The 72089-nt window shown below is 40.2% G+C and overlaps 1 protein-coding gene across 1 annotated transcript; it reads left to right on the top strand.

Moving 5' to 3' along the window:
• The first annotated feature begins 19756 nt into the window (after positions 1–19756).
• Positions 19757–59758, top strand: Ptgfr (prostaglandin F receptor). The gene is made up of 2 exons (XM_059265050.1): positions 19757–20620; positions 57626–59758. Exons 1-2 carry the CDS (start codon positions 19823–19825, stop codon positions 57926–57928), a joined length of 1101 nt encoding a protein of 366 aa, XP_059121033.1. The 5' UTR covers positions 19757–19822; the 3' UTR covers positions 57929–59758.
• The last annotated feature ends 12331 nt before the right edge of the window (positions 59759–72089 follow it).

Below are 72089 nucleotides of genomic sequence, written 5' to 3'. Positions count from 1 at the left end.
ATAATGTAATACTTTCTTCTTCTCTGCAAGAATGTGAATGGCAGGACCAAGGCCATTCCAGGCCAGGCTGGCCCTGCACATTCTTCTGCCTGCAGCTGCTGGAGCAGCTTGACCGGGGTGATAGGATTGCTAGTCCTCGTGCCTCCTCTGAATTTCTTATTCTGCTTTTCTGGGTATTAGAATGATGCTGGTGCATGGGCAGTGTGACTTTTATATATTATCCGTTTTTAGGACAAGATCTAGCATCTCAATTTCAGCTTGTATTAAGTTATCTTTCACCTCATAAAAACGCCAAGATGCGTTTTTAGTGTAATGAATCATACAATATGTCTTGAAGTCTTAGAGAGAGAAAATGATGCTGGGCAGAGTCACAGCCCAGTCAGGGCTGACAGTAGGAAAGGGCTTCTCATTGATTATGACTTAGCTTTTATGAGAAAATAAATTTATTTAAGCCATTGGGTGTTACCTGTGGTTTATGGCTGATCAATATGTCTTGAGCCTGTTTTAGCCTACTATGTGTCTTTCCTAGGCACACAAACATGCTTACACATAAATGCAAAGTCTGTTTTTAGCTTAGATTTTTTGGGGGCCTCTAGGAGAAACCAAAGGCTTCAGTTTATAAGAGACTGTAAAATAAAATGTTTTCAAGGCTGAACTTCACACTTCAACTTTTTTATTCATACAAGCATTCAATCATATTAAAAATCTCCAAACTATTATTTTGAAACTTTTCTTTTGTCTCACTAATGCTATTAAACAGAACTTTCTATTTAACCACATTCCTGTTGGACTCTAGAGAAAATACATGAAATATGTATGTATATATTATTTTATTAATTAAATTTTTTCATTTATTTTACACCCTGACCACAGTGCTGTAGGATGTTCTATATGTTAAATGTATTGCTCTAATTGGTTAATAAATAAAACACTGATTGGCCAGTAGCCAGGCAGGGAGTATAGGCAGGACAAGGAGAGAGGAGAATTCTGGGAAGTGGAATGCTGAGGCAGAGAGACACTGCCAGCTGCTGCCATGAAAAGTGAGATGTAAAGTACCGGTAAGCCACAAGCCATGTGGCAACTTATAGACTAATAGAAATGGGTTAATTTAATATAGAAGAACTAGATAACAAGAAGCCTGCCATGGCCATACAGTTTATAAGTAATATAAGTCTCTGTGTTTACTTGGTTGGGTCTGAGCAGCTGCGGGACTGGCGGGTGAGATAGATTTGTCCTGATCTTGGGCCAGGCAGGACTGGAGAAAACTCCAGCTACACCACAGTTTCCCCTCCCTCCTATATTCCTGTTCCCTCTCACTGCCTCCCTCCTGTACTCCCGTCTACTCCTCCTCTGTTTCTGTTCAGAAAGGGGCAGACCTCCCATGGGTATCAATAAGGCATGGCATACCAAGTTGAGGTAGGACTAAGCTCCTCCCCTTGTGTTAAGGCTGGACAAGGCATCCCAGTATGAGGAGTAGGTTCCAGCCAAAGCATTAGGGACAGCACCAGCTCCCACTTTGAGTCCCACAAGTAGACTGAGCCACACAACTACCATTCACATGTAAAGGCCTGTGCTGGTTCTACACAGGCTCCGGGCTGTCGGTCCAAACGCTGTGAGCTCCTATGAGCCCAGGTTAGGTGTTTTTGTGGGTTCCCTTGTGGCGTCCTTGACCCCCTGGCTAATACAATCCTTCCTCCTTCTCTTCAGCAGGATTCCCAGAGCTTGGCCCAGTGCTTGGCTGTGGATCTCTTCATTTGTTACTGGATGAAGGCTCTCTGAGGACAATTAGGGTTGTCACTAATCTGATATGAAATATATATCTTAAAAGCTCACATTTTACAGACAGAAATGTTACAGCTGTATCCAAATATGGTCATATCACTTATTGGATAAGCTATTAACATTGTGGTTCTGATGAACACTAGTAAGGAAGCAGGTGTTTACAGCTGAACTTTTCTTCACTGGGATGGTTTTTTTGTTTGTTTGTTTTTAATCTGGGAAATAGACTATTCTGAGAAGCACTAGTATTGTCCTTCAGATCAAATGAAGACCTTATGCTACGATATAACAAAGGGAACATTGGGGACACATACTTAACTGGTGTATATAGAAATGGCAGCAGATCATCTGCTATTGTGATTGAAGTGATAATACACATTTATTAAAAATTACTGTAATATGTGCAAAACTTGCTTATTCCTCATAACAAGGAAGACAGAAATGAAATCCAAGACATTTCACAACCTGATAGGTGTGAGTAAAGGCCTGTGGACCTGGATTCTGGTTACTTGGCTAGAGCAGGGTATGAGAACCCTAAGAGTCAAGGCTTTGCCACCTTATTTCAGACTAGCAGTGGAAGAGTGGCCTATAATAGTGATGGAAAGTGTCTGGGTGGAGTGTGTGTGTGTGTGTGGGTGCCTGATCATACATGGGTAGCCTTTTAATCTTCTGTAATGAAAACATTTTTTTCTTTGAAGTACCAGATCTCAAATGGCAAAATATAAATGCTAAAGGAAGTATTTTATTATCCCCCCAAATCATAGGCAAAAGGATTGAGGCTCAAATATAGCTTGCCATTATGAAATACAGCCTTCCAGAGATGAACTCTGCTTGAACAGTGCAGGAATTGGAGTAGATGGTACATATCTTGAAAGGACCAAACCGATGCTATAACAGGCTGCTCAGTCTTCTCTCAGAGATCAGGCCTCAATTTCAGTTTCCTGAGACTAAGCAAGCAGTTTCTGGGAGGGCCATGAACAAAAGACAATTAATCACTGATGTCCCTGTCAGCAGGGACAGGGAGATAGGACGCACTGAGCCGGGGCCACTGAGTCAGCTCCCACAGTCAGTACTTGCTAGGCCAGCCAGCCTCCACAGCAGCTCAAGGATAAAGCCTGGGGCTTGTCCAGGCCTGCCCCAAAGTGGACTGTAACCCCCAACTAACCCCAGCCAATTAAAAGTTACTAACATGATTGCCACTTGCATAAACCAATCCTGAGTCTGTTCCTACATAGTCTGTAGACCTCAAGATCCCGCCTTGCTTTACTCCCTATAAAAACCCCGCCCCCTTGCTACTTGGGCAATCTCTCTTGCTTTGCTGCTGTGTCAGACAGATGGAGAGGCCTGAGTTAACTTGCAACAATAAAGACTCTGCTTTTGCATTGGATTTGGTCTCTTGATGATCTTTGGGTATCACAGTCTTCGTTACTGTTTCTATTGCTGTGAAGAGACACCATGACAACAGCAACTTTTATAAAGGAAAATATTTAACTGAGATGGCAGCTTACAGTCTCAGAGGTTCAGTCCATTGTCATCATGGTGGGGAGCATGGTGGCATGTAGGCAGACATAGAGCTGGGTACATCAGAAGGCAGCAGGAAGTAGACTGTCACACTGAGCAATGTTTGAGCAAAAGAGACCTCATAGCCTGCCCCCACAGTGACATACTTCCTCCAACAAGGCCACACCTACTTCAACAAGACCACACCTCTTAACAATGCTACTCCCTATGAGCTTATGGGGGCCAATTACATTCAAACTACCACAGGACATTAATAGATTTTTAAATGTCTGGGTGCTTGTTTGTTTGAACATCACCTGAAATGGTGATGCAACTAATTTAGTTATTGAACCAACTTCCCAAAACCATGAAATAGAATTACAACAAGATTTGGCTAGGAAAATTTACTATTATTATTATTGCTTACAAAAGTTTGAAACAATACGTAGTTAGAAATTTTCTGTGTAAATGAACTGATTTAAAAATGATAAAAGTTTACAGAAATGTTAATGAAATTAAAATGTGAACAAGTCATAACTACATATACAATATATACATGTATTTATTTATTAAAATTTTTTTTAATTCATTTTACCTATCAACTACAGATCCCCCCTCATCCCTCCTCCAGCTCCCCTCCAACCTCCCCCCACATCTCCTCCTCTAACAGGGTAAGTTCTTCCATTGGGGGACAGCTAAGACTAGTATATTCAGTTGAAGCAGGACCAAACCCCTTCCCACTTTATCAGGGGTGAGCAAGGTGTCCAATCATAGGTAATGGGATCCAGAAAGATAGCTCATGTACCAGGGATAGATCCTGATCACACTGCCGGGGGCCCCTCAAACACACCAAGCTACACAACTGTCTCTTGTATGCAGAGGGTCTAGTCCAGTCCCATGCAGGTTCCACAACTGTTGGTCTAAAGTTCGTGAGTTCCTTTGAGCTTGGTTCAGTTGTCTCTGGAGATTTCCCTGTCATGATCTTGACTCCCCCCCCCCACCCCCTTGCTCATTGAATCCCTTTTCTCTTTCTTTGACTGGACTCTCAGAGCTCAGCCTGGTGCTTGGTTGTGGATCTCTGCCTCTGCTTCCATCAGTTACTGGATGAAGGCTCTATGATGACAGGGTATTCATCAATCTGATTACCAGGGTAGGCCAGTTCAGCCACCCTCACCACTGTTTCTAGTAGTCTAATCTGGGGTCGTCCTTGTGGATTCCTGGGAATTTCCTTAGCTACCCCATAGTGTTTCCCCCTATCTCTTTCATTGCTCTCCCACTCCACCACTCCCCCAGCTCAACCATCTTGTTTCCTCAAGTTCTTTTCCCTCATCCCCTGCTATGAACATAGCTGAGCAAGTGTCCTTGTGGTATGCCTAGCATGCCTTGGGTATATGCCCAAGAGTGGTATCATTGGGTCTTGAGGTAGATGGATTCTAATTTTCTAAGAAACTGCTATACTGATTGGGGCGTGGTGGTGGATTGGGGCTTGTAGTTTTCAGGGTAAGGTGGAGGATGGTGGTAGCTGGGCCTGCCTGCAGGAGTCCTGCCTGCTGGTCTGCAGCTGGCTGTGCCCCTGGACCTGAAGCCTAGAGGCTAGGGTGATTGGCTAGGGGAACAAAGACTCACCTCTTGGTCCAATTGGAGCTGGAGGAGTCTGTGTCTCAGGGAGCAGCTTTGGTCTCAGAAGATGGGTGAGTTTGGAGCTTGTAGGCTACAGGGTCTGGTGGGTGGTGGTGGTGGTCAGGCCTGCCTGTGGGAATTCTGCCTGCAGGCCTGCAATTGGAGCTCCAGTGGGTGAGGTATGGGGGCACTGATTGTGTCCCTGCACCTAAAGTCTAGAGGCTGGGGTGATCGGCTAGGAGAACAAAGACTCACCTCTTGGTCCAATTGGAGCTGGAGGAGTCTGTGTCAGAATATATACGTGTATTAACTACTCATCCATCTATCCATTTAGCTGTATTTTTGTAGCACTGGGACTGAACCTTAAGCCTTGTTTGTATTAATCAAGGGACTCAACTACCAAGCCCTAGAAGTCAATGGTGAATTCTGGAAAAGTACTCTACCATTTACTCATATTGTATTTTTGAAACAAGACCCTGTTCAGTTGCTTAGGCTGGCTCTAAAGTTGTCGTTCTTCTGCCTCAGCCTCTTGAACAGCTAGATTACAGGTGAGTACCACTGTGTTCAACTATACATCTGGTTCATAAAAGTATATTTAAATGTAAAATATACAAAATTACAATGTGAGAAAGTGTTATCAATATATAAAAGCAGTTTCTATTTTAAAATAGGGATTAACATTCAATAATTTGACTTGTTATGCTAGATCCTTTAGTTTTGATAACTCTATGTATATAACTTGCATTTTTATCCTTACTCTGGTTTTACTGGGAATGAGAGTGTAGCTGCTACGTGTGATGTCAAGCTGGGGGCAAAGGTCATGTAGTGTCCTAACTTGTGCATTCCTCACTTAGGAGAGAAGACAGCATTTCATTCATAACACAGCAGCAGGCTGGTGAGCACCTTAGAAATGCTGGGCTCAGGTACCAATGATGTTGATTTAAGAGGAACACAGAGGAGAAAGAGGAGTTATTTTGAGGGTGGGAGTAAAAAGGCCAATTGATTCCTATAGTCGGGTCTTTCCTTTCTCTTTCAATAATTCCAGTTTTGTTAGAGTGAAATGCCAACAGCAAATTGTAGCATGAATCTTAACAGTTCTTATTAATAAAATCAAACCTGGGGCCAGTTATTGGGGTGAAATGCTGCATGGTCAGAGAGACAGAATAAGCCATAGCTAACCTCACCTCACCAGATCCTCAGCTTGTCTTGTTTCCTCAGACTGGAAGCCTCTGTGTCCTCATATCCGAATGGCTCTCAGCTGAACTGTGCTGCTAGAAGCCTGAAAGCTTAACCAGCCAAATGCTTAACCAGCCAAATGCTTCTAGTTTCTGGTCTCCACGCCTTATATATCTTTCTGTTTTTGCCACCACTTCCTGGGATTAAAGGCTGGCTTTCTGGGATTAAAGACGTGAGTCACCATGCTTCGCTGTATCCTTGAACAGATGGATTTCTGCCTCTGGAATGCTAGGATTAAAGGTGTGCACCATCACTGCTCAGCTTTCAATATGGCTCTAATAGCTCTGACCCCCGGGCAACTTTATTTATTAACATACAAATAAAATCACATTTCAGTACAAATAAAATATCACCATAGCAAATGTTACAGCTCCCTCTGATCTTTGCTGTGGACTCAGTCTGCAGAATCAAGCTGAGAATGTGGATTCTGGATCCTCATGATCTGACATTTTTAGCTATGACACCCTAGACATGTGTCTTGCCCTCTTGGCACCCCAGTTTCTTTACCTGCAACACGAGAAAATAAGAATATGTGCCTAATAGTGCCATCTTGAGAGTAAAATGCATTAAAACCCACAGAAAGTACTTGGATCAGTGTTTGGGCACCTAGTAGGTGCTCACACACTGCTGTGGTGATATTTTATTTGTGCTGAAATATGGTAACATTTTATTTGTGTGTTAATAAATAAAGCTTGCCTGGAGATCAGGGGGAAAAGGACAGCCATTTTAAGTAAACAAAGAAGTCAGGCAGCACACGCCCTTAATCCCTTAGCAGGCAGGATCTCTGTGTGTTCAAGGCCACACTAGGCAACAGAGCCAAGCATGGTGACACACGCCTTTAATCCCAGAACCAACCATAGGACCTGGGAGTCTGTATAGACAGACAGACAGTGACAGAGCTGTGTAGGAAGAGAAAGTGAAGTAGCTGGGCTAAGAGCCAATGAGAGGGCAGAAAAGCAAGGCATATAAGCCTGGGTAGACAGGAAGTTGTGCTCTTTTGGAAGCTGTGGAGTTGGTGAGGTGAGGTTAGCTCATAGCTTTCCATATTTCCCTGATCTCTCTAAGGCTTTAACCCAAATTTCTGGCTCCGTGTTTTTTATTTAATAAGACCATTTAGAAATTCATCTACACACTGCAGTTTACTTCATAAAGTCCAAGCATGCTGTTGACAAAGTTTGTGTAAGAAAACAGAATGGCAAGAGTTTTTAAAGAGTGCAGTAGTCCATGACAACTTCTAAAAATCTGATGAATGATCTGGAGAAGTTAAGAAGCCCTCCTCGAATGAGGTGTGGCCATGGTTGTTTTGTTGATGGCAGACATCCCTGCAAAGCTGGGGCCAACTTGCTGTGCTGCTGATGTTCAAGGCTCTACTTTGTTACTGAATTTACGGGGAAAATTAGACAATGGTTGTGCTTGGTAAGGTGAGCAAATGAGACACCACAAAAGAACCATCATGTTTGATTAACTTTAGGCTTTTCCATTAATAAATTATTTTACAGTAAATATTGCTAGAGACAGAACTATAGACTGTTTTGACCCTTGTCAATATTGTAACAGACTGGTGTTTGAACACTTCTCATGCTCGTCAGCCACAGTTCCCCAGGCATGGATGCTTACATCTTCCTGCCTCCACTGAAGCAGAACTTCATGCCACTGCACAGCTAGCTCTGCTCAATGATCCTTTCCAGCATTCACGCCATCCGTGGTCCGTGCATCACATACTTATTCTTCGCAAAGCACGGTGGGTCTCTTCTCTGGTGACACATTAAGAAGTGGATGGTTACAGAACTTAGACAGTGGAATGCATCTTCAAACCCACATTTTCATAATTTTCCATTCAGAGGCCTCTCGCCAAAACCATGACTTTACGGAATAAACCTGGGTTTTTTGATTTACAGAACTTTATGAACACATTTTTATTTTTGTTTTAAGTCACTGTGCTTGTGGTAATTTGTTATAGCAGTCACAACAATAAACATTCACAGGGGTTTCTTTGTAGAAGAGGAGGTGGAGAATACTAGTAATTGTTATCAACCAGTTGGTAAGCCATCAAGTGTACTAGTGAGAGGAAAGGGCAACAGCTGGCCGCTGCTTCCATACAGGAGTTTTAGAGCTGTGGGAAGGGGTTACTAATTTTAATTAGAGGGATCAGAACAGATCTCTTGGAGATGGTGAGATTTGAGAGAAGACGTGAAGTTGGTTCAAGAGTCAGCTATGTCTGTGAAAGGCCGTTCCAGGAGGAGCATGGAGTAGTTTAAACATGCTAAACTGGAGCCTATCTGGTGTATTTAAGAAAACACAAACCAATAAAAAAACAAAAACAAAAACAACGAGGAGGTGACCAAAGTGAAGGCAAGAGGAAAGATATTAGATTCATGACTGCTTTCACAGCCATCGGAAAGCCTACTCTTAGCAAGAGGAAATGTTTTTAAAGTCATCTAGAACTAATTTTCTGGTCATCTTGCCACTTCAGTCAAATAGCTTTCAAAGAACAAGATTATCAACAAAGTAAAGTAGACATATTCCTTGTTAACTTTAAAACGCCACAGGCACAGAAGAAAGAAACCTGTGGGCAGACTGCTCTAGTGCAAACAAAAGGCTTCCACAGTTTTCAAAGCTATTTCAAATTCTTTTTTAAATTAAAACATACCACATAATGGTTGTAGAAATTTATGAGTACAGTGAGGTACTTTAGCACATGAACATGATATGCACTGATTTTGTCAAGTGATTAACATTTCTGATATTTCAAGCATTCCTTCATTTTTGTATTGAAAACATTCTAGATATTTTATAGCTTGAGATAAACATTAAATCATTTTCTGACGGTCACCATACTGTTCTATGTGCTATAATAAATAGAACTTGTGTTTTGGAGGGCAGACAGGTAAAACAGTTTCTTATAGATTTGGGGTATAAATAGTTAAGAAACCAATTGGAAGCTGAATAAGTTTCAATAATTTCTCTTCTACTTTTAACAAAATTTTGATTGTTTTCAAAGTTTGAAAACCTGTTGAAGTAATTTCTTAATTTTTTTTAGCATACAGTTCTGGATGATAGGACTCTCATTTGGTGTCATTTATGTGTGTATTTGATAAATTTGAAATTGTGACTGATTCTTTGTGTGAGACAAGAATATTAAAAACAGTGCCCAAGTTTGGGTTGGCCTGGTGTGCTTTCCTGGAGCAGCTGTCCTGAAAAGTGGAAGTCACAGACACACAGTGGCTGGAGCCAGCACACTGCTGGCCCACTGTTTATTTTGTATTCCAAGTACCTTGGACCTTTCAACTACAACAGGGTTTACCCAATGTGTTTTCCATTCCACACCCTGGATGTGATTAAATTCTAAAATCACCTGCAGATGTGGTGTAATTGTGAGTTCAACTTCACTTTCTTCTAATGTTGTATTTGGATTATGTTTATCATGCCTGTTCTATCAATGATATCTTGCTCATTTAAAATCTGGCAAAAACAATCTATGCAAACTCCAGAAACTGTGCAGAATTGCTGTATCTAGAATTTTGTTCAAGCTAAATAAACAAATATTTGTTGACTGCATGAATAGACTAGTGTTAGAATTAGCTAGAGGCGAGGGAAGGGGCTGGGGTGGGGGATATGTTCCTGCCTTTCCTGGCTTCAGTTAACTTTTACTTTTTACAATTACTGAGTTTGGTCTGATATGAAGTGAAGGTGTTTCAGTCTCCTACAGTGTTAGCAGAAAGGAGTTGGACCCCCCCCCCCCCACACACACACATGGGGTGCCTGTGTGAGCCCTAGTTTCTTCAGGTCTACTCAACTGAGTCTTCTGTTACTCACCTTATCTGCTGTGGACAAGCAGGCTCCTCTTTGGGCTTCTTTTCTATGCCAAATTCCCTTGTGGATCTGGTGATATGTATGGAATGCTGTGCCATTTAGATCCCTGGCCACTCACAAGGTACAAAGGAGAAGTAATTTCCTACAGTAGGCTAAGGAATAGGATTGGAGGAATGTGTTAGGATTCGTCGGAGAAACATAGTGTTATATGCCTCTCTATATCTATATATCTCCAATTATATGCACATGCAGATGTATATGTTTCTATGTGTACAATGATTCATTAGCATTCTATTAGATATGATTGTTCAAAAACTTCACTACATATCCACTTACAGAGACATATGTCTTTACCCATTAAAACATTTAATTGGTGTCTGTGCTCTCAAGGAGTTAATAGTGACAAGGGATAATAAGATAAAAACATACATATCCATCTTGAAAAACACATAGTTTTAACTTTGGAAGAAACAAAGATATCTTTAATTATTTCATGGTCCAGATTTCAGCTTGGAAACAAGTAAGAGGGACATTTGGGTAAGGTTTGATGGAAAAGATGGTCACTGGATAGGGCTTAAAGTATAGACAAGATTTTCATGGAGAGAATTGAGACAAGGGTATTTCAGGAGGAGGAGCCGATGTATGTACAGGCACGGATATGAAAAAGTCTAGGGTGTATTTGGAAGGCAGTTGGGTTTGCATGTAGGTAAAGATAAGGAAAAAGAGAAGAACCCAAAAAATGGAGGAGGTCTTGTCAACTACAGAGAGACAATACTTACTGATGATTAACTAGAAATTAATCGAAGAAGTTAACCCCAAATTTGAATTTTAGGAAGACTTTGTGTTGCTTAATTTATGTGGATTAATAATTAACTCTGTGTGGTATAATTTGAAGTAGGATTAAAGAGGAACTGAGAAATTAGACTGAGGGTGATCAAGTTTGTTTAAGTAGAGTCCTGGTCTGGGCAATTGGAATTACTCCAAGGTTAGAAGACTGACCCAAGAAGTCTGAGAATCTAAGTGTAGAAGTCTTAGTCCATAGTCCATGGCCTTATTGGGAGGCAGTGTCACCCTTTGAGATGGGACACAGATGTAGCTCCTTTTAAGGAGCTATTGAAACTCATTTCTCCCTTCTCCTTCTAATTACTTCCTGGTCATCATAAGGTGGACACTGTCCTGCCATGCGCCTCCTACCATGAGGTTGTACCTCACCACAGCCTCAAACAACAGGGTCAATTTATTAGGAACTGGAGCCCAAACAAACTTTTCCCCAAGTTGACTGCTTCTGATATTTTGTTACAGCAGCAGAAAACCAACTTAGTTATCAACGAAGTAATAACAAAACAGCTAGAATCAGTCGGCCCTAGAAACTTAGCTTGAAAGCATTTGTACTGTAGAAGGAATCTATAAAAGTTAATTGTATGTATCAACTTAATGTTTTTGTATGAGGTTAATATTCTGTTAATGACATTTAGGTAAAGCAGATTGCTCTCTTAACCACTAAGTCATCTTTCTAGACCCCCATCCCTCTATATATTTAAAAATTCATCACAACATTGTGCTTTTGATTTCCAGCTTAAAATTTCACAACAGGAACTTGTGTCATTCTTATTAAAGTAAGGTGTCAAAAAGTATGACACTTTGCTACAGTTGGACATGAGGCATTTGGAAGATTTGAGAATCATCTGGAAAATTAAGGATGACAATGCCTTTCTATCAATATTTTTTCAACCTTATTCTTTGGATGAATCAATAATAAATTATTTGGTTTTCATTGATTCACTCTATACTATAGCTCCAATCTTAGAAACCCCTAAAAGACTCTTGTGTTGAGTTGGGGTATTCAGCCTGTGAAGCTACTGTAAGTGGTGGAACATTGAGAAGAGGCCTAATTGGAGGAAGCCAGGCCATTGGCAATATACTCAAAATAAATAAAATTACAATGTCATGTTACTATCATGAACTTACTGTCCATCTTTATTGTGCAACGTTAATTTAAATACAAATAGAACACTTCACTTGATTTGAAAATCTTCAGAATTTGGTAACTTTTATTCTGTGGCTCCCCTTTCCAATGTGACTCTAACTGGTTGGAGGAGAAAGACTTAAGACAGGGTCAAAGTGTTTGGGTAGAAGAATCAGGGGCCTCATAGGCACAAAGCTGACAGCCATCACTTAGAATGTAGGGATCCTTATGGGGCCAGCACTGATCCTCGCAGGCAGCAAAGGCTCCTGCTTAGTGGTTTGGGGTGCATATGTGCATTGTTGAGCCTGATAAATCATGAGTTTGTCTTCTAAGTACAGCACCCAAGGGAATGACTGTGTGTGTCCAGGCAGGGTTGGGATGGGCCTCCTGAGCCAGTTATGTCCTAATTTCTCTTTTCCACCACTCGAACTCATGTTGTAGTGGTGACATCTGAAAATCTTCAAGCCTCTGTGCCAGTATCTAGGTGAGAGTGGACTAGAGAATCTCTCTCCCCTCCCTTGGCATGGAGTTGCCACAAGGTATCTGTGGCCTTGATTAATGCTATCCAAACTGTTCCCCAGGGAATGGTTACTGGGCATGGGTGAGAAAGGAGAGAAAACAACATATAGGGCATTGGGAATAGGAAAGTTCTGGGTGAGAGGCTGTTTCTAGAGAGAACCTTCTTGGGGAAGCAGGACTGTAGTGAGATGGGGTTCTAGGTTCTTGGCCCAGGCTCTTTTGTTCTGGTAATATTCTGTACACTTACAAAATATAAACTTAAAGGCAAAATGATTAAGATGTCAGGATGGTGACTGGCCAGTGTTGACTTTAAACATAGCAACCATTTGACTCCATGATCAATGAAACTGCATGGGCTGGTTGTCAAGAATATAATAAAATTAACAAATAAATCGAATAGCCAATAAAAGATTAGGTTTGTTTTCTAGAGATGTGTAACCAAGTGCCACAAATTGGGTAGTATAAACAACATAAACTGGAGCTAGAGATGTAGCTCAGTTGGTATCCTCATCTAACATGTACAGAGTTCTGGATTTGATCTTGGCACTGAACAAGAGGGCACACCTGTGACCGCAGCACTTGAGACATGAAGCAAGAGGGTCAGAAGCTCAAGGCTTTCATCATCTCCTTCAGTGAGTTTAAGAAAAACTAAAAATTTAGTGTTTCATATGGTGGCAGGCTAGAATCCCAAAGTGAAGGTGACAGCGAGGTTAGGTCCTCTGAGAGATGTGCTGGGGAATCTGTTCCCTGCCATGTTCTTGCCTGATGCTTGGCTGGTGATTTTAGCTCTGCAGCCGCATCCCTCCAGTTTATACTTTGATTTTCACATGTGTGTGGACACCGTGTGTTACACTCTCACAGGGTTGTCTATGGATAAAGACCTCAGTCATGTTGGCCTAGAAGTCTTATTTATTCCAGCACGGCCTGACTGTGGTTGCATCTGCAATAACTCTTGCCAGAATCACAGTAACAATTTCTTTCTTCATTGTTTCTGGTCTCTTTGGACTTTGTCTGACCTGCCTTTCCATGCAGGTCGACTGGCCTATGGTATGCCAGCCATGAAGCACATTGACCAAGTTCATAGTTTGAGTTTTTCCACACATGATAATGGTATGTAACCTCAGGAAATTACCAGATTCCTTAATCCTTGTTTTCTTCCTTGTAATGATGAAAAGACATAATATGAACTATCTGCACCACAGCCTTATTACAAGGATTAAATTAAGTAGTTTAAAGGTATCTAGAGCTCTGTCTATGGTAGCTGTTGCTATATCTTTGTATAACACCATGTGATTTTAGTAGTCCCTCATTTACAATGGAAATACATCCCCACCCCCACCCTCCCACCAAACAACTTCTTGGAATCTCAGTCCACAAGAGGATAATATTTTTCACACATACCACTTTTGGGAAAGCTTTTAAACAAATGTTGAACAGAATCCTTTATTTAAAAAAAATTAATCAACATTGTCAACCTTCCAGAAAGTAGATAATGGTCTATAGGCCCCTCTGAACTCTAGTCCTGTCCGGAAGTACTATGTGGGAAGTGTTCTCATCAACTCTTCCCTACTTAACCTAGCTTCCAGGACCCTTCCCAGTCTACGCAGTTACTTCTCCCCCAAGACTTGCCTCTTATTCCTCACCCTTTGAAGTCTTTGCTTCAGCTCACGTCCTTAGCTTCTGAAATATGTAGGACTTCATACATGATTCTCTCCATCTTTTTCATTCTTGCCCTGATCACTCAGACAACAACTGACTCCCAGTCAGTCTTCAGGGATCTGTGCTGTACAAGAAAGACTGACGTATACATTGTAGGCTAACTGTCAATCTGCTGTCATTGTATTATTCTCAACTTTATATACTATGGTGGGCCTTTAGAAACACATGAATAAATGAATGAGTTAATTAAACGACTTAAACACAGATATGTGACCCTAAGCATAAAGAGGTCAAGTATCTTAGTTTCTTGAACAGCAAGCATATTGTGAGAAAACCAAATCTGTTTGACCACAGGCTGGTATTCTTCCCAAGTCTTCATTTAGCCCTGGGTTTAATAAAACATAGAGTGCTTTATATCCTTTATATCCAAGGTTGCTGCTGAGAAATAAACCAGAAGAAAGACAGACGTCTGCATTGTTTTGGTTTGGGTGCAGAAGATTTTGCAATATCCAATCCACATTCTTACACAACATCTCAGGCCAGCTATGACATTTCTTTGTTGTTGTTAACTATTTATGGTGACAGTGTAGAAAGGCTAGGGGATAAAAAGAAAAGAAAGTTGAGGAGAAAAAGTTGTATAGAAAGATATTTCAGAGGGCAGGGAGGTTGTTCAACAGTCAAGGCATCTGCCACCAAGTTCGATGATGTGAATTTGATCCCTGATACCCACATGATGGAAGGAGAGGAACTATGACCCCAAATTATCCTCTGAATTTCTCATGCATCCTATGATATGCTTGCACTGATGCACCACACCCCCCTACACGCACACAAAACAACTACATAAATGTAATTTTAAAATATTTTTTTTAAAAAAAGAAAGATATTTTGGATCTCCTGTCTTGTACCCAGCCTGTGACAAGTTCCTTCAGCTCACACATGAATGGCAGTCTGCACAGTTTTCCTCCTCATACAGAGGAAAGATGGGGCAGATAGCTGAGCGAATAGAATTGTTTGCTCTGAATTACAGCTCTTGGTGTGGAGAGAAAAGAAATTCTCACTCTTTCAATGTCAAATTGTAGCACCTGTTTAATAAAGTCAGAACAACAGTGATTTCTTTTTCAAGGGATTTCATAGACTGAATTATTCTTCCAACCTACTTTGCATCTATTACTTGAATTGCTTCAAGAATCCCATTTCTTGATCAAGACATATTCATCTGAGTGTTCTTAAAGTCCTAAACAGCTGCATGTGCCCAGATTGTACTTTCTCCTTCATTCAGAGCAGGGGTCCCTTGAAGGCTTTCTCTAACCTTGAACCTGTCTTTCTTTGCTGCTTCTGGAACCTGGATCCTAGATACTCATGCTCGAACCCTGAATTTCTGTTGTTTATACTACCCAGTATGTGGTACTTGGTTACACAGCTCTAGGTAGCTAACGCAATCCCTTATTAGGTTAAATCCATTGGTTAACATTATTATATTTTTAGAATTCACTACTCACAAATGTATTACATATATTAGTTTTTCTGTATCAAGTATTTACATAATAAAAATGAAAAGACTAAAGTTTTTATTTTCATAACAACCAAACTGGAGCATGTTTCCTACATTAATCTTGAAGGCAAATTCCAATAAACCTTTGTAGGCAGTTTAATTAAAATGACAAAAACTCAATTATCAACATTCCTTCTTGATTTTTATGGAGTTTTATTTATATTTCAATGTCATGGAGTGTGCACATCTTCTGTCTAAATTAATCCTGAGTGGTGATTGCTAAGCACACATATGCAGTGCATTACCTTCTTCTGAGTGGAGATAAAGCTAGCATCAGTTTTGTCTCCATTCAATATAAGGAGAATGCTGGTATTCTAAACCCCATCACATGCTTGCCTCAGGAGCAAGTTTACTTCGTACAGAACCATACAGTCCAGGGCTCTGTGCTTGCTCACACAGGAGTTACGTTTTTCTCCTAGAAACAGTACCGGCAGAGGGCTAATTCTCACCCAATCTGTTGAATGAATGTGTCCATAAATACCTTTACGAGAGTGTCAACTTCTCACATGCAACAATAAAATTAAACTACATTTTAGAAGCATTTGCCAGCCTCTTACTCTCTCCTCTTAGGTTTTGGTCTGAAAGCTTTCCTTTCCGTGGATCTACCAGTTTTCAAGAGCTACCTTTGGGGATTTGGGTTGCACATGGGCTTGGGGTGCATCATTGACAATTGTTAATTGTTTACTCTTCCATAGCAGCTTACCTGATCATATCAATGTGTCTAGTTTGTCTTGAGAAGACATGTTGGTATTTAGGACTTTTCGTGAGCACTCAGGTGAACTATGTCTTAGTGAAGGAATGGGGCTCTAAAGAAGGAATTCCAATAACAGAGAGTAGATTGAAAAAAAGATACAATTTATGTAGCACTTTGAAAGAAGGAATCACTATTGCTTTCATTTTATTAACAGCTACAGTTTGATATTGAATGAGCAAGCATGTTTTTCTATCCCATACCCAGTGCCACAGCAGCTAGTGTGCGATGCCCCTGTTTTCAAGCTACAGAGCTCCGAAATGGAAATGCTGATGAGAGAATTTATTAATTCAAAGGTTTGGTGAGAGTCCAGATGTTGTTCCGGTGAGGACAGAGGGAGGATGGATAAGAACTCTGTAGAGGTTCATGTCAGTGAGAGAAACACAAGAAAAACCATCAACATGCAGTATGGTGACTAAGTACTGTTAATCATTAAAGGAAAGAGTGGCACTCAGTGTCACATTTCAGAGTGGCTTATGACATGGTTGTTCTTGGGATACTGGCCATCCAGGCACACTATTTTTTTTTTAACTAATTAAAACATTCAATTCTCTGACCATACCCAAGTAACAGTTTAAAACATGCTATGATAATATCAATAAAAAATTCTCTGTCTCCACCACAGGGGGAAAGTGTGCAATTGATCTGTTCTACAGTTAATGGCTAATTTATTTTATCTCGCCTTTGCACTTTATGATCCCTTGCAATTTTCAGGAATTTAGAAGTGCCTTGTAGTTCTGGAATGGAGAAACGGGTTTATTTAAATGTGGCCCTGTTTCTTTTTTCTTCACACAGCCAGTGACAACATCTTACTAAGTTCAGAAGAAAAATTAAGAGCAGTAAATCACGTTAAGTGTTGAGATGGGAAATGAGATGTTAACAGGTGTGGGGGGTTGTGTTATCAGCTAAAAGCAATTAGAGTGTAAAAAAGACTCACACTGTACAAGTTCACACTATACACTTATAACATGGCTCAAATAACAATTCTTAATGAAAAATAAACGTATCTGTACTTGATCATAAACTAATTTTTACAAAATCTGTTAGGTGCACATCCTTTGTTGTGGATGTCACCAGAAATTCTTTTAAGGACTTTGATGCTATCCAACCCCAGGCCAACAGGTGCTCAGGGATGCTGCTCACACTGCTCCCTCATTCTCTTACCCAGATGGGCTTGAGCTCCTGGGACAGTGGAACCCAAGGCTGTTCCGCATACAGCAGCTGGCCAGAGTTCCTTTTATTCACTCCCTCGGGATATCTGCCTGGAAGTTCTCTTTCAAACAGGCAACCCTTTCTTCCTGTGACCCCTTCTGGTTGGATTTGGAATTCCGCGTTTATTCTGTAAGCTGCATCCCACAACCAAACACTCCAGGGTCTAGACATTTCTTGGCCCTCCTTATTCCTGTTTTCCAGCCTCAGAAATGGCCTTTTTCGTTTGGAAATGAGCTTAGAGCAAAAACTTTCCGTAGCTGTCTGGTGGCTGAAAGTGTTGTCTGCGGCTGCTGGGTGACCAAAGCATCGGAGTAGCTAGCCTCACCCTGTGCGGGTAGGAAAAGGGGGCGGAGAGGAGAAAGACAAGGAAGGGGCGGAGGTCATTGAGCCCTCCACCCCGCGGAGGCTGGGAGCATCGCTAGGTGCCTTGGAGTCCAGGGCACAGTTGGACCAGGAGGTCTTGCGGGTGATCTAGGGCCAGAGGCGACATAGGAAGTCCTGAGCCGTGGAACCTGAGGTTGCCGCTGCCGCTGCGTGGGGCTGAGTGCGCCACGGCAAGCAGGGCGCAGAGTTCTTCTGCTCCGGACACAGCCACTTGGTGGCCCAGGATGCCAAGGTAACCAGCAATCCGATGGCTGCATTCCCATGGCCAGATTCCCACGGCCCTCGATTCCCCAGCGGAATCCAGGGTTGATTAAGTCCCGTGGAGACAGCTGTAGGGACTCCGGTGGGGAGCACCTTAGGCTGCGCTTAGCAGTGACTTTGGACCCAATTCGTGGTGAGCTGTGGAGAAGGGAGGGTGTTTGGGCTGGGCTGTATGGATGGGGCTCAGTAGCAAGGATTCCCGCCACCCCCAACACACGCACACACACACACACACACACACACACACACACACACACACACACACACGAGAGAAGCAGGCAAACTGGGATACCTCCTTCTCTCCTTGAGATTCTCCGCTGGTGGCACTTCATGGACCATACCCAGTCTGCTGCAGACCTCTGGCGCCCTCCAGGGTGGGAGGGAAAAGAACTCTCTGGAGTTTGAGGAATTCAAAAAGTTTCAGCAAGTTGGTTAGGTTTAGAGGCGATGTTGCAAGTTGAGGCCCCCCGTGGGGTGCAGGGTTTGCAACTGGCGAAAGTCAAACTGTGAGTAAGACACGGAGCGGGCAGCCAGACTCTCCCTGGGGACACACTTAGAGCCACTGTGTTGTCGAGTCCAGTCCGCAGCCTCCCGGAAAGGAAAGCTTCTTTGGGAAACCAATCTTATTAGCTAGGGGTGGGGTGGCTGTGGTCCTGTAGCTTGCTGGTGACTTGGGGAAAAAAGAAATTTTTTCTCATTGGAGGTTTCAGTAACCTGACAGCGTCTTTCAGACCAAAGTGTTGAGGGGACGCTGCTTTCCATCTTGATCTTCTAGCACAGGGATTTCTGCCCTGGCAGAAAGAGGGTAGAGAAGGGCTCTGCGATCAGAACTCAGAGCTGTAACACTTTCTTCCAGGAGACAAAGTGTGAGTGTGTGTGAGTCTCTCTCTGTCCCCCCCCCCTCCCCCCCCCCCCGCCTCTCTCTCTCTCTCTCTCTCTCTCTCTCTCTCTCTCTCTCTCTCTCTCTCTCTCTCTCTCTCTCGTTTTTTTCTGTGTGTTGCCCTTTCATGACTCAGGTTTTAGAAGCTTCTCTTTAGCAGGAGTAAGCTTGCTGCAGTACTGGAAGTCCACGGAAGCTGTAGTCTGCATGACAAGCAGGTGGCTCACCTAGACTTGGGGTTGGTGCCTCACAGAGAAAAGACCAAGTTCTTAAAGGATTAGTTATTTAAATAGATTGTCATGCCTTGAAAACGCAATTGAATTGAAATTTAAGATGCCAATGACATGTCAGAAGGGTTCTCAGAGATTTCCATCCTTAGAGGGAAGTAAACTGACAGCTGTTAATTTGGGCAGTATCTTTACCTTGGAAGAGAGAGAGAGAGAGGGAAAAAAAAGAAGAAGAATCGGGGGAAGATGCGTGCTGGTTTCAGAATGCTGCCACCTGACTTATGATAGGCTGGGTAAATCCACCCAGGCTAGCGTGCTGGGGCACTTGGTTTTATCTGTCAGATATCTGGCAATTTGGTCTTTATAATTTCTGTCCTGTGTGCTACAGATGTCTGCACTTCGAGACTGCACAGTGGTGACAGAGAGATGACCTGAGGGGACAGCTTCTATCTCCACAACAATGTCCATGAACAGTTCCAAACAGCCGGTGTTTCCTGCAGCTGGACTCGTCGCAAACACAACCTGCCAAACGCAAAGCCGGCTTTCAGTATTTTTTTCAATAATCTTCATGACAGTGGGAATCTTGTCTAACAGCCTGGCCATCGCCATTCTCATGAAAGCGTATCAGAGATTCAGACAGAAGTCCAAGGCCTCCTTCCTGCTCCTGGCTAGTGGCCTGGTGATCACAGACTTTTTCGGCCATCTCATCAATGGAGGGATAGCTGTCTTTGTATACGCTTCTGATAAAGACTGGATCCGCTTCGATCAATCAAACATCCTGTGCAGTGTTTTTGGAATCTCTATGGTGTTTTCTGGTTTGTGCCCACTTTTTCTAGGCAGTGCGATGGCCATTGAGCGGTGTATCGGAGTCACCAACCCAATATTCCATTCTACAAAAATCACATCTACACACGTGAAGATGATATTGAGTGGGGTGTGCATGTTCGCTGTTTTCGTGGCTCTGCTGCCTATCCTCGGACACCGAGACTATCGAATCCAAGCGTCCAGAACCTGGTGCTTCTACAACACAGAGCACATTGAGGACTGGGAAGACCGGTTTTATCTCTTGTTCTTTTCTTTCCTGGGCCTCTTAGCTCTCGGTGTTTCGTTCTTGTGCAATGCCATCACAGGAGTCACACTCTTAAGGGTGAAGTTTAAAAGTCAGCAGCATAGACAAGGCAGATCTCACCACTTCGAGATGGTCATTCAGCTCCTGGCCATAATGTGTGTCTCCTGCATCTGCTGGAGTCCCTTTCTGGTAAGATCCTAAAGTACTGACAGTTTCTGCTTGCTTCAGTTTATCTATGTTCTCTGCAAGGTCTGTTGTCTTTATCAGAGTTGTTGGTCTAGAATGTCAGTCTTTTAAATGCTAAAATTGACTTCCATGCTCAGCTCTGGACCACATGTTTATTTTTCCCCAAGTTAAATGTGTTTCCAAACAAGTGTAAGCATAGCCTTTCTTGCTTCCCCAAGGGACACTGTAAAGTAGTAGTTTCAATATCCTGGGCATGATTATCTACTAAAATGGTGGTAGAATGAGTGGTTGTGTTGGACCATTGTGTCAGAATCAGGTGGGTTTTGATAGAAAGTGACACAGACTTTAATCTGCAGATGGAGTAGAGCAATTGTAAGGTTGCTTTGAAAATGTAAACATGAAGTCACAGCTTGCTAACTAGGGGGATGAGCTGAGATACCTGACAGGTCAGCCAACCCTGTAGATAATGAAGAGAAGACATCACCAGTTCACTAAGGCCAGAGCGATACTGACAGTGTGGGGAGAATGATTGACAGGAAGGTCAGACATTCATCCTTTTACTTTCATTTCTTTAAAAGCTCTGTAGTCAGCAGGGATATGTGACAGCTTGGTGTTTTAATCTGGAAATAGAGGAATGTGTAAAGCATTCATATTCTCTTCCAGATAGAAGACAGAAAAAGTATCAGTGAAGTTATGGCCCAAGCTCATTCACCAAATTCATTTATGATAAGAGAAATGATAATATGCAATTAAAGAGGAAAATCAAACTTCTGTAAGATGGAGGGAGAGCGACAGGTGATTTCATTCCTTTGCCTACAGTGGTGGGGAAGTGTGCTAGCATCCAGAGATGAGTATGCGGGTTGGACCAAAGTCAAAATGAGGCAGGAGGAGAAGCAAGGTGGAGGTAGAGGCAATGCTAGGTGTGGTAATCACTAAGGATGTTACCTGAAGGTCTGTTATTAATGCACTTTCCTGTATCCCAAGTACGCTAGCTGTCTGAGAATGCACAGCTCTGACGCACAGCACAGATGATTGAAAGGTTGTGAGTACAGCTCCGGTCAGATGGTTTTATTTTATAAAAAGACTTCTTTTATAAGTGCTCATTTGTTTTCATTTTATTGATTTACAACTTCAATTTAGTTCCTTAAACTGTTAAATCTTTTAAGAATCTATTCATGCTTTCCCTGGGGTAGCCAGGTAGAATGATCCACTGTACTGAGGCTTTTCCCGACAATTCAGCTTCCAGAAGACTGTCAGTTTATGGGAGCTGAGGTGAGCTAAGGCTGGAATCTGAATTGTCCTTAGTAGTATCATGTTCTAATTGAAGGACAAAAGCCAGATAAAACATGTTGAATTGCATCTGTGCTCATTTTGAGTGATCTAATTTAAGTTTATGATACTTGGCACAAGGAATTTCTTAAGTTTTTAAACTAATGTGTCTTTTCAAAATACAAAATGAGGCTGAGTGAATTGTACTTGATTTGGTAATTATGGAGGTAAAACGAAAAAGTGGGTAGAATGTTAAGGGATCTTTGAGCATGAAGGGTGAAGGTCAGAGCTTGGAAAGACCCTGTAATAAGATCACTAAAGGAGGGACCCGAGATCCAGACAGCCCAGGTGGTCTGGAGGTGTGTGCTGATTTGTTCCTATCATAATGAAGGTTCTGTTTAGCTCCGGCTTTTGACTTTGAGGAGCTGGAGTGAAAGTCTAACTCCTGTAAGACCATGGAAAAAGTGAAATCCCACTCTTGCCAAGGATATATTGAATTTACATTCTTTTTTTGCCAAAATTTTAGTTTCTTTTATTGATTGGATAGATGATATGATTTAATTTGTATTTTGAATAATTTAATGGGTTTCGTCTTTATGAGACTGTTTTCTTTTTCTCCTCCACCTCCTCTCCTTTGATTAGCATGCAAAGTAAAGTTTTCCTGAGGCATTTTCTTCACTTTCCCTGTAGGAATTATTGATATACTTATGTATTGCTGCTTCTAAAATTCTTTACAGTGTGTAAATTCCTCCTGTGTAAAGTGCACAGGAGATGCACCACAGGTACCTCTCTATTGGTCGATATTGTAAGTTGTTTCAACCATTCTAAGGATTTGGCTGGTGTATGATGTTGCCAAGTGTCTGCCAATCACCCCATTCTGGCTCGTTACCGTGGTATATTTCATTTCATGGAGGAGGAAAATGGAATTTGCTTTTTCCCAGGAATGAGATTTAGAAGTCAAGAATAAATATTGCATTTGCTTAAAATATAACTTCCTAGTAACCTTTACGTTTTGCCATATCTGTATTTCATAATTGTAATTAAGATTAACTCAGATAAATTCACTGAATTAAAATTCCAGCTGACAAATGTAAGAACCCTGACTAGGCATTTGGCTTTGAGTTACATATAGAAACACACTCACTCAAAAATCTGAGAGTCAAACAACAATTATAAAATGATCTTTTGAGCTTTCTAGGCAAATCACCTTTGCCTGGAACTTACCAGGTAGACGGGCTGTCCTTGAACTTGTGGTGAGCCTCTTGCGCTGTCCCCTGAGTGCTGGAATGACAAGCAAGCACCACCCGGCCCAGCGCCAAGTAACGGCTTCTCAGTCACCTTTGTTTGCCTTTATATATGTATGGGCAATGTTTCTTTTTAATGCTCTCTTCGTAGAATATACAACTTTAAAAGGAGTTTACTATAATTACTATGCATATTTCTCTAATTTGGCAGGGCAATAAATACTTGTTAACTGGTTGATTGGAACTTAAGTAGGATGAATGTCAAGAGATTGAAATGATTGACCAGAATGGATTCTGAGTTTTGTAGGTCTGAGTTAAGCAAGTACTGAAACTAAACGGTAAATTTTAATGTTTCCTCCATCAGCACCTGTATGTAGCTTTATGAAATGTTGAAATTCAGCTACCCCTCAGTAGAAGGCCAGATGCTTATTTTACTATCTCTTCAGAGGACAATTTTAAATGAAGGAAAACAAAGAATTTGAGGAACAAGATGATTTCCTATGTATGGAGTGTACCCAAGAAATGTGTTCTTTTGTATACGTAGAATTGAATTTTAATTTTTCTTGGGTTGTAACTCTTATGCAAATGTTTTTAGTCATCTTTGTAGTTAAATATTTAGGTGATTATCAGATACAGATAAATTGGGTGGTTAGTTTAGCTTTGACTGAAATTGCTGAAGGTCCCAGAATTATACTGACCAGATCTTATGGAGTGAGTAGTCAATGATGGGGATAGAGAATCTTCATCCTGTGGCTGTTTGGAAGGCTGACACCCATCATTTTTTAAAAACACTGAATAGAAATCTCTACATATCTCTGTCCTTATTTTATCACTGAAGAATTGAAGAGGGATACACATCTGATTATGTTAAGTGAAAAGAAAATGTAGAAAATCCATAAACATGCATTCTGGTCTGGATCCTTGGCCAAATACTTTTAATCTCTTAACATTCTGTGAACATTAACAGTCAACCAATATCTATGTGTCTAAATATGTTCATGTAACATGTGTTTATGTAGATAAGTAGCGTGTATATAATATTTGTTCTTTAATTTTTTTACTTATTATTTTATTACTATATTTATTTATTTACTTCTGTGTATGTGTATGTGTGTGATGTATACCATGTATATCCAAGTACTCTTGGAGGCCAGAAGAGTGTATCAGATTCTTTGGAGCTGGAGTCACTCAGGTCCTTTGACAGATAAGCAAGTGCTTGTAAATACTGAGTCATCTCTCCAGTGCCATATGTATTTTCATACATATACAATACACATTTGCATATATGCGTGTGTGTGTGTGTATGTAGTATCTATATATGTAGTATATATATATATATATTTATTTATATATACAGAGAGAGATTATACACAATTGTTAAATTATTTACAAAGTTAAAAATATTAACTAATACACCTTTACGTCTGACCATGTCAGATAAGAAGGATTCCATTGAAGTAGAGAACAAAGTGAACACCAAGTAACCAACCATAAGGTACACAGAGGACCTAGCTCAGACCTATACAGGTCTGTGCTTCTCAATTCCCTACCCAACCATAAGGTGTATGCAGAGGACCTAGCTCAGACCCATACAGGTCTGTGCTTCTCGATTCACGGGGAGTGGGGGCTATCTCTGATTCCTTTGCCTGCACTTCGGACTCTTTTCCTCCTACTGAGTTGCCTTGTCCAGCTGTGATACGAGAGTTTATGCCTAGTCTTATTGTATCTTGTTAGGCCACGTTTGGTGGATATCCCTGGGAGGCCTGCTCTCTCTCCTCTCTCTCTCTCTCTCTCTCTCTCTCTCTCTCTCTTAAGGGAAACTGAGGAGTTGATCTGGAAGAGAGGGAAGGTGTGGGGAAGGATGGAAAGAGGGGAGGTGTGGGTAGGGACTGGATGGAGTGGAGGGGCGGGGGGGGGGACTTTGGTCGAGATGTAATGAGAGAATAAAAGTTAAAAAAAAAAAAAAAACCAAACGAACAAGCAAACAAACAAAAAGAGCAAAGTGGACTCTCCCCGTGCTATTTCCTATCTTGGCAAAAGGTGTTTTGTTTCTTGTTTTGGTTATCATTTGATTGCTGCTGACTTACGGGTCATCTCAGCTGCTTTCCATCTTAAACGGCAGTGTGTCTTTGGAATATGAGAGTCACAGTGCAGGTCCCTGGAAGGATCTATGACTCCAGGGTTCTACTGCTGTAAAGGTACCCAACAACTCAGACACATACAATTGGTGGTTCCTTGGTGGTTCCTTTCAGAAGAAAGGATACAGTAAGTGGTCCTATGCTAACAAGGTTTAAATTCTGCAGATGAGGGCAGCCTTCTCACACTGGATAGGCATGAAGCAGGTGACAGCAAGGGTCACTGAGCAGCTGGCACCGAAGTGGACTTGAAAACTCGGGGAGCACATTCCCACCCTGAGTCTTGACATCTTTTGCCTAGAGCACTCCTGACTTTCCTGTGGCTTTTACACTGTTTTCCTGTTGTTCAAATATTGCTTCTTCTAGGCTGTCTTAAAAATGATCATTTCAGCTGTCAGTGGTGGCATACACCTTTCATCCCAGCACTTGGGAGACAGAAGCAGGCAGATCCCTGTGAGTTTGGGGCCGGCCTGGTCTATAGAGCGAGTTCCAGGACAGCCAGAGCTGTTACACAGAGAAACCCTGTCTCAAAAAAAAGAAAAAAAAGAAAAAAGAAAAAGAAAAAAAAACCATAAATAAATAAATATAAAATAAACAAAATAAAATCATTTATCCACTTTTCTCTTCCCTTTCTCTGCTTTATTTCCCTCAAAACACTCAGAAGTATGTAGTATTTCTTAGTTTGTCTGGTAGTTGTTCGGCCTTTGCCTCTTTTATGTAAGCTCCGAGAGGTAGGGACCTTGTTTATTGCTATATCCTCAGTTCCCCGCTCAGTATTGGGCCCATGGTTGGTTTTTATAGTAGCTGTAGCAGAATATTATGCAATGGAATGTTTAATGTGTGACTACATTGTCTCAGCTTTGCATTCTATATGTGGCCTGGTTGGATTTGGACCCCTCAATTCATGATTGGAATTGGAATGTTCAGAGAGGAGGAAAACTTTCACCTGGATGTTCCCAAGTAATAGAATCTTTGAGAACCCTGGGCATTCTGAAGCCTGAATCTGGATTAGAATTTAGGGTCTGGTCAGCGTCTAGAATCTTATAGATAAACAAGGCTTGGGATTTTACTTTCTATTATTATGATAATCTGTTTATGTGTCATTTCCTCAATTAGTCTTAGTGGTCCTTGGTGTTGTGCCCTATGGCATTTGTGTTTTAGATTTTAAACACGGGGGGGGGGGGGCGGGGGGGGGCAAGTGTTAGTCAACATGTGTTTAACAAAAAACTAACAAACCAAGCATTGAATGGGAATTACTGAGGCAAAAGGAAATATTAGGCAATAAAAGGGCAGTATAATCTATCCTCATGGTTTTTAGCATTGTCTTTCTCTTTCCTGACACTCTGTAACACATGTGGTAATCTTGTCAGGGGGCAAGAGGAGAAAATTACTTAGAATAAAGACTTCCAGATGTTTCATGCTCAGTGTCATAAAACGCAATCTTTAAATGTTGAAATTTGTAAAATTGGGCTTGGTCATGTCATGTCTCTACTGGCTGATTGAATTAATACATGTGTGTATATGTCTGTCTATCTACTTAACTACCTAACTTCCTATTTATATCTTGATTTGTATATTTTTTGAGGCAGATGTTAGATATCCCAGATTGGCCTTAAACTCATTATGTAGCCAAAGATGATTTCAAACTTCTGTCTCTACCTCCTGAATTCTAGGATTACATGTGTAGGCCACCACACCTAATGTCCGTAGTGCTGGAGATGGAATCCAAGGCTTTGTGAATGCTCCACATGCACTTGGTCGACGGAGTCATGTTTCCAGCTCTTGGTTTGTATAGTAAGACTAGAAGACCAGACACTTTATATTTATAAACCAATCCTCGGACTAACCAGGCAGACTGTCTACAGATGTGGAAGCAGTCTGTAGAGAGAGTCCTTTGGATGAGTCTTCCTCAGGGGTGTTTCCTTCAGCTGAGGGTAGCTACCTTGCCCATGATTATGCCACTGTCTCGTCTGTGGTCATCTATAGTGACAGATAAACATGGAACTGGAGAACTCTGGCCCATGTCTCACTTGGGACATGTCCACAGTGGGCTTCCTACTTTCAAGCTTGCTGAGGTACCAAGCAGAGGGCTTTCCTCACAGTTTCTTAGCAGCTTGGCTTCTGCCTAGTCTTGCTACCCTTGCTGACCCACAGTTGGAAAGTGTTTGGTATAAAGACCTTTAGCTGAATGCTAATTTCCTGCAGAGTTTACTTTGGGACAGTGATTCAGAAGTCTGTTTGCTCATGTCTTATCTACATATAAAGCATTTTGCCTATAGACTTGGAATAGGACCAGATAAGCATGTTGCACTCTGCATATGGAATTGAACTTGGTTGAGAAGAGTAACATTTTTCCCCATGAAAAATCTGCCCAGTGAATGTTAATTAATTAAAGAAAAGACACTGCTAGGCTGAGAAATTCCACAAAAATCAATTGCTTAAAATGAGCATGGTGGTCTGGAAGATTTTGTTATTTTAAGTTCATTTGTTCTTGGCAAAACAAGATTTGTTGTTTTCAAGAAGAAAGACATAAAAATTCCCAAAGATGTCACAGGCATGGAGACAACACTTACAAAACAGTACTTGAACCATTTAAGTATAAACAAATCACAAACATGTGAATTATAGTTATGTCCTCATGTCTTCTGATTTACTATGTGAGATTTTTATTAAGCCTCTATACATTTAAGGAACAATTCAAGATGTGAATGTTTCCAGATCTTCCTGGATTCCCAGATATAATTTTATGTGTTTGGACTTGTGTGAACAGGAGGTATATGAAATGCAATCACATCTGCGTTTGGTTTGAAAGGCCGTAACAGCCACACCAATTTGACTGCCATAACAATATTGTTTATCTGTGTTCAGGAAGGAATGGGGGAAATTCGTCTTTTGATCCTTGTAAACATATCTCTCAAAGCTACTGCCGACTTGCCACTCTGTCCTCTGACCTGGATGTGAGGGTGTTAGTGCCATTGACTGGATGCAGTTGTAATTTCCACAGACAGGGAGGCAGTGTTCTCATTCCTGCTCAGCTATTGAATCCCCAAATGAAAACCAGACTGTAGGATGCTGAGAGGGACTTGGGATGTAGTGTGATCATGAAGGAGACAGAGACAATTGGATTCTGCAGAAGGACTCATCCTAGCTTTTTGAGCTTTGTGGCAAATCAAGCCTTGCCTTGAGAGCAGTTAGAACACTGACTGGGAGCAGGACCACTTCTTTGCTATCACTTTGGAGTTACCCTGAGCTAATGGTATTTGACTTTCTAAACACTGTAACAGAGCCATCAGCACATAGTAGTTAACAACTACAACAACAACAACAACAACAACAACATTCTATGACGCTATAGCCATGATTTCTGCTCACCATGCTGATTAAATTAATTGTGTTTAGTTCAGATATTCTTCATGCTTTTCCCCCACTAAGATGGGCTGGCTGAAGCACAGAAAAAGGGTAGATTTTTTTTTTATGATTTCAGAAAAACTTTTTGGACATTTTTACTTGTTCCTGATTCTGATCCTTATTTCAGTATCACATCAGAAGTAGATGGTGCCTGCTAATCCTTTGTACCTTGCTCCATTTAAATATTCTTATACTGCAGGTAACGAATCAAGTTAAAGTTAGCAAAAATAGTTGGAACCATCACAAGGCACCATGCTTGGGGCTGTGAGTGGTGCAGCAAGAAGAAGACAAGCTCCTTTCCAGAGAGGGGACAGCTAGATCAAGTAAGAGGGGTAGGTTTTTGCTCTTGAAGTGGCGGTGGTGGCGACAGAGGACAGAGGTTTAGAGCCAGCTCGCAGGCCTCCTTTCCTCCACTTGGCCATGTGATTGGAATGATTTACTCTCATACAAAGTGGGTATCTCAGTAGCATCTACTTTATAGGTTTGTGGCAAAAACTGGATCAACTAATACATGTGAAGAAGCATTTGAAATTGTGTCTCATGTACATTAAGTGCCATATGTTTTTAGTTATTATGCTATTATTTTATTGTTGCTGTTACTATGAAATGACAATCCTGTCATATAGTAATTTTGTCAATGAGATACCCTAAGGGACTTTAAAATGACTGAGTTAATGAAATGAGTGTTCTGTGAGGAGCTGTCCCTTCCACTTTGGAGACTCATTAGTACTTAGCTACTGATTTGACAGATTCTTACTATGCACTTGTCCCGTGACAGGCACTGTTACATTATTCTAGAACATCAACCACCAGGATTCAACTGTTTGTAAAATTTATGGCCTCAAGTAAGGGTACTTGAAGAAGGTGAAGGGATGTGTGTCAGAAGTTGAAATAAAGTCATAGCAGGTATTTTATTGTGGATGAGATTGTCTTTGACAATTCATACAATAGAGAAGTGTCTAGAGAATATCGTTTAGAAAGAAAAGTTACTTGGCATGGAAATCCAAAGCCATAAGTGTTCAAACCCAAAAGGAAAAAAAGAATAATGTCTACCATAGAATAATGTCTATAGATAGAAAAGTATGCATTTGAGACAGCGTTGTTTGTGCAGGTTGTAACAACACTAGAATACAGTAGATTGCAGAGAATTAATATTTTTCAACTGAAAATAGATTCTTTTCTCATACGATACGTTGTGACCACCGTTTCTCCTCCCTCCACTACTCCCAGCATGGGTCAGCAATGAATTAATATGAAGAGATATTTTTCAAGCAATGAAATTAGCACTAGAACAATTAAATTGGATTTAGCTCAGTGGTAGAGCACTTGCTTAGCAAGCGCAAAGCCCTGGGTTCGGTCCTCAGCTGCAGAAAAAAAATTGGATAATAAATATTGAATTATTAAAGTAATATTTCATACAATCTTTGGATAAGTGACATGACTCAAAATGCAGAAGACACATAAAACATTGTTGAGAAGGGAACTTCAGAAGTTTCTAGTACTTTGTAAGCATGCAGGTTAAAAACATTTTGGGAAAAACTAAAAATAAAAAATAATTTAAATTTCTATGAATTTTAATAGTAGAAATTCTAAAACTAAAAATGTACTTAGATTTTCCCTTGCTCACTAACTCCTTCATTGGCCTGCTCCTTGCTGAGGGGAGAACTGAGTGTCTCCCAAGTAGGAGGCAGAGAACCCAGTAGGAGAAACATCCTCAGAAAACCATTGCCATGAACTCTCAGAAACAGACCCTCAGCTCCTTCGCAGGCTGTGCTAGAAAGTGGTTAGAGCTTTTGCCTTGAATGTAGAGGGTTGAAGGTTCAATCACAAGCCCTGAAAAAATACTTAATGGCTGTATGTAATGACACTAGTTTCTAATGCATGACTATAATCTGTCTAGTAAATCTAATTATTGCACACGAATCTATTTTTAATATGGGGTGGGCATAACAATTTCTATTTTTTTTTACTCTTCTTAGAACAAGCCAAGAGCCAACTGCCCACTAACTGTGAAGCCCTGGGTGGAGCACAAATGTGCATGACTGAGGACCAATCACAGGGTTGTAGCAGTTACAGAGCAGAGACTAGCTGTTGTTATTGTCACATGTTCATCATTTTGCTTTTCATATTCATATTCATGGCTCAGGATCAGAAGAGAGAAAAGGAGTTAGGAACGAGTAAATGGCTGGGAGATGAAAAGCAGGGATGGGGATGGAGAACAGACAGAGCTATGAGGGCTAAAGAAGTCTAGCAGTGTGTGTGTGTGTGTGTGTGTGTGTGTGTGTGTGTGTGTGTGTGTGTGCGCGCGCGCGCATGTGTCTGTGTTGGGGGAGGGGCAGGTGGCAGGGCCTGCTTAGGAACTCTGTTGGAAAGCCAGGCCTTCCTTCACACCCACAGCTGCCATCTTCACACTGAAAAACATTCCGTTTCATATATTGCACTCTCTTAAGCTACATAGAAAGACTTCATTAGCTGTAACACTTCTGTCAAAAGCACAGCAGACTGGAAGTTAGGGTCAAATTTCCTGAACCCTGCTACCGTAAGGGAACCTGCTTGCATTCTTCCACTCAGCTAGCATGGGGTGAGTGTTACTTTAGGTTTTTGATTAATGGACCAAAAGATTCTCTGTCCCAATGATTGTTAGGTCTCTTTTGTGCAAGGGCATGTGTATTTTTCTAAGTGGTTTATCAAGAACTATTTGGGTATCAAAGAACAGGTAATTCTGATATTCAAAATAATTAGAAAATCATTTGTATAAGAGGAATTGATTTTCAATTTTTATTGCAATTTAATTTAGTACTTTGATTTGTTGGTAGAAAATTGATCAATTTCTTTTGTGGTTACTGCCTTTCGTTTGATGTGTAGGAAGTGATTTTCTAAGAATAGGCTGATGTGACAATATTTATCTGATTTTCTTTTCTATCACTTTTCCCTTTATTTTTAATATATTCTTATCTATATCCACACCCACATCTATATCTTACTCTATGTATGTATCTGTATGCACATCACATCTGTATCTATAGCTATATCTTTCTATCAGGCCAGCAAGCTCTCAGAATCTGCCTGACTCTGCTTCCCAGTGCCTGGATTACAGGCTTTCGTAGGAAGGCCTGCTTTTTTTTCTTTAGGGTTTGGGCCTCGTGTTTCCATAGAAAGCGCTCTTGCCACCGAGTCATTTCCATAGTCCCACGATGTTTATGTTTTAAATACATTTACCACTCAATTTGGTTTGATTTCAGAGTTAATAATCGAGTTTTATTTTGAACAGTTAGCTAGTTGCCCTCAAATAACTAGTGACTATTTTAAATTCCTAACTGTCTTGCATATGGAATTCTTATATAGTACATGTTTAGATCTTCCTGAACCTGTTAGCTAATTCTATTTATCTACTTTTTTTTTTTCCTTTTTGAGAAAAGGTCTCCCTTTGTAGCCCTGGCTGTCCTGGAACTTTCTATGTAAACCAGGCTGGCCTCAAACTCACAGAGGTCTGCCTGCCTTTGCCTCCCAAGTGCTGTGATTAAAGGCGTGTGCCACTGTGCTCAGCTATTCATTTCCCTTTTTATCCAGCACAGGTATCTTTTCATTCTTTTCTTCACAAAAGTCTACACAATTTGTCTGAAGAAATCTGATGTCCTGTTTTTATTGTTCTGGTTGTATTCTGAAATTCGGTAATAGTAGTTTCCTGTGAGGTGTCTTTGGAAACATCATGGGTTAGATGAGAAACCTCTTTCCCTAAGTTTTATTAAAGTCAGAGTTACGTGTTCACAGCGCTTGTTTCATCCTGGCCCTTGTTAGCCTGTACAGCGGCTATGACTGCCTTTATCATACCACAGACAGGCCAGGGCTGAGTTACTGTCCCCTACAAAGTGTCAGGGCCTACTCTACACTGCAGAGAGGTTTCATGTTCGTGTGCCCCACTCTCCCTGCCACTGAGCCCCTCTCACCTCTTTGCACTTCCTCTGGAAAGGCTTGTAGCCATGGAAGGTGCCACTAACTGGCCATGCTGATGGAATCAGGGCAGGAAGAATGAGTCACTTGCTTAAACCAGAGAGGTCATTGTTTCTCAAAACCTGTATTTCTTACAATATTATGTATAAACAATAAAGACTGGTTTTACAATGTCAAATTAATTTAATATGTGATTTTTGCCAACGCAGTCATTTTGTCTGTAAGATGTTGGAATGAACAGCATAACCACATAGTACTGAGTCGACTTTCAGACTGTCCTGAGCTGTCTTTGTGTTTGGGTGTAGACATTCCTGCAATGCATCTTTGAAGCAAAACAGGTCAAGACTTTCTTTCCTCTTCTCTCATGTCTTCAGTGCCTTTTGGTTGATGCTTGAGGCTGGGAGCAAGAAAACAAAATATGCTCAGAAACTTCCCATCAGCGGCAACTTCCCATCCCTGTGCGGCAGCCTGTACCTGAATAGGAGCTTTCTCTGCTAATTCGGTAGAGTGTGAAGGTGAACTAGATGAGGGTCAGAGAGTGGAAGAGTGTGGATAAATCCACTTTGAAAAGGTTGATTTTTAAAGAGCTCCAGGAACTTGGTGCTGCCCACAGTGGTCCTCAGTACCTGGAATTGCCCCATCCCCCTGGCAGTCCTGCTATGGTTTGGGTTCAGTGTTGCCTAAGACCAGGGTATTAGTAAGAAACTTCTGAGAATTTTCCTCCAGTGTGGCTCACCCTAAGGGGTTGCTTAAATAAGAAATGTTCCTTTTCAGTCAGGCTTTAATAGAATTGCTCATGGGAGGAAGAAAAAAAAAAAGTGTGCAAAGACCTTCACATCCCTTATTTTCTAGTATGTAAGTTCCTTTTTAATTGTAAATAAGAATGCACCAGATAGCTCCGTCACTGCAACAAATGGAGAGTTCGTTTCTGATGTAATTTGGTATCATATGCTTATAACTGTACTTTTAACTTTTTTATTTCTGAGATTATAATTTAATTACATTTGTCTCTTCCCTATATTTTTACCACCAGTAGTTCCCACAGTTTCCAGTATGTGGTCCTCCTCTCCCAATTCTGAGTTCATCTCAGTTCTTTGCCCTTTTTTGCCAAGGTTGATAGACTTGAATGGTGTCGATAATTTGGTCATAACAATAAAATTAGGGCAAGAAGAAAGAATCACCTTAAACCAAAGAGGTCATATCTATCCCCAAATGAGAAAAGTATCCACTCTACCAAATATTAAAAAATAAACCAAAACAATCAATCGAACAAACATCTAAACCCCTTACATAAATTGGTAGGTTCTGGCACTTTTATAGGGCATATGGCGATTCTTTCCCCCACTGAAAGCCTAAAGCAGCTAAAGCCAACTCTTTCTTATTTCAAGGGAATACAAACAACCACTCTGCTAACAAAGAAAATAACCAAACAATTCTAAATGCATGACAGTGAACAGAGGGCTTTGCTTTTCAAAACCGACCATTCATACTTAGAGAAGGCTGCTGTGTGAGCACAACGTCAAGGCCAACTTGCTGAAAGTGTTTTCCGAGTAGGAAGGAAGACAGTGATCTATCTAGGAGCGAATTCTATGTGCCCTGTTGGCCTTTCCCTAACTACTCAAGTCTGGTTTGTCTCTATAAGTTGAACACTCACAACACAAAGCCAGTCAGTCAGATGAGATTGTATATTCCACACTGTCCACCTAGGAGACTATTTTATTTATGCATGGCTGAAACAGTGGGTGGATAACATATTTTACACACATCCATCCTTTGTCTCAAACACCTCCCTTGGTTTTGAATGGCATTAGGAGACAGGCATCCTTCTGTGTTCATCCACATGGACCACCTTTTCTTGGACTTCTGGGTTTGTTTTGCTTGTTTCTCAAAAATTGAAGCTGAAATAAACACAGTTCACCCAGAGATTATTTATCTGCTAAACAGTGTAAGGAGACAGGAAGAAATCACTTAGAAAGCATGCTTCATTGTGTTTTCTGAATGATGCCCTGCACCTTCAGGTACAGAGCAAAGGCCTAGCATGCAAGAAGTCCCCAGGAATTTCTCTGCTGCCACCCCAGTCCTTACAAGAACAAAGCACTGTCAGCACACTTTGACTCAGAGGATGAAGATCTCTCTTTAGAATGAGCTTCACTTTCCCTGTCCCCGGAAGGCCACTGGGCACTGTATGAAAGGAGAACTCTGGGCCTCCCTGGACTGTTCTCCTGGGAGAGGGTGACTTCAGGAATAGATCAATATAGTTTATTGAGTAACGCTTTTATAGCTAAAATCGTAACCGTTCCATGTGAATGCTAGATGTTGACTAATGTTTCTCCTTGCAGAATTTAAACAAACAACAAACAGCACATTCTTTCATTGATACAATGCCAAACTTGTGTGATCTCATGTGAAAAATCACAAAGATATTCAAATCTATCTATATGTGGCTGGTGAAAATTATCTCTAAGAGTATGTTACCCTGGAAGACAGAGGCAGGAGGATCAGGAGTTCAGGATCAGCCTCAGCTACAAATTAAGTTCAAAGCCAGCCTGGGCTACATGAGATCCTGACTAAACAAACAATCAAACAAATAAACAAACAAAACAACCCCTCCAAAATCTCCCCCAAACAATAAAAACCCCAAACCAAACCGAAACCGAAACAAATGAACAAACAAACAAAAAACCAAAAAAAAAAAAAACCCAACCAAACAAATAACAAAGTAATATTTTACTATAGCATATTAAATTAATTGAATTCTTTTTTTGAATTACAGTCCTGAAATTCTTGATTTGCCTTTCATTACCTTTACGGTATTCTCTATGAAATCTGCCCTGGTTATTCCATTTTACATTTATCTCACATTGGATAAAACAGATCGAATTTGATCTGCTCCTAGTGTGTTTGTTTGGTGACTGGCTGTCTCTCAAGTTAGTGGAAACTCCTCGGTGACAAGCCAATGTCATCTGTTTCTACTTTGCTCCCTGTGGTGCCTTGTACGTGGTTTGGAAAGGTCCAAGGAAAATAAAGCTCGTCCTTTAGAATCTTTTAATCACAAATAAAAATTCATGAAGGAAATAACATCCTTAGTGGCAATAGTAATTAAGTGCCTAGGATGTTATATAAGGGTTTTGCTAGAAAAATATTATTTTTTGAAGAATGTTACAACTTTTTTGAAGTATAACTATAAAACTGTCATTGTGGTGATTGTTTTGTTTTTAAAGTTCTTGCTTAGATGTTTTATTCTAAGAATTCAGAATTAATGTACTAAGAAAAACCCTGCATGCTTATCTCCTACTGTGTACATAGGCAGATAGAGCTCAAATGCTGTTGAATCTCACAGTGTTCCTCTTCTACTTGTCCTCAGACACAGAGAACATTAATGAGTGTTTGGAGGGCATAACCCAAAGGATGTAACAATTTACAAGTCTATATTTAGCATTGTGAGTTATCTGAAATTTTAGTTAAAAATAAAATATCCCCAGAAATAAGGCAATAGTATTCTGAAACAAGGAAAATACAAAAATTTTGATTTGACCATGATTTGTGGAGAAAAATAAATGTGGCCAAAAAGAGTATTCATTTTGTATTCTATTGTTATGATAGTGTAGGTCTGACTATAGAGATGTCTGAACAAATATGCTAAAATTAGCATTTAAAATATTTTTTAAAAAATAATTATTCTCTTCTCCTTTATAGATCATGACACTTCCTAGTCCCTCATCTTTCCCTCCTTGATCTAAACTGGCCTCTAATTTACCTGAGAAAATCTAAAATTTCCAAATTTAAAAATAGGCAGCCCTGTTATTTTGGCAACGAATATTAAAATCACACTTGATTTTGTAAGAAGTATTTTGGTATTTGAGAAGCATCTTTACTCTTGTTATTGAAATGTTAAAGCCATGCATAGAGGTCATAAGTTCCTCCCATGTGTTCACAGCCACCCAGAGGTCGCAAGTCCCTTGCCTGTGTTCATGGCAGACTTTGGTTCAAACCAGAGGGAGCTGAGAGGAGCCAGCTGGAGCATTTTCCTTACAGCAAAGCAAACCTTTATCTTGATGTATCCATCTCACTTTGAACAGAATGCCTATTGGCCCAAGTGTCTTGCAACATCTGGTGGGTTTAGGACCAGGGCACCACTGCTTGTCCTCACACCCAGACGTATCTGCAGTCGGAGGACACCATAGTTCTTTGTGTGTGTTTATGTTCTATGCATACCCATACCTGTGTATGAGGAAGCCAGAAGAGGAGGCTGCTCTCTCCATCTTGTTCCCTTGAGGCAGGATTTCTCACTGAACCTGGAGCCAGGATTGTGGCCAGTGAGCCCCATGGTCCTCTTGTGTTCCCCTTCTGAACTGCTGGTTTTATAGGCACTCATGGCGATACCCAGCTGCTTCTCCATCTTCCTCCTGTGTGTGCACATGCATGTCTGTATGTGTGTCTACATCCACACATGAATACAGAGTCCCTTGGAGGCCAGAACTTGGATTTCCTGGAGCTGGAGTTGAAGGCAGTTATGAACCATCTGATATGGGTTCTGGGAATTGAATTTGCAATAGCAGTACTTTCTCTTAGCTGCTGAGTCATTGCTCCTGCTATAAGTTCTTGATTTTTGAATGGATCCAAAGGTATGGCCTTAATGAAAATTTACTATTTTTCAAATAAGCCAATGGAAACACATATGTAAATGTAATAACCTTACTAACATCTATTCATTCATTCAGTAAATATTTTCTCAATGCATTGACTTTGTCAGACGACGTGTGTTCAAGCTAAGACTGTGCTGCCAGGTGGACAGCAGTGCCTGCTCTCTTGTGAAGGCTCTTCTGTAGGTGTTGTTGCAGAGAGTGAAGGTCAGTGTGGAGAGGGTCAGAGGATAAGTACGCACACAAATTATCAGGATGGTTTTCAGATTATGGTTACCCTGAGCAGGGGTGGGGACAGGGATATTTTAGATCAGATGGCCAAGGACAGTCTCATAAGGAGCTTATGGCTGCATGTCTAAAAGAACACAGCTATGGATGACACTGGAGCTTTTTTTAATTTTTATTTTTTTAGAAAACCTTAGACTATTTTAATGAATCTTCTAAAGAAGCAAACATATCTGAAGAGAAAAAAGGAAGATGGTGCTACTATAACCAGCCTCAGCAAACTCTGTCCTGAGATATCTCTGATTTCTGAGTAGAGGCACTTCGTTCCAGCTTCTGGATGTGGGAAGAAGGGGCTTGTGTTCATTCCAAGTGAAACAGGAAACTCTGCATTTCCTACTTTGGTCTTGCATTCACCAACCAAACATTGGTCAGATAGTCACTAAGTGCAGAGAGATCTCAACTGTATGATGTCTGTCACTGAGCATCTCTGTCAGTGCCGACTCTATGCACATGAATGCACCCAGTCCATCTCAATGAGAGTATGAAGTTAGTCTCCTTGGTCCATGTTTGAACCTCTACATCTATGAAGTGAGTTCCTATAGCCTAATGCATACTGCAGGAGTTGCTTATCACCAACTCTGAGCATACTAACAACTTGTCCTTTGACAGATTATTAAGAGTTCATGTGAAATTCAGTTTGGACATGAATGGATAAGGAACCATATGAGTTTTCACATATTATCTCATAAGCATCTAGTAAACTAAGGTGCTATCTGGTCCTCATCATTATTATGGCCATGGTTGTACTTTATCCTCTGGTAAAATTCAGTGGTAATTGAAAAGTAGTGACCAAACACCTACCACTGACATTTTCACATGTGTTACATAGGCATATAAACATGACTAAAATAAGATCTTCACTTCACAGAAATGTGTAGTGTTATTTGTGGAGGTATGGGCAGAACTAGCTCTGTTACAAGAGAGCCATGAAATACATGGCCTTTCAAGGAACTCATTTTCTGAGAAACTTCATCTACATGTGGTAGATACCACGTTCTTGGCCATAGCCCTTAAACTGGGCTTGGTCATATAGCCTCTGTTTTGTGAAATGAGTTCTGACTTGTGTTTCTTTGAGAAGGGCAATCTTGCCTTTTGAGTTTTATTGTTAATTAATGAACTTTCTTTTCTTGCATAGGTTAAATGACCCTGTCTTTTCCTCATACATTTTTTTTCACAAATGTAGCAAATGCCATTAGAAGCTCATGCCATATCCTGCTTTTCTTTTTAATATGAGCGTGATTAATAAGACCAGTTCTTCTCTAAGGTGCAAGCCAGACTCCAGTACCTTTTGAGAGTTTAGACTTCTGGGGTTCAGGATTAGAGGGATTTTATATCCCAAACTGTCCACTAGTTAGCCCAGTCAGGGAAATCTGGATGCTTCATCTACTTTATCATCTGTATTAAATAGTTTACCTAAATCCAAAGCATCGTCTCTATTTATTTTCACTTGTGTGTTTCTAGAGAAACCATATTGTTTTAAGTGTGGCCATTTTTGTGGTATTACTTGCAAAACCTCTCAAGAACAAAATAGCTTTCACATAACTGCAGAGGAAGGACTTGGCTTTCTGGTGTTACAAACACCACAAGACCTGGCAACTTGATAGAAAAAATAACAGAAATAATACAATGGAAAAAAGGGTGGTAGAACTAGAGTAAGTCTTACACGGTCATGCAAGAAAACAATTTTCTGATATTTACTGATTTCTCCAGAGGAAGAGCCTTAGTGTTACAGGGTGTCAGGAGTGAGCGATGAGTACTGTTTGTTGACACCATGCTTTTGATTTGGCAATGATTATAAAATACATACAAAGCTGTCTCTATTGCCCACCTTGAATGCATTCACAATTTAAGAATAATTTGATACTGAAAACTGTTTTTTTTCACATTTATTCATGTAGCTGTGGTGAGCTATGTCGAAGTCCTGGTGAAGGATGTTGGGGCTTTAACTCTGCCTTTTGATTACTCCTTAGGGCCCAAGAGGAAACTTCCAGGAGAGCCTTTAACTTTGTCATTTCCCAATTTGAAGTCAGGTAATGATGAGGTTTCCAGGGCTTGTAGATGAATTTCTAAATGGTCTTATTAAATAAAAAACACGGGGGTGAAAGCCTTAGATCAGGGAAATAGGGAAAGCCACCAGCCAACCTTACCTCACCAACTATGCAGCTTCCAAATGCGAGTTACTTCCTGTCTACTCACGCCTTTATTGCCTTGCTGTTCTGCTCTCTCATTGGCTATCTTAGCCCAGCTACCTCACTTCCTCTTCCTACGTAGCTCTGTCACTGTCTGTCTGTCTGTCCAGACCTTCAGGCCTCTATGGTTGGAACTGGAATTAAAGGCATGTGTTACCATGCTTGGCTCTGTTCCCTAGTGTGAGTTTGAACACACAGAGATCCTGCCTGCTAAGGGATTAAGGGAGTGTGCTGCCTGACTTCTTTGTTTACTTAAAATGGCTGGCCTTTGCCCCCTGATCTCCAGGCAAGCTTTATTTATTAACATACAAATAAAATATCATCACATTTCAGCACAAATAAAATATCACCACAAGGGCTCATATATTTGGAACGAGTCTGAGCTCATACAGGGAGAAGCATCTGAGCTGTAGTTTTGACCCTGTCTCCTCAGGCGGGATAGGAGGGCCATCCTGCTGGTCAGTTTCTGGCCACATAGGCTAGCAGCCTTTCTTAACCCCCTTCTCCAGAGCCATAGACCTGTCATCTCTTCTATGCTAGCCCTTGTGCTCCTGTAACCTCTAATCCAAGTTGTCTTAACCCTCGTGCCATAATTACGCTATTTTCCCTGACTATAGGGAAATTATTAGATGAGAGAAATTCTTTTTTCTATAAAAAAGTGTGTGTGTTGTGCATGCTTTTACATGCATATCTACATGCATGTGGCTGCATGTGCACATGTACACACATCTTTCTGGAGGTCAGAAGTCAACTCAGATGTCATTCCTTAGATTCCATCCACTTTTTTTCTTTTGTTTGTTTGTTTTGTTTATTTTTGTTTTGTTTTGATTTTAGGTAAAATCTCCTTTTTTATAGGCTGGTTAGGCATCAAGTCCCATAAATCTACCTATCTCCTCCCAAACGCTGGGGATGCCAGTGTGGGCCACCATGCCCAGGGCTTCTATAAGAGTTCTGGAGATCAAATTAGGTTCTCATGCTTACACGGCAAACATTTTAGCAGCCATTTTCCCATACCTAAACTCCAGAAATTCTTCATAAAAGATAGAGACGCTTAGCATTTATTTTCCCAGTTACTTCAAGGAGGGAAACATAACAATTTGTTAAAGTATAGAATGTAATGCTTTCGTCCATCTGTTTCATCTCTGTAGAGTTCATTACTCATCTCATTCAAATTTATTTGTGCTGATATTCTAAATACTTTAAATAGGGCCACTGATAGGTATATTGTAATGAACAAAGTGAGTGATGTGTGTCCATCAGATGACATCAAAAATTTAGAAGTTGAAATGTTTAGTCCTTTAAATTTGATGTTGTTGTTGGGACTGGAGAGATGGCTCAACAGTTAACTGCTCTTAAGCATGCTTGCCAGTCTTGCAGAGGACCAAAGTTTGGTTCCTAGGACCATTACTGGCCAGCTCACAACTGCCTGTAACTCCAGCTCCAGGAGATCTGAAGTCTTCTTTTGGCCTCTGCAAGTACCCGCATGCAAGTGTGCACAGATGGACACAGATACTCATACCCATAATTAAAAGATAATCTTAAAAGATATTGTTCCTTAGTTAGATATCTGCATTATTACTAGTATAAGTGGTATTTTAAATGGGATTTTATTTTTATTGTAGGATATCATTAGTGTTTCTGGTATAGAGTATGGAGAAGTGTCTCTGATTTTTTTTAAGTTAGTAATTGTTATGCTTTGGATATTGAGTGCTGTCTTTGCCTTGAGTAAAGGACTGTCAGTGAAGTCTTTGTCCTCAGGTTTGCCTGTTAGAGGGAGAGGCCTAGTGGGAGGTCTTTATGTTACTGAAGTATGTTACTCCTTTGGGAGTCTAGTTTTTGTGGGATGGCTTGTTAGTTCCTGTGAAAGGAGTGTTCAAAAGCTTGACTCTGGCAGCTTGCTCTCTCTCTGCTCCTGGTGTGAGATGTAGTCACCCCCTTACTCCCACGTGAACAGCTGCATGTCACTGGGGCTCTGCAGCCAAAGCCCAGACACTGAAGTCGGGTGATGCTGTTTGAACGGAGTATGCCCCTCTGCTCTCCATAGTGTTGCCTGGAGGCAGGGTCTCTCACTAAACTGTTTCCTATTTCTGCTAGGCTGATTTGCCTGTGAGCTTTTAGGATCTGCCTGTCTCTGCCCCTTTTCCCACGCATGAGTGGCCATGCCCAGAGTTTTGTGGGGATACACAGATTTGAACTCAGGTACTCACAGTTGCAGAACAACTGTGCTTTTCCTCACTAAGCCATTTTTACACCTTTCTTAACATTGCTATACTTTGGATCTTTTGTGTACCCTAAAGCCTATTTGTTGAAGGTTTGGTCCATGGTAAAAGCTTTGGGAGTTGGTATCTAGTGGAAGGTTGTTAGATAAGTATAAGCATACCTTTGAAAGGATATTAGGACCCTAATCCCTGCTCTGTTCCTCCTTGCTCCTGGCTGTCATTAGGTGAACAATTTTCTCTGATTTGCCGCCAAAGGCCAAAAGTACCTAAGACCATGAATCAATACCTCTGATCCATGACCAGACTGCACCAATAACTGTGGGGTTAGATATTTCATAGAAATAGACAAAGGGTGGAATTCCATGGCCAAGTATTTCAGACTATACCCACTTTGTGCATATATAAATTGATATACTTACATATCATAGGATGGGTACCTAAAGTCTAAAAATTACATGGGCAAAGGCAAGTTTGATTAAAGATTCAAGTCAACAAGCTGTAACCTAGAACATACTAGTGCCTATCTTGAGTTATAACTAAAGAAGAGGGATTTCACTTTGCTGCTCTACTCTGAAGAAAATTAAAGGCACAACTGTAGTAGTGCATGGTGACACACACCTGAAATCCAAGCATTTGGGAAGGAAAAACAAGAGATAGAGACAAAAACAATTCAAGGCCAACTTCAGCTACATGTGAGTTTGAGACCATCCTTGGCTACCTGAAACCTTGTGTAAAAAATGATAAATAACCACACAAAACTAAAACATAACTGTACGATCCTGAAGGGGTTAGTTCATATGCCAAATAACCATTGTCTTATCACTGTTACCCATTAAGTAGATGGACTAAAAAAATCATGATAGCTAAAATTATTTAAATTAACTTGACTGACTGATCAGCAAGGGCTGTTTCCTGAGCTTGTATGGATTTTGACTATAGTTCAGTTCTGCTTTAGAGTCAAGCAGACCTCATTTCTCACCCTGGCCCAGCTCCTCCCAGTCATGCAGCCCACTGTTTCATTTTCTCGTCTGGAAAGAGGACATAAAAATATCCAGAGAGTTGTGGAGAGTACATGTGGTCTATGAGCTTAGGATAGCTTTTTCAAATCCTTAGTTTCTCTAAAATTTATGGATGTTTTTTATTTTTAATGGGACACCCATTTCATTAGGAGTTCCCATCAAATGACAAATGATTATATTAGAACTTAGAAATGCTTTGGGCAATCTTTTCAAACTACTGTAATAATAAACCACTGGGGCCATTGGAAATTTCTCTCTGGAAAAACATTCTGTGTTTCAGGACAGATGGTTTACCAAAACACCTTATTGGTACCGTCTGCTTTTGCTATAAAAGGCGTGTTGTAAACAGTCAAATAAAGTCGGATTTGCTCATGAAACAATGCCTTTCCAGTTCTGTGACCAACTTCCAGCTAGTCATTTTCATCGTAATTCATACATGTGATGCTTATGATCACTCTACTTATGCCATAAAAGATAAACACTTCTTGATTAGAATGAAAATGCCTGTGGCTTTATTCAGAGTATAAACAAATTTTTATATTAACTGTGGGTTTAACAGCAGTCATCATGACTGGAAACCAGAATTCATAGTGCTGTAAAATGCATAGTTAAAAATGCCTCAAATTCTGGTGGGATACATGCCAGCTTTCTTCTTTAAACCTGATCTTTTGCCTATGGACTTTTTACTATCATCATTGCCAGAGACAGAAATGATGGAGTAAGGATCATAATTAGAACAATGGCCATTTGGAATAAATAATTAAAAACCAGGTCCAATAAGCATCTGAACACCCGTGTGAGGATGAGATGGAGGAGGCTGTCAAAATGAAAATCATGGCATTTGTCATAGGATGGGTATAAAGACCCTTAAAAAGGATACATCGCTTTATGATATCATCTTACTTTAAAGTCACCAGGTGTTGCATGAGGGGGCTTTTTGGAGCCCACTACCTATGATGGGACACCTCATGCAGCCTTGAGGCAGGGGGAAGGCCTTGGACTTGCCTCTACTGGATGTGCCTCCCCGTGGGAGGAGTCCTTGCCTTCTTGTGGGGAGAGTGGGGAGTGGGTTGGGTGGGGAGGCTGGGGGGGGGCAGGAGGAGGGAAGAGGGGGATATTTGCTTGATATATAAAATGAATGAAAAATTTTTCTTAATAAAAAAAATTAAAAAAAAACACCAGGTGTGGTGGTGCACATCTTTAGTTACAGCACTCAGGAGGCAGAGGCAAAGCTAAGAGGCCAGTTTTGTCTACATAGAAAGTTTTAGGCCAACCAGGGCTACATAGTGAAACCCTATCTCAAAACAAACAAGTAAAAAGATGCTGGTGTTACCTCATGCTAGCAATTATTTTATGTTTCTTAGTTCACAGTTTTAAAAATCACCCTTTCATTCCACAACAGATTCTAACCTTGTATCATTTTGACAACTACCATTTCTTTCTGTCTTAAACATTATTTTTGTGTGTGTATGTTTGCATGTGTGTGTCTGTGTGAGTGTATGTAAATGTGTATGTGCCTGTGTGTGTAGCTGGAGAATTTCTCTCCAGCTCCCGCCACCAAGTCCTGCCAGTCCCAGAGCCCACTTATAAAATAAACACACAGACTCTTACATTATTTAAACTGCTTGGCCATTAGCTCAGGCCTGTCATTGTCTAGCTCTTACTCTTATATTTAGCCCATTTCTATTAATCTTTACTTTGCCACATGGCTCATGGCTTACTGGTACCTTACATCTTCCTTGTCCTGGCGGCGGCTCCAGGCAGTCTCTCTCTTCCCTTCCTGTTCCCTCAATTCTCTTCTCTGTTAGTCCCGCTTATACTTCCTGTCTGGCTATTGGCCAATCAGAGTTTATTTACATATAGCGATATCCACAGCACTTCCCCTTTTCTTCTTTTTTTTTTTTAAATGAAGGTTTTAACTTTAACATAGTAAAATTACATATAACAAAACAATTATCAAGCAAGAATTACAGTTACAATATTAAAGAAGAGATCCTATCTATCTTATATTTGTGAGTTTAAGGTTTTATATCTAACTTATCTTTTATTATAACTAAGGAAAATTGTAAGTATTTAGTCTTTAACCACATCAAAGACCTCAGAAGGATATAATACTGCCTGAGAAATGGGAGAAGGATGCAAGCAACTTTTGGGAGTCTTGCAGGGTAGACAGAGACAGCTGAGCCTGGACAGTCATCCAAAGTTTTCTTGTAAAGTTGGGGCATCTGTCTTCAGCCCACAGGCCTAGAGTCTCTTATTCACTTTTCTCTGTGTCTTGTAGAATGTCTGGCAGTTTTCTCTGCAAAGCAGGAACCTGAAGGACCATTTTGTCAAGCAAAGTTCAGTGGTCACCTTTCTATGGGTCCTGCATGTCCAGTTGATCAAGCAGTCCAGGCAAGAACAGTTTCTTGCCCAAATGGCTATTTTTGTCAAGGTGAAGATAAACTCCATATGGAGTGTCTTCAATGCCCATCCTCCTCTCTGAAGTAAATCGGTGCTGTCAGGAGCAGACATGTCTCACTGTCCAAAAAGTCTAAATTTTTAAAACATTTTAAATGCCATATTCTGTAGGTCTTTGAAGTGTTTGAAGACTACCTATCTATCTGAAATATATCTATGTATACCTAGAAGACTTAACTAACATGGCTACAAATATTATCATAGATGACTAACTATTAATCTATTTTTTAATTATCCATTATAATTTTAAATGAGTTACATAAACATAATACCTCAAACAAGAATAGAAATATATATACAGTATAACAAAATTAAGTTTAAATTTGTATCAATAAACTAAAATCTATAGCAATGTAAAACATTTTAACAAGTTGTTACTCTTTAAAAGTAGGTTCATTAATCTACCCTTTCATCCTATCATATCTAAACTATCCCCTCCCTTTTTTTTTTTAGAAAGAGATTGTATTTATAATCAACCTGCTTTAAATAAAAATATTGGTTTTTCTCTGTCCCACACCAGAGGGCTCTTCTGATTTGGGACACAAGAATCTCTTAACCATTTTTTTTTTTTTTTGAGCAATATGTCTGGGTTTAGAGGGGGAGTGAGCCAATTCCATCTCTAAAGCCAGCTTGGTATATTTGGGAATTTGGGCGTAGCTTCTCTTACTACTTCCTGCTGGAGGGGGGCGCTGTATCTTATGGGGACACAAAGAAAATTTTAGGATCATGGAGTAGTCCATGAGGCTGTATCGTCTGAGCCAGTTGCCTTGAAACCATTCTGGATGTTGAATCATCTGGGCCATGGTGTCACTGGAGACCTTTTAGGGGGTCTTGGCTGGTCAAACCTGATGTATCTTAATCTGGAACAAATCCATAGTCTCTGGCTTTCTGTGGAAACAAAAGCAGAGACTCTTTTCCAAAGCAACATACCCTTATATCCAAATTTTGAAGTCAAGGTACCTTTAAAATATACATTTTGGCATAACTCAACAGCTTTTACAATCAAATGTTTTTCTGCAGTTATGAATATCAAAGAGTACATAATCCAGATTTTCTGTGTGGTAGCCATCTTTACATGGCTTATTTTTTTATATTAGCTTGAGCCTATTCCTTTTAAACTGCAGCCTTCTAAGCCTGAAATGGCGCAGTGGCTGCTGGCTCCGCCCACTTCAGCTTCCCAACATGGCGGTGGTCCGCTTTCCGCCAACTCTGGGAGCCGTAACTCTCAGAAATAGTGGGTCTACACTTTTACCAAAGTAGCGTGTAGCCCAGAAACCTCTTTTTTTGTTTTGTACTAGCAAAGGCTAAATCCACCACACAGCTTAATGTGCTACTTGCAGAGGCCTCATTCCCACCATACTGCAGGTCGAGAGCGCACGCTAGGAACCCACCAGTAGCTCAAACCAGCAGCTGCCGCTCATTTGAGAGAGACAATTAGGAAGCTGTTTTTAGCTCCGTTTTAGAATCTTTTTTCTAAGTTTTTAGGTGGAAACTCTTGCCACCACATTGGACGCCATTTGTAGCTGGAGAATTTCTCTCCAGCTCCCACCACCAAGTCCCACCAGTCCCAGAGCCCACTTACAAAATAAACACACAGACTCTTACATTATTTAAACTGCTTGGCCATTAGCTCAGGCCTGTCATTGTCTAGCTCTTACTCTTATATTTAGCCCATTTCTATTAATCTTTACTTTGCCACATGGCTCATGGCTTACTGGTACCTTACATCTTCCTTGTCCTGGCGGGGGCTCCAGGCATACTCTCTCTTCCCTTCCTGTTCCCTCAATTCTCTTCTCTGTTAGTCCCGCCTATACTTCCTGTCTGGCTATTGGCCAATCAGAGTTTATTTACATATAGCGATATCCACAGCATGTGTGTATATACAAGAGGCCAGAGGAGGCTACCAGACCCTTGGAGCTGGAGATAGAGACATTTGTGGGATGTTTATCTGAGACTGCAACTCCAGTCCCCAAGACTGCACAGTAAGTATTCTTAAACATGAACCGGCCTCTCCAGGTTGACATCTGTGTTCTGACACAGATGATTATGGGGTGCTCAGCCTGTCTGGCTTGTCAGTCAAGTCTGCTTTTATGGGCACAGGAGATTCAGAACAAATTATCTATGTGCATCAGTTCTGGCTTTAAGAAGGTATTAGTGACAGTAGAAGGTTAGCTGAAAGACAACTGGACATCTAAGTAGACAGAAATCAAAATTTCAAGTTTGAAACCTGAGATCTACCAAGGCCAGGGAGGCTGGTTCTTGACTCCTTACCTGCCAGTTCCCACTCACCAAATCCCAACGCCTCCATATTTTGTTTTATTAAGGTTTACTTTATTTTTATTTGTGTGTATGTGTGTGTCTGTGTCCATGTGTGGGTATGTGCATGTGTATGTTTCCACTGAGATGAAAAGAATGCATCAGATCTCCCAGAGCTAGAGTTAAAGGTGCAAGCTACTCAGTGTGGGTACTGGGAACCAAACTCATGTCTGCTGTAAGAGCAGCAAGTACCTGCTGTGGGATGTCTTCCTGTATACTGTGAATATGTGTTACTATGATTGGTTAATAAAGAAGGTGCTCTGGCCTATGGTGAGTCAGGTTATAGCCAGACAGGAAATCCAAGAGAGAGAGAGGAAGAAGAAAGGCAGAGGCGAGAGGTGCCAGCCTGCCGCCCAAGGAGCAACATGCCAGCAGACTGGTAAGCCACGGAACATGTGCAAAATGTAGATTAATAGAAATGGGTTAATTTAAGATATAAGAGCTAGTTAGCAAGAGTTCTGCCATAGGCCACAGTTTGTAAATATTATTAAGCCTCTGAGTGATTATTTTATAAGTGGCTGCAGGACCATGGGGCTGGGAGGGCCCAGAGGAACTTGGAACCAGAGAAACCTTCCGGCTACAAGTACTCTTAAATACCGAGCTATCTTTCTAATCTTTTTATCATATTTTAGTTGGGTAACCTTGAACAAGTTAGCCTCTTGCTGTCTTGGTGTCAACATCTTAAATAGGAATAACACTACTTTTTCATACTTGGAAACAAGTATTTAAAGTTTAAGTAGATACTAGTAAGCACCATGAAGCATAGTAAGTGCTCCGCTGATGTATGTATTGCTGCTGGTTCATCATCTTGTTAGTAACTGTAGCATGCCACCAGTCAGGTAGACTTGGGTTTCACATTTACTTTCACCACTTTCTAGCTACCATAACTGCATAACTGGGGCAAGGTAACATCTGTTTTGCTTTTGTTATTGTTTTGCCTCACATCAGAAGCAAGGACCTCTGAGCGGTTTTTGGTTATGAAATGAATTAAGCTATATATTTTCTTGTTCCTGAAGAAATCACTGTACATTGCACACATTGTTTACTCAGCTGGTATAAAGATACAAAATGAACAGACAGCTTTTTGATCTGGGATTCTTACAAAGGGAGGGTGTCAGTGCAAGGGAAGATGGTCACCAGAATAAAGAGAGGTTTGTCACTATAGTAAAGGGAGGAGTCACTATAGTAAAGGAGTGTTGCTATAGTAAAGGAGGAATCACTATAGTAAAGGAGGAGTCACTATAGTAAAGGAGGAATCACTATAGTAAAGGAGGAGTCACTATAGTAAAGGAGGAGTCACTATAGTAAAGGAGGAGTCACTATTGTAAAGGAGGAGTCACTATAGTAAAGGAGGAGTCACTATAGTAAAGGAGTGTCACTATAGTAAAGGAGGAATCACTATAGTAAAGGAGGAATCACTATAGTAAAGGAATGTCACTATAGTAAAGGAGGAATCACTATAGTAAAGGGAGGAGTCATTATAGTAAAGGAGGAGTCACTATAGTAAAGGAGGAGTCACTATAGTAAAGGAGGAGTCACTATAGTAAAGGAGTGTCACTATAGTAAAGGAGGAATCACTATAGTAAAGGAGGAGTCACTATAGTAAAGGAGTGTCACTATAGTAAAGGAGTGTCACTATAGTAAATGAGGAGTCACTATAGTAAAGGAGTGTCACTATAGTAAAGGAGGAGTCACTATAGTAAAGGAGGAGTCACTATAGCAACGGGAGGATGTAACTGTATCAAGGATTTGATGTCACTACAGCATTTCCTCCTCTCTCCTTTCCTTTTCTCTTTGACAATCTTTGACAGAGAAAGAAATGTCCTGTGAGGTAATTGGTCAGTCCTCCATGAACAAATTACAACACATATACAAAGAGTATTTAAATGTCTTTGCTTATCAGTACTGTGCTGTACTTCAGGGATGTCCACATTTTTCACTGGTTAGAGCTAGACATGAGAAATATCACCCACATGCGATCCCAGCACTCGGGAGACAGGAGGATGAGTGTCTTTTTGGGGCTACACAGTAAGTGTGATGCCAGCATGGATTACATGAGACTGTGTCTGAGAAGATGTGAAAAGCTGGCGAGGCAGCTCAGGGAGGAAAACGCTTGCCTTGCAAGTCTGGGGCCTGAGTTGGTATGTGTTTGTGATCCTAGCCCTGGGGAGGCAGAGAGACATGGATCCCAGGGCTCCCTGGGCAGCTAGCCTACCTACTTGTCAATCCTCATGCCAGTGATAGAAGACCTAGTTTCAAAAAACATGGTGGATTGTTCTTGAGGGAGGATACTGGAGGTTGTTCTCTGGCTTCCCACATGTGTGCACTTGTACACTCACACACACTCACACACCCCCCTTTGTTCTTTTCCCTCCTGTTGAGCACACCCTGTTGAGTACATTCCTATCTCAGAATCACCCATTAAATGCAAAATCTTTTTTTTTTTTTTTTTTTTTTTTTTTTTTTTTTTTTTTTTTTTGAGGCAAGGTTTCTCTGTGTAACAGCCCTAGCTGTCCTGGAACTAGCTCTGTAGACTAGGTTGGCCTGAAAATACTAATTTAAGTGTTTTAAGCATATAAATGATTGAGATATAAAAAATATATAATTTAGTCAGGGAAAAAACCCTTCATATTCAGAAATATCTATCACCAGGCCGTGCTGACACATGCCTTTAAACTCAGCACTCAGGAGTCACTGGCATGTGGAGCTCTGTCAGTTTGAGACAGCATGGTCTACAGAGCAAGTTCTAGAACAGGCTCTAAAGCTACATAAAGAAAGCCTGTCTCAAAAAACCAAAATATAAAAATGTACAAAAACATTTATCATGCCAGAGTATGTAATTTTCATCTTGTAGTTTTAAATGCACACAATATATGTGTATATATTCATATAATATATATTAGTTCCTATGTCTATTATTCTAGAACTGCATAGGAGTCAGAATTTTCCCCCTGCAGGTCCTGGTCACAATTATTTTACTTTCTTGAGTCAGAGTCTCAGTATGTAGCCGAGACTGGCCTTGAACTCAATATGCAGCAGAACCTGGCCTCCACCTTCGGTGTGTTGAGGTTGTTGAGCGTACCATGCAACTCCCTTTTTAATGATCTTGTTTGCAAGAATAGGATCCATCTGTAGAGTTGAATCACCTCAAATGCATTTAATTCCCAAATAGCTTGTAAACATTAACTTTCTAACACTAAGCGCCCCAGTGTGGTCCTATGACACGAACTGCTAAACAGTCTTATTAACAAAAACAACAACCCAGAGCCAGATAGTGGGGGTGAAAACTAAGAGATCAGATGAATAGAACAAGCCAAACCACAAGTTCTTACCTCTAGAAAATCCTCAGCCCAAGAGAGAGCTGCTTCCTGTATACTTATGCCTATATGCCTTTCTGTGCTCTGCCATCTTACTTCCTCTCTCTGCCCAGCTACATCACTTCCTCTTTCCACCCAGCTCTATCACTTCCTGTCTGTCTGTACAAACCTCCAAACCTCTATGGTTAACTAGTGCTGAGATTAAAGGCATGTGTCACCATGCCTGGCTCTGTTCCCAGTGTGGCCTTGAACTCACAGAGATCTGGATGAATCTCTGCCTCCCGAATGGTAGGATTAAAGGCATGTGTTACCATTGTCTGACCTCTATATTTATTATAGTGGCTGGCTTTTTCCTCTGATCCCCAGATAAGCTTTATTAGGATGCACAAATAAAATATCACCACACAATCCCTCCATAAAGTACTGGGAAGAGTCTCTCTTATTTGATGGGAAGCTGAGTCATCACTGAATCATCATGATCAGCCTGCCATGCTTAAGTGTAAAATGTAGTGGGTAGTTGTTCCAGCTTTGACCTGGAATTACTACCCGTAGTGAGGCTTCTGGTAACTGCTGCACCTACCTATGAAGTGCCTCTGGGGCGGGGCTGACACGGGAGCCCTTAAGACTTGAGATCCAGATGTGCCAGCTTTCTTGGTTCCTAGTGATCCTGGATGCTGGATGATAGACCGAGTGTAATTTTCCAGAGAACCCAGCTGGACTGCACCTCACCTCTCCCAGATCCTGTAACCAATCCCTTTACTGGCTGTAAGTTACCCCAAAATAAACCTCCTTTTTAACTACGTGGATTTGCCTTAATAAATCCCCCAATAATAAAATGTAAAGATTACCCTTGGGTGACAAAGTTATGAATGATGACAGCTTGAAAACTGGTGGGTTGTGCTTCCTCATACCCAAGTGATTCCTTGTAGGTCTGGCCAGCCTCCTCTAAAGCTGATGGAGAAAGAATGGTTTGCTTAGAGCAAGAAACACTATAATGTGAAGTCAGGCATGGAGAAAATCTGTGTCTTAGTTATGTTTCTATTGCTGTGACAAAACACCATGACCAAAAGCAACATGGGAAGGAAAAGGTTTATTTCACTTCCTTTTCCATGTAACAGTTCATCGCTGAAGGAAGTCAGGGCAGGAATTCAGAGGATAGGAACCTGGAGCCAGGAGCTGATACAGAGGCCATGGAAGGGTGCTGCTTATTGGCTTGTTTCCCATGGCTTTCTCAGCCTGCTTTCCTATAAACCCAGGACCACTTGCCCAGGGATGGCACCACCCACAATGGGCAGACCCCGCCCCATCAATCAGTAAGAAAATTCCCTACCGGCTTGTCTACAGCCAAACCTTATGATGCAAATTTCTCAGTTGAGGCCCCCTTCCCTCAGATGACTCTAGCTTGTATCAAGTTGACATAAAACTAGCCTGCATAATCTGCTTCAATGACTAGATGAGAACTCTACATAATTTTCACAAATGTCATTCACATGGAAAGGGATTTTGTGACTATTACACTAAGGCTTTTGGTGTCTAAGAATAGGGTACATCTCTGGGGAATGATTTGATTATATATCCACTTAAATCACTTAAAAAATGTGGTGCCAGGGAAAATTGATTCTGCATCTGAAGGATGCTGAATTCACAACTGCTCAAACAACAGGGCTGTTTTGTTCTCATGGAGCTCCAGTCTGTCTCAGCTGTCATGCTTGCTCTGTAGATGTCTAACCACTAAACGCTACATCTCCAGCCCTTGAAAATTAATTAAGCCCAAACAACTGAGGTGCTAATGCACTATAAACTTCTAAAGACATATGTATTTTTATGATGGTGTTTATAAATAGCCCTCCTTGTACGACTTCCTTGTCTTTACTGTGCTGCATGCACTATTATAACTGCATCACGTTGGTCTCTCCGCTTAGAGACAACATGCATCCCAACTCACCCAACAAAAACCAATTGTCCTGCTATCAGCCAGGTCCTGGAACATAGCCAAGAACTGGTCAGATGAAAGAATGTGCATTCCAGATGACAATATTTTAGTGTGATGATTTGCCAGATGATGAAGCTGAATTAATCACTTGTCAGGATTTCCCTAAAGCTTTGCTTCAGTATCATTGTCATCTTGCATTACGCCTGGACAGTCGACAGTGACATCCACCCACTGCTAGAGAAGTGTGTTTCTTGGAAGCTCAAAGAGACAGAAGCATAAACACGCATCTTGAATTTGCCACTGCTGCTTGAGTTTGCTCTTCTGTTTTTGAGACAGGGTTTCCCACAGAGCTCAGGCCTGCTTAAACTTACTGTGGAGCCCATGCTGCTCTCAAACTTGCCCAGCTTTTCAAGTGCTGGGATTATGTGTCAGCACGTCCAGTGTACAGCTGCTCTTACTTGTAAATGGTCACTGGAGTCCTGACTCGGGTCAACACATGCAGACACAGAGTACATATTGCTGTAATAACTTCCGTAGTAAAACTTTAGCTGGCATGGGGTCTGCTGTTGGTCACTAAAGTCGCAGATTCACTATTATTATGGCCTTAAGTAGTTGACATAATTTTATTGTATAGCCTGAATGGAACAAAAATCACTATGTAATTTATTTTGCTCATTGAAACCTGGAAATGAATATGGACTCTCCTCGTACATTTCTTTGACACTGTTGTGAGCATCTAAGAAATTATCAGTGTAAATAATAGAGTATTTTCATACACAATCCAGACACTTCATACTGTACACTTTGTACTGAAAATTTCAGTCACTGAAAAGAGAATGATTGCTTATTGGGCACAGTGCTTGATGCACAAATGTGGGGAATGGAGTTTAACACCCTAAATGTCAGGTGGCATGGTGGCCCACCTCTTACCCCAGCACTTGGGAGGCAAAGACAGGGTGTCCCTAGAGCCATTTGGCTAGCTTGACAAGCTGAATTCATGAGCTCAGTATATAAGACAAAGAGGAATGAAGAGCAATCTTAGAAGACACCCAATGCCACTCTTTGTCAAGACATATGTAGCCTAACACATGCATATTTATACACACAGACACACATAGTCAGAGATACTCACACAAAGACACAGACACACACAGATCTCTCTCTCTCTCTCTCTCTCTCTCTCTCTCTCTCTCTCACACACACACACACACACACATACACACACACACACACACACACACACACACACACACACACACTGCACCTTTCCATAGTTCTGTAGCTGAGAAACCTTGTGGACTAGTTGGCAGGCTGTTTGATAAGAGTGTGCACAGCTTTCTGGAATGTAAGTTTGGGTGGTCCAGTCAGAGCATGCTTCCCAGGCTTGTGAAGTGCCTGTCATCAGAGAGCACAGTACATGACTATAGATTGAACTCACCTGCCCAGCTTGCAGACACTCAGTCTTCTTCTGGACCCCAGATCTTCAACATCTTGCCAGTTGTATCAGAGCTCCACTTTCCAGGCAATTCTGTATGCCTTCAATACTGTTCCACTTACACACAGATGTATAAATATCACATGTGTTCTTATTCTTTAGGAAGATAGTTATTTACATAAACTACCAGAGCTGGTAGAGGTACTGCTTAATAAAACAATGTGTTCCCAGTAAAAAATTAGTAAATTACACAAAAACAAAGGAAAATGAATCAGAACCCTGTTATCCAGTGTTAACCAATGAAACATTGATAAATGCCTCTGTAGTTTCTATTGTATGCACAAAATAACATGTTTTCAGAATTGAGATCATATAAAAATCATTTGATGGCTTGCTTTCTTTAAGATAACACTGAATCCCAACATCAATTCCTGTGTATATTTCCATTACGCAAAATGACCACAATTTATCCTTTGTTGGACACCCCGATTGCTCTGAACTATCAGTAACGTACCATTATTAATAACATCCTAACTGGTGTTTTCTTTTCCAGAAATATTCTACCTATATTTTTCTTGATGGCTCACTAATTAGTGATCTGGGCCCCGGAGCAGATGCTCTTTGTGCTGAAGTTACTGGGTAAAGGAGAGTCCTGAATGGCTGGGCACTGGCTTTGTGTTCTAGAGAGAGGACATGGGCTCTTTCAGCAGATGACTGAGCATCTTTTCACAGTCACCTGGTGATCAAACTACTGTCCCAGGAGAGAGGAGAATCAGAAAGGGGCTGCCATGTGACAGGCAGTTGAAATGTGCTTGTCTTCAACGCAAGGCAGGCTCTTTGATGCAATTGCGTGGAGAATGTTTGTTCCTGGATTTACAGGGCTGTGTCTGGCTGAGCTTCACTAATAGAAAGTACACAGTTTTTATATTTGTAAGGCAAGATAAATATTTACTCATTCGTCCTTGAACCCAAACTAATACGATAAAATTCTCAGTCAGATGATAGATTTCACAGTGTCTGCTTTATTCACCCTGTGTCTTCAATGCCTAGCCCATCGCCTCACCTAAAGGAGGTAAATAGATATTTGATCAGTGAAGACAAACAGCAAAGTGAAAATATCTCATTTCAGTTGCCGGTCAAGCCTTGGCCCCACTTCTGTGAGAAGTGAGGCTCATATAGGTACGTTTCTTCAGTTGTATTGAATAATTAGAGGAAGCAGTACCACAGAGTCTGCATCTGATGCAGGTTCTCTGTGCATGACACAGTTTTCATTTCACAGTTGCAGCACATTTATGTCTGCAGGTTGATACATTATTTTCCTGGAAAAGAAGCTGTTTCCCAAAAGATCTGCTTGGGCTGAAGATTCTGTCTCTTTTGAGAGATATCAAACCACCATGCAATCCCCATTAGCTTATGCTGCTACAGAAACACTGAGAAACTGTCAATGGCTCAAAATATTGGACCTTTGTGAGGACTGGGCAGAGGTTTCTCTGATAATCAGTTGTGTTATGAGGTACACGAGTGAATTTATGAAGTATATTTTAAGCGTTGACTTTGTACTTGGTAATAGAAATAAAAAGACACTCAAAGGTGCATAGATCGGTTCAGGAATGTCATGTGTTGTGAGTGGCTAAGTAGGGATGGATAGGGACCAGAACCACCACAGCTGCAAATTTATTTCAATGGAGATGATGAATTGGAGGTGACACTATTCTTAGGTGGAGTTGTAGGATGGGTAGGGATTAATGGACAGAAAAATAAAGCAGAGGATTTTAAAACACAAGCAGTTCAAGCGGGTACTCAAGAGGCTGCTATACCTCTGGGCCAAGTGGGGCCTCACATAGGGCTTATGCCTGTGATGGGAGGTTGTAAGGGCCAAGTGTTGGGTGCATCATGGTGCAGCCACCGTGGAGTGTGCCGTATGGACAACAAAGGTTGTGGGAAGGGGCCACACCCTTCAGTCACTGATGCCATTGATATAAATAAAGACATTTCTTTCCTATAACAGTCTTGATTTTCTTTCCATTTGGGATTTTCAAATTTATTATCTCTTAATCCAGATGGCACAAAGGTCCAAACATCGTTATGATTTTTCTGAATTATTTTCTATTCATTTGTTTATTACTCATTTTCATAGATAGGATGTTTTCAACATTCTCTTACTTGAACTTTGTATGTGGTGGCCAAAGCTAGGCTTGGTGATTTGCCTTATTTTAATACATAGTAGCAACCATTTATGGAGCCAGTTCCACAAACGATCTTTACAGTACATGCATGAAATGGACACAGGACACCAAAATAGACATTGATACGGCTAAGCCACAGCTGAAATGGGGACCATTTCTACAAAGCCTTTGGAAACCTCCATGCAGACTTCTGGAAACGTTAGCTGAGTAAAGGTGGGAGATGAAGAAGGTGAAGTTGTTGGTATTAGGTGAAAATGTTGGTACCGTTGTAGTTACCAATGGGAAATTCTAAAGTTCTTTTATTTTTTCTTTTTGAGTCGGGGTCTCCCTGTGCACCTCAGACTGGCCATGAAATCATGACCCCTCCCCATCTTTAGAATACCAGTATTAGAGTGTTCAGCAAAGTTCATTGTTTAAAAGCACTTAAAAGCTTATGTATAATTTATTTGTTTAAATATACTTTCATTTGCTATTCAATAAGCAAATGTGTATTTGCTTTAAAGTTCTTATTCCCAGAAGTATAAGTCTAGTTGCTGATATCAATGTTTGTTTCCACATGAGTCTGTTTGTACACAGTGGAATATCATTTTTGTAGTCTTTCTTTTATTTTTTTGGTTGTTTTTTTTTTTTTTTTTTTTTTTTTTGGTTTTTTGAGACAGAGTTTTTCTGTGTATCTTTGCATCTTTCCTGGAACTCACTCTGTAGCCCAGGCTGGCCTTGAATTCACAGAGATCTGTCTGCCTCTGCCTTCCAAGTGCTGGGCTTAAAGGATGTGCCACCACCACCCAGCCATTTTTGTAGTCTTCATGTCAGTTTGAATTAAAAGATTCTGTGGTCTGCATCCACAATTTATGCCACCATTCATCAGTATTTTGAAAAATAGCAGCACTTTGTGGTATGTGGTATAAAGGTCATGTCACATTTGTAGTCTGCTTGAAAACTATGGGATGGAAGAAATGCCTGTGATCAACAGCTTTCCCCATTTTGTTTATTTTCTAGGTAACAATGGCCAACATTGCAATAAATGGAAACAATTCCCCAGTGACCTGTGAAACAACACTCTTTGCTCTCCGAATGGCAACGTGGAATCAGATCTTGGACCCCTGGGTCTATATTCTGCTCCGGAAGGCTGTCCTTAAGAACTTGTATAAGCTTGCCAGTCACTGCTGTGGAGTGCACATCATCAGTCTGCACATCTGGGAGCTCAGCTCCATCAAGAATTCCTTAAAGGTTGCTGCTATTTCTGAGTCACCAGCTGCGGAGAAGGAGAGTCAGCAAGCATCTAGTGAAGCAGGACTGTAGGTCAATGCGGGGCTAGAATAAAGTGGGGGGAAGTTTTGGAAACATCTCAACTGATCAGATTTATAGCCTAACTGGAACATTCGGACCTCAGTGTGTAGCTTGGGAGTACACTGGACAGATGAAGCTTCCGAATTTCGTTATGCTGGCTGGTGCGTGGTTGTGCATTTTTACTTGTTGTTGTCAACAGGAGGTAAACTGATTCAATGTGGTGGAGTTCAGTGGAACACAACTTTTGAGTTTAGCTGTGTGACTTGTGTTTTTGGAATAAATGAATCCATTGAAGCCCAATGCCAGTGAATACTTGACCTGTTTGCTCAAGACACCTTAATGCTACCTGCACATGGCCATTTCGTTGACTTATAGACAAGACTCAGAGTAACACAAGACTCTGAACCTGTTTGTGTGTGGGGTTCTTGTCTGTTTACCAGTCTACATATCCTCAATCAATGTCTGCATGACCATGATATTGGGGATTCACAGTGGCTAGTGATGTCCACTGCATATGCTGGGTCAGCCTGACCTTGTGAGGCTGATGAGCATGGCCGTTCTTGTCACAACTGACACATGTACTTGCTCGCATTTGTTGTTATGAAAGTCAATTATTGTTTGAAGTTTTTTCTATAAAGTAATAGATTTTCAGTGTTTAAGTGATCTCCCTTTCCTCTGAAAATTGTAGAGAAACACAGGCTTTGTCTTAGCACAGATTCAGCTCCTGTTAGCATATGCACTAAACCCTATCATGGACTGTGCAAACCATCTAAATCCCAGGGATATATGCCAAGAACATGGCAAATATTGCTTTACCTAAGCTGTCATTTCTGTCAGAAAATAAAAGAAAAACAATCAAACATTCAAAGTCTATCTGCAGCTAGTGTGTTTCTGCTTTATAGACACAGCCTAAGGGAGTTCTGTTGACAGCAGCTTCACTAAATCTGTTGGACCACATTTTCAAAGCCCGTGTTACCAGCATCGAGGGAAAGATCTAAAATTAGCCAGGAGTTGGGGACATAATTGGGGACTTAGGGTTAATCAGAGACCAAGGAACAAGACTCTGTCCCCAAGTTTCCCAATCATAATCCACACTTCTCCTTTGCTTGTTTGTATAATTTAACACAAAGATTTTCAATTTGAGTAATCATTACAAGCATTGTAGGTCCATCAGTGACTAGGGTTAGTGGTTATGGTTCATAAAAAAATGCATTTTTATATTTAAAAAAGTCCTTGCTTTCATCAGGTTTGTCTGATTTTAAAAATATTACTTTTTTTTCCTTTGCAATGTGTGTGGGTGTTTTGCCTGAATGCATTTCTGTGCATTATGTATCTTTCTGGCACCTACTGAGACCAGATCCCGTGGGACTGGAGTGACAGATGGTTGTAAGCTACCATGCAGGTGCTGAGAATTGAACCCAGGTCTTCTGGATGAACAGCCTGCGCTCTTAAATGCTGAGCTCTTCCTCCAGCCTCTAAAAAATGTTTTTATCTGTAAAAATGATTTCAGATTCTAGGAATCCTGAGAATTCAATCAAATTAAATTAATGCCTGTATTAACTTCTCCTTTTGGTTGGGAGTTTACATTAGTTGTGATTACTGATTTTGGTAAATTCTCATGAGTAAATTAAAATAAACTTAGCAAATAGCCTTGTTGAAGACTTAAAGGAAATTATTTGTAGTGAATTTAAAAGGAATACATACTATTATATGACAATATCAACTTAAAGACAATAAGAGATCAACTACACAATTGATTCTTATGCAGAGACTATGTCAGATAATAGACAGCAATATCCTGGTGTAAACTGAGCATGGAGTTTTAAAGGTTGTGCCCAAATTAAATTTATGCTGACAACTACATATATATATATATATATATATATATATATATATATATATATATATATATATATATATATGTGTGTGTGTGTGTGTCCATGTGTACATGCATGTGCATATGAATTTGTGTCTATGTATTATAAGTACATGTGTATGTATAATGCATATGATTGTATAAAGCCATTACAATTTGTGATTGCTGTTACATTACATAAATGTTATCATGTTTAATTTCAAGAGCACTTAAAGCTTGGAAAAACTTGTAGATGGTTCACTTATTTTGAGAGCTGGTATTTATTTCCTACAGAGATAAGGTATTGGGATCCTATAAACTGAGGCATGAAGAAGCAAATCTCCATTTTTCTTCATTATAGTTGTTAAAACTCTGCAATGTACCTTTGTATTTCAGCCGAGGAAAGGCCCTGAGAAGGAACCTGCTCCGAGGCCCCAGGTCCCTTCTCTGTGAGCCTCTAATACAGACAAAATTGATCCTCTGTTGCTATGATGTCACCTGGCCATGCGCGTTTACCACGACACCATCTTGTGACATCATCATGTGGGGGAGAAAAGGTTCTGGGAAGTGACAAAGGAGTTATTCTGTGCATATTCTGGAAGATTTATACATACTATCTGAGCACACACAATTTAACTGATCTTAAGATGAGGCCAAACCCACAGCATAAACATAAAAAGTTGAAAAAAGTTTAATGTATATACCTGACTCCAAAATTCTGTTTATTATTGTAGCTGTTTTATGGAGCTTAGTTATATCACAGTTTATTGTGTAATGAGCAATGGAGGGGAACATTCACTGATAACTTCCTGAGTTATCAGTGTGAGTAAAAGTGTATTTGTTCTTATTCATTATAATAAATAGTAGAAATAGTTCCAACAAGCTCACAATGTGAGAGTTTAAGCTCTGTTTTGACATTTGTAGTCTGTTTCATGAGGCCAACTGTTGGACACAACTTCACGTACTATCCAAACATTGGATTTCTGGAGAATTACATTCTTATAGATAAACAAACACTGAACATTTCTGACCTTTTTGGAGTCTTTGTAATTTTTTAATGAATATGAGATAAAATACATATCACTTTTTCAAGAGAGCATACTGAATTGTAATTAGCTGTGGGTACAACTAAAAACATGATACTTGCTGGTGGGTTTAATGGGGTTATAGAGATATCCTAAAGACAGGATATTGCTTTTAATTGTCTCTGAAGTACTAAATTCCTAGATGCCAACTTGCACATAAATGGATATCTGTTATGTAACAAATAGTTGTATTTTCTCACTTTCAGTCTTAAAAGGCAATTCTGCTATGTGCTTAAGGTGAGGTTAGGGCCTAAATAAGAGTACTTACTAAATATATAGAATAAGATTTTGTGGAAACGGTATGTTACCTGCTTCACTACAAATGAACTGCTTTCTAGGATCAGAATATAAAAACTGGGATTGTACATTTTCTGAATTCTTCACCTGGTTGTAAGAAGAATTTACCACTTGGTAAATAATGTTGGATTTCAACTCATTACTGACACATTTCAATTGGAGAGAAAAAGAGTGGTCCTTTTGTTATGTGAACAAATATATTTTGTGCTCTTCATACTTGCAGTAAAAGAGTAAATGATAATATATGTATATAATAATATACTCTTACTTGCATTAATACTGACTCTTACTTGCACTGCATGCTGTTTAAAAGCTTTGGCTAGCTTGAAACTTCAAATGATTTTATGACAAGCATGGACTAATAGTTATCACTAGAGGTTAGCTTTAGGAAGTCATACAGATGTGGGACTCTTGAGGGGGAATTTTTATTTATATTTCTTGTAGGGTTAAGTGCTTCAATTTGCTTTTTATGTTTTGGTTCCTCCTTCCCTGCCCATTCTTCTGTGCCATTTGTGGTTCTTTTCCTGAGCCTCACTTCCCCTAGGCACATCAAAATTCAGATTTCATTGATTCTAAACTGGTGGGGTAGATACAGTCAGTCTACAGATGTCCATCATATCAAACAGCTTCAAATGTCAGTGACATAATCCTCACAAAGGTTTGTACCTTGCCTGTGGCTCCTGTCTAGTAAGCAATCTGGTCATTGGACTCACTTCTGAGAACTCAAACATGAATTAGCTACCATTATATGTTGTTCTTATGTCATATGATGTAGGGTGAGACAGGAAGGTATTAGCTTGCTGGACCTATTGTAGCAAAGCAGGACAGACTGAGACAGTGACATTAGCTGGACTTTTCCTGACATTTGTGGAAGCGAGAAGGACCAGTGTATGGTTAGGGTATGTCTCCCTGTCTTGTAGATGTGCCTTTTCCTGTTGTCATCAACCATCTGTGAGTTTCTATGCTTCTGTCTTTCCTTAGGACAGCAGCATCCAAGCTTGAATAGGATTCATTCTAGTTATCTTTTTTACCTTAGTTACCAAAGAAAGATCTTACTAACAAAAATAATCACAATATTTGACAATAGAGAAGTCATAATTCAGATTGTAGCAGCAGCACAGACATTGAGATGTAGTACAGTGACTGACACACAGGGACCGAGTCTTAATACTGGTGTGCATCCCTTGGAGATAGATGGTTTCTCAAATCAAATTGCTGTGACCTGCTGCATTGACTGATTTGGTAAGTCTGGGGTTGTAGGAGGGGAATGTATTTTGTAATGGAATTTCAGATGAGGATATCAGACAATATTAGTCGGAAGAACACACTTTGGGAAACTCCTGTTTCTACAGTATGTGGCTAATCAGCCACATGTTGTGGCATGAAATGCACAAAGAACAAAGAAGCTTTGTAAAAATGCAAAATTTCGTCACTATTTTCATACTAGTCATTTCATACCTAGCCTGAGTTTTCTCCCCAGCCCCAAGCAAATTGATTAGAAAAAAATGTTTGCAGAAACACAGACAAAAAGTTGTGTAAAAACAACCCAAGCAGACAGAGAAGCAAGGTTTAACTGGTCTCTAGTCTCCTACTAGTTTCAGAAGAATTGTTCTTAAACAGACAAAACTTCTACACTCGCCTCTTAGAATACTGTTTGGAGTTTGATTTGTAGCTAAACTTTTCTTTCCTTTTTGTGTCTCCCACTCCTCCTTCCTTCTTGAAAGAATTTGAGGCCATTTGGATTGGTTTTATGTTTTCCTCCCTACAATTCCAATGTTTACAATATTTCTATCCTTCTTTGATCTTGGTATTTTCCACTCTTGTTTGAGTCCAGTTGGTTTTAAAATCACTTCCCACTGTAGTAAAAAAAAAATAACTTTAGTCGGTTGTTGGCTTTCTACATGAGTTCTGAGTATTTATTTCCAAATAAGATGAGAGAGAGGTTAATACTTTCATTCTACGGCAAATAATTATTAAAATGGATTCTATTCAATGGGATTAGGATGGCAGTTGAGACTAAGTGGATGAAAACAAAATAAAAATACATTGACAATCAAGTCTCAACCTAAAGGCATTTATTTATTAAAGTTTTTGTTTGTTTTTTAGAAACAAGGTTTCTTTGTGTAGCTCTGGCTGTCCTGGAACTCACTCTGTAGACCAGACTGGCCTTAAATTCAGAGATCCACCTGCCTCTGCCTTCTGAGATATTAAAGGCAAGCACCACCTCCACCTGGCTATTTATTAAAATTTTAATATAAATCTAAATGGTATTCTGAAGGAGAGAAAAAAAAACAAAAAGAGCCCAACTAATAAACAAAATAATATAAACAAACAACAAAACCAATCCAACACACACACACACACACAAAAAAAATCTATAGACTCTCTTTCTCTCTCACACACACAAACATGGAATCTATAGACTCTCGACTCTCTCTCACACACATACACACACACAAGGAGTCTACAGTCTCTCTCTCTCTCTCTCTCTCTCTCTCTCACACACACACACACACACACAACCTATAGATTCTCTTTCTCACACACACACACACAAACATGGGATCTGTAGACTCTTGACTCTGTCTCTTTGTCTCTCTCTGTCTCTCTCTCTGTCTCTGTCTCTCTGTCTCTGTCTCTGTCTCTCTCTCTGTCTGTCTCTCTGTCTCTCTGTCTCTGTCTCTGTCTGTCTCTCTCTCTCTCTCTCTCTCTCACACACACACACACACACACACACACACACACACACACACACACACACACAGAATCTGTAGACTCAGACGCCCAGATACCCTTTTGCAAGACTCCGCTCCACTAGGGATGTTTCTCCTCCTCCTGAGGGGAATTTACCTTTGGTCACTGCATTTTAGAAGTGTTTTAAAGCATCCTCCTGAGGGGAATTTACAACTCCACTGTGGAAGTTTTGATCATGAACTTTGCAGATGACAATACCATGTCGCAATGATGGTGTAAAGCATCCCTTCTTCTATGGGATTCCAGCCTCTTTCATTATGGTCAAGGGTGTTTACCGCTTCTTTGCTTCTGTGCTAAGGTGAAGTGAATTTCCCACAGGCTTCATGAAGTTGTGAAAATCAAACTTTTCTGCCTGGAATTTTAGATTTACATGCTTATCAATTTTCTAATTTTATCTTGATAGTGAAACAGTTTTGCCATTGTAACATTATATCACTTTAACCTAGATGAAATAGAAACTATTTATCTAAATTACAGTTTTCTAGAACCCAGGCTGCACACTAAAGCTGTGAAAAGAAACTTAAACATCACAGTTTAACTAAAGTGTCATAAAACTGCCTACCTTATAAGGCTCAATATTAGAACCATTAATGAGGATTCCAGTTAATTAGTGTTACAAAAAAGTAGGTTCCTTACCCACAAACTTCACAGCTGAGTATTCGACCAGCCAGAGATCTTAAACATCCTTATAAAACATTGCCTATGTGTTGATCATTGTGTAAGCATCTTTCTATTGATACTATTTCTCAAGCAATAAAATTCTATAAGGACATAAAATAATCCAGAAGTGATTTAAAGAAAGATGTGTATATCTATTCCTTGGTATGAAAATCATTTCATTTTATATATGACTGTTGAACACCTGAAGATTTTGGTATCCCTTGTGAACAATAAGGAATGATTATGTGGGAATTAAACAAATCTGTTAAGTTCAAAATCTTGACATAGAAGTTACTGTGCAAAGAATATTATATATACTTCATATGCCAGGCATACACAAAAAACAGAAAGAAACCCCATTTTTATAGTAACTATATTCTTCAGAGGATATTTATACATTCTTTTTATTAGCCACTTGAGAATAAAAAATATTATGGAAAAATATATAAAACATATGTTTTTAGGGTTTGTGACTAGAAAGATCATGTACAAACCTGTGTATGTTGAGCTCTTCATTAAATAATATCTAAAAAACTATTTCGTGTCATAAAATAGCCTAAAAATCTTAAGATCTTAAAGGCAAATATAAAACAACAACATTTTTACTTTAAGATAATTTCATACCATTAGAAGCAAGAGTAACTTTTGTGAATAGTGTTGATATACAATAGTAATTTTAGGGATAACTTACATGCTTATCATGTTATCTAATTCAGAGGTTAATTTATCCAGGACAAGAAAACTTATTAATTCTTTGTTAATGGACTTTTGATTCAATTAATCTTGTGAATGTTAAGCATTTCATAAATGGCTAATATCAAATTTAACAATGCTAAATTTCATTTGGTTCAAAGTATTTTTGGTTAATAAATGCAAACAGCCGTTTATGTAATTTTAAGAGTTGAATGTCAGCTATGCTTATAATGCTCATGCACAGAGCACAACTTCCTTGCCTATCATTCTGTGAATTGATGGTAAGATATTTATATGTCTTGACTATGGTGAACAGTGTTGTGGTGGACACGCTGGTGTGTGTATCTTTCTGAAGTTCTGACCCTTTAGGTGCATAGCTTGAGGAGGCTTTCTGGAGTCTTATGGTAGTTCTAATCATTTGAGAAGCTTCTTTACTGGGTTCCATACTGGCCCATCAACTTATCCCAGGGTTCACTCTCCTTATAGCCCTGTCAGTACGCATCTGTTGTCATTTTGATAACTGCCATCCACACATGTCTGCAGTGGCACCTCCTTGTGTTTTGATTTACATTTTCCTGATGGTTACTGGTGTGGAAAGCTTCCTGTGTACCTCGTGGCTCTCTATATATTGGGGATCTCTGTGCTGGTCCTTTGCCTTTCTTAAAAGCTCTTCCAGAGAAATGCTTCACAGTATTTTTTGCCTTTTCATTTTGTTAAAGATTTCCTTTTCTGTACTGAAACTTTTTATTTTGGTGGCCTCACTCACTTATTTTTGCTTTTTTTGCCCAGCTTTTGGTATGTACCCCCTGCCAAAGACAAAAACAATGCCCTCAACCCCAAACCAACCAACCAACCAACCAACCAATCAAACAGAACTACTGAGGAAGCCAATGTCAACGAACCCCATTCTCCCCTCTTTTCTTTTAGAAGCTTTCCAGTTTTAGGTTTTACTTTCAGGTTTTTAACATATTCTGGGTTGACTTTTGTGTATGATGTTACATAGGGGTACAATTTTATTGTTTAGTTATATGTATATACAGTTTCTCAATATTATTGATATAACCTTCCTTTCCCTGCTTTGTTTCCTGATATTCTTGAATTCACTGATGCTTGGGTTTATTCTGAGATTTCTATTCTGCTTATTGTGCAGATTTTTCCAATGCTCACGGACATGTTTATAGAGTTCTGTTGTAGAACATATCTATTTATAAATCTTTATACAGTTGAATTCCATAGTGTGTATGTATATGTGTGTGTGTGCTGGGAATTAAACTCAGGGCCTTACATGTGTTAGGCAAGGACTCTATCATTGAACTATGTTCCTAAAGGTAATTAATTTCAGTGTTGCAACATAGTCCCATTGGAGTTTCTCTTTTTTATAATTGTTATATGCCCTTCCCCCGATTATGTAAATGAACACCTATTAATCACAGATAGGGCACTGAAAATAGATAAAAGAAATTACTCTATCATGAGCAGATAAATGATTGGGATTATTCACTGTAGCATGGGTGAGAGGTTACTTACAGGAACACATGTCATTCAGAGGCATTTGTGCTAGCAAAACTCACCAGCATGGGTGATGACTTGAGAAAGCTCTATCCTTGGGAGACCCACTGGGCAGCTCAGCATCTGGAGAGTCTTGTTCCCCTGAAGCTGCTCACTGCTTTTAAAAGCTAGGGGAGAGGCCCCGCGAATTGTGTAACTTCTGAGAAAATAGGTAGACAGCAATAATGGAATTCATTCATACAATATTAAGCAGTTCTTCACTTTCTCTACATTAATTGTTTTTTCAAGGACAGACAGCACCTCCATCAGAAGCAATCGCCTACTCAACTTTCCCTGGAGAACATCTTGTATTTTAATAATACTCCAAATTTAAGTCCAGTTTCCCCATCTCCCTCAGATCTGCCAACCACTGGCATTTCTTTTAATCAATGGTGCATTTGCTGCTTTCATTGTTTAGGTTAAATGGTCCTTGATGTCCTACTCTTGTTTAAGTCTGTGAGCAAATATTACTGGCTGGTTTTTAATTATGACAGATTCTTAGTGCCTAAATATTGGTTTATCTGTGTCATATTGGAGTGAAACTAGCCATGTGCTACTTGCAATAATGGTTGGATCAGGTCAGGAAAACACAAGAAGCCTGTAATATCTGATAATAAGTGAAAAAAAAAACCCACAAAGGCTGGGAATGTGTTCAAGAGACAAAGGCACCAACATAAAAGCACAACAACCAAAGCTGGGATCCAATTTGAAGAATAAATAACTTGTAAAAATGGATTATAACCCAAATTATTGTATATATTACATATGTAATATGCATATATTTATCCACTCTCCCTACTGGGTTATTTATGCAGTCATTGGTTTCAATGTGCACATTATACTACAATGTACACGATGTACAATATGCACACTGATACCAGTGATTGCATAAATAAACCAGTGGGGGAGGAGCAGAGAGGAAATAAATGGTTCTTATACAATAATTAAAAAATATATGTAAAAAACAAGGATATTAGCTGTAAAATAAGGGATACCTTTGCCACAATCTGTAGACCCAGAGTGACTTGGTAACAAGGAGAGTCCATGGGGGGGGACACCCAAATCTCCTTGGGAAGGGGAAATAGAAGAGATTTTTGTGAGTGGACTGAGGGCAGGTGGGCATGGGAACATGAGCAATAAGGTCGTGGGGGAACAGATGGCGAGAGTGCTCAGCGGGACTGTTGGGGGGCATTTGGGGTCAGGCGCAAACCTGGTGCAGGGAAATCCACCGGAGTCTACCGAGGGGGACCCCAGCTTAGACACTTAGAGGATAGGTAGCCTGAACTGGCCATCTGCTGTGACCAGATGGTGCCTGGCCCGATTGTCATCAGAGAGGCTTCATCCCTCCACTGATGGAAGCAGGTGCAGACCCATAAACGTTAGGCAGAGTTCTGGAATCCTGCACAGGAGGAGGAGAAAGGCATGTAGGAGCCGGAGGGGTCAAGGACACCATGGGAAGGCTCACACAGTCAACTAACTTGGGCTCATAGGGGCTTGAAGAGACTGAACTGACAACCAGGGAGCCTGCACAAGACTGACCTAGGCACTCTGCACATAAATTACAGTTGTGTAGCTTGGTCCTCTAATGGGACTCCTAGCAGTGGGAACAGGGGATGACTCAGATTACTTTACTGGCTTTTGGGACCCTACTTCTCATTCTGGGTCTCCGTGTTCAGTCTTAATACATGAGGAGGTGCTTAGTCTTAGTGCAACTTGATGTGCCATGTTTTATGGATACTCACAGGAGACCTGTCCTTTCCTGGATGGAGATGGAAGAGAAAGGGATTGCAGCTGGGAGGGGCAGATGGGAGCAAGGAGGCTGCAGCCTGGATGCAAAATAAATACATGAATTTAACAAAAAAAGAAACCCTAACTATGAAGGTTGTACATTATATGTGAATGTATAATGGATTTATAAAAGATAAACCCATATGACTTCATATGGCTAATCCATTTATAAAATTAGTTTTGATGTCTTTGTGCTGTTCCTATTTATTAATTCATGGGAAGATTTATGCAAAATATATTTTAGAATACTTTTTAATGTGTATGAGTGTTTTGCCTGCTTGTATGTCTGTGTACCACATGAGGACCCGGTGCCAACAGAGGACAGAAGAGGGTGTTGGATTTCCTCAGAGTGGAGTTAAGGTGGTGGGGAGCTCCTATATAGGTGCTGGAAACTGAACCCTCTCTGCTGGAGAGCAGCCAGTGCTGTTAACCACTGAGTCCTCTCTCCACCCCTCTTTATTTATTTATTCATTTTTAAAGAAAGTATTTTTTTCGCCAGGCGGTGGTGGCGCACGCCTTTAATCCCAGCACTTGGGAGGCAGAGCCAGGCGGATCTCTGTGAGTTCGAGGCCAGCCTGGGCTACCAAGTGAGTTCCAGGAGAGGCGCAAAGCTACGCAGAGAAACCCTGTCTCGAAAAACCAAAAAAAAAAAAAAAAAAAAAAAGTATTTTTTTTCATTTTACATACCAATCCCAGTTCCCCCTCCCTCCCTTTCTCCGGCCCCCCAACCTCCCCCAATCCCACCCCCCATCCATTCCTGAGTCCCCAAGGGAGGCCTTACCCTCTTTTCTTTTCCTTTCTTTGTTTCTACTTGGTTTTGTAAGATTTTAGAATGATTTTTCTGAGTTCCTCTTCAGTGCTACCACATTTAATGATCACTTTATATGTAATAGTCCTTGTGCCCGCCTGGTCTCCTTACCCTTTTTGCACAAAATTGTAGCAAAATCATATACTGCTCTCTGTGAGGCACAGGAAGCCAGCTTTTCAAAAAAAAAAAATCACACAAAGTCTTGTAATAACATTTCATGAATAGAATCTAGGGAGTTTTAAGGGACCACATGAAGTCATAGAGGCAGAGCCTCCTATAAAAAGTGAGAACTATTAATAAACACCATGTTTCTCCTCATTAAATAAAAGCTCACCACAAAGGACCAGCTTGTGGCCTGGAGAGAAAATATTAAATGTCTGAAAGCTCTACAATGAAAACATGAAAAGTTATGCTCTTTTAATACTTCATATGATGTTAAGTCTGAGAAAACTCAAGATGTTTAGAATAAAATGCATATTTAATACATATAAAATATATGAATAATAAAATATCAAGGTACTCTGTAATTTATGAATGAACCTAAAGGACTTTTCAGTGAGTTTATGTTTTTCATCTTTATATTTTTGTGGATATCAAAAAGCTGTGTTGATTGTTACATGCCTGAAATCGCTATGTATTGGTGTAGCTCTGTGCACTAGACAACCCTAGAAACTTGAGCTCTTCATTTTACTTTAACTTACTTAGCTATGACAGAATTATATATTTATATATAATATATATATATATATATATATATATATTTATATTTATATATAGTTACTGCACCATAATCTATAAACCTGAGATTTTAGCTGAAATTATTTGGCATACTACTCACCTAACTGGTTTGTTTCTAGAGAAGCTCTGGGAAACTCACTTTAAAACTTAAAGAAAATATTGTTAAGTACTATCAACAGCAGTGCCATGAACTGAACACTTGAGTTTCCATAAATTCAGATGCTGAAACCCCAACTGCCACTGTGGTCAAAGATAGAGGTGGGGTTTTTGTTGGAAACTAGTCACACGGAGGTGACTAAAGTGGAGCCCCTGGAGTGGGATTAGTGCCCATATGAGAAGGGACAAGAGAGGGGCTGTCTTTCTCTTGTCTCTTCTGTGTGAAGAGTTATGAAGAAGACAGCTATCTTCAAATATCGACACAGGCTTTCACCAGACACAGGGTGTATGGATACCTTAATGTTTGTCTTTCAGTTCTCAGAAGTGTAAGAAGGGAATGTTTCTTCTTTATGCCACCAGTCTATGGTAATATAGTATGAGATCCTTAACAGACTAAGATGAACTGTCTGAAATAAGGAATTGGTACAAGGTCTGCTACTGAGAAACAAAAGTGAATAATTCCAGAGAATAAGTAGGGTAGAGGACTGGGCCACTTCCTTCATTATTCAGCCGAGGTCTACTTCGACTGCAGTTATACAAATAGTCACTGGAAGGGACTTGCAGAAAAAAGTGGTAATTGTCTAGTTTCCCCTTAAATTTTCCACTATCTGTTCCTATGACTTATTTATATAGAGGGACTCCATTCCTGGATAAGAGCAGGGAGAAATGGCAACCAACTACCCAGTGGATGGGCCAAGTGGCAGATCAGAAAAAAAAAAACAACAACAAAAACTATATTGTCCATGAAAATAATAATTCAGCTGAGAATTTGTATATTTGGCTCTCTACAAGCTTACATTTTATTCATTAAAAAAAAAAAAGCAAAAGCCCAGAGCACCAGGCTAGAAGGTATAACTAGAAGACAGTATACAGTATACAAATTATGGTGGATTCTTTAGGAGCTGTCGAGTCTCATCAAATAAAACAAAGATTTGCGTGGATAATTTAAATGTCCAGTTGGGAAGTGAAGATTACCACTCTTATAAAATGCAATTACACAAGAAACCTGGATGTAGAGGCAGGTACAAAGATAGAAAGATGTCTGATGCCCGAGTTAACAAGGATGAATGGTGTTTTATTGGATTATAGATAAGAACTGGATGGCATGGTGCAGAGATCTGTTTATTAAATTTAAGCTACTTTAATATAACTGCTAATTTTTTAAAGAGACACAAAATCAGACAAATCAAATTCATGAGTGACATTGGATATAATCTATTTCGGTAGTGTGAGAAATAGGTTACAGAGTTAGGGGATCTGCAGAGGACAGTGGGGATGTACTTAGAAACATATTTGCATTTTTACTTGGGCCGTACATATAATATGTCTTCCATGAAATAGATATATAGTCAAATCAATGTCTGACAAATATAGAAAGACAATGAATGATATTCAACACCATATGCAGGAAAAAAAATCTTGGCACATAGCTGGGACCATATAAAAATTATCTCAGTACATGAGAGACATACATGTAAATATAAAGCTGAAAGACTCAGAAAGGAGCACAGTAGAAACCCACATTTTCTTCTTCGTTTTGGTAACGAGTTTTGGATATAATGTCAAAAGCATGATTCACTAAAGAAAGGACTAAGTAAGACTTCATCTAAATAAACAGTTTTCTTAGTAAGGCACATTATTCAACAAAGAAAAGCACAGTAACTTGAAAGTTTTTGCAAATCAAGTATCTGGTGATCTTGTGTCCACTATATATTAAGAAGTCTTAAAACTAAACAATAACAAAACAAACATGTTTAAACATGGTGTTGTATAAACATAACGGTCACTTTT

The sequence above is a fragment of the Peromyscus eremicus genome, chromosome 6, assembly GCF_949786415.1.
Source record: "Peromyscus eremicus chromosome 6, PerEre_H2_v1, whole genome shotgun sequence".
NCBI classification, from domain to species: Eukaryota; Metazoa; Chordata; class Mammalia; order Rodentia; family Cricetidae; genus Peromyscus; species Peromyscus eremicus.
Note: the sequence above shows the minus strand (reverse complement) of the source record. Positions and strands in the feature narration are given on the sequence as shown.

What these genes read in the sequence shown, in the direction of transcription:
- Ptgfr (XM_059265050.1), top strand. Translation starts at nt 19,823, where the DNA reads ATGTCCATGAACAGTTCCAAACAGCCGGTGTTTCCTGCAGCTGGACTC. An exon ending in TCTGCTGGAGTCCCTTTCTG is followed by an intron (nt 20,621 to 57,625) that starts GTAAGATCCTAA and finishes TTTATTTTCTAG; the next exon opens with GTAACAATGGCCAACATTGC.